Source organism: Triticum aestivum, chromosome 5D, assembly GCF_018294505.1.
Source record: "Triticum aestivum cultivar Chinese Spring chromosome 5D, IWGSC CS RefSeq v2.1, whole genome shotgun sequence".
NCBI classification, from domain to species: Eukaryota; Viridiplantae; Streptophyta; class Magnoliopsida; order Poales; family Poaceae; genus Triticum; species Triticum aestivum.
This window is the reverse complement of record NC_057808.1, coordinates 452,985,570-453,057,658: the sequence shown is the minus strand read 5'-3', so window position 1 is coordinate 453,057,658 and position 72,089 is coordinate 452,985,570. Positions and strand designations below refer to the sequence as shown.

The 72,089-nt window shown below is 45.3% G+C and overlaps 5 protein-coding genes across 5 annotated transcripts; all 5 read right to left on the bottom strand.

Moving 5' to 3' along the window:
* Positions 1 to 16,876: 16,876 nt before the first annotated feature.
* On the bottom strand, positions 16,877 to 17,658 carry LOC123125485 (protein TsetseEP). The gene has a single exon (XM_044545965.1). The coding sequence runs from the start codon at positions 17,575 to 17,577 to the stop codon at positions 17,191 to 17,193; it is 387 nt and encodes a 128-aa protein (XP_044401900.1). The 5' UTR covers positions 17,578 to 17,658; the 3' UTR covers positions 16,877 to 17,190.
* Positions 17,659 to 32,132: 14,474 nt separating this feature from the next.
* LOC123125484 (protein TsetseEP) lies at positions 32,133 to 32,926 on the bottom strand. The gene has a single exon (XM_044545964.1). The coding sequence runs from the start codon at positions 32,843 to 32,845 to the stop codon at positions 32,420 to 32,422; it is 426 nt and encodes a 141-aa protein (XP_044401899.1). The 5' UTR covers positions 32,846 to 32,926; the 3' UTR covers positions 32,133 to 32,419.
* A 4,388-nt stretch (positions 32,927 to 37,314) lies between these two features.
* On the bottom strand, positions 37,315 to 38,070 carry LOC123125482 (protein TsetseEP). The gene has a single exon (XM_044545963.1). The coding sequence runs from the start codon at positions 37,983 to 37,985 to the stop codon at positions 37,578 to 37,580; it is 408 nt and encodes a 135-aa protein (XP_044401898.1). The 5' UTR covers positions 37,986 to 38,070; the 3' UTR covers positions 37,315 to 37,577.
* An 8,796-nt stretch (positions 38,071 to 46,866) lies between these two features.
* Positions 46,867 to 47,656, bottom strand: LOC123122675 (protein TsetseEP). The gene has a single exon (XM_044542986.1). It carries the CDS (start codon positions 47,571 to 47,573, stop codon positions 47,148 to 47,150), a length of 426 nt encoding a protein of 141 aa, XP_044398921.1. The 5' UTR covers positions 47,574 to 47,656; the 3' UTR covers positions 46,867 to 47,147.
* A 2,287-nt stretch (positions 47,657 to 49,943) lies between these two features.
* LOC123125481 (protein TsetseEP) lies at positions 49,944 to 50,917 on the bottom strand. Its single transcript, XM_044545962.1, has one exon. It carries the CDS (start codon positions 50,848 to 50,850, stop codon positions 50,161 to 50,163), a length of 690 nt encoding a protein of 229 aa, XP_044401897.1. The 5' UTR covers positions 50,851 to 50,917; the 3' UTR covers positions 49,944 to 50,160.
* Positions 50,918 to 72,089: the final 21,172 nt, after the last annotated feature.

Sequence of the window (72,089 nt, the reverse complement as noted above, 5' to 3'; positions counted from 1 at the left end):
GCGCCTAGGGTTTGGGGGAACCCTAAAGGGGGGGCGCCCCCCTTGCTTGAGGGGCAAGCTTCCTCCCCCCTTGGCCGCCCCCCCTCTAGATCTCATCTAGAGGGGCCGGCCCCTTCCCCCTTCTCCCTATAAATAGAGGGGTGAGGGGAGGGCTGCAGCACCACATCCAAGGCGCAGCCCCTCCCCTCCCCAACACCTCTCCTCCTCCGCGTGTGCTTGGCGAAGCCCTGCCGGAGAACTGTCACTCCACCACCACCACGCCGTCGTGCTGATGTTGGAGCCTTCTTCCTCAACCTCTCCCTCCTCCTTGCTGGATTAAGGCGTGGGAGACGTCACCGCTCCGTACGTGTGTTGAACGCGGAGGTGCCGTCCGTTCGGCGCTTGGATCATCGGTGATTTGGATCACGATGAGTACGACTCCATCAACCCCGTTCTCTTGAACGCTTCCGCTCGCGATCTACAAGGGTGAACTCCATAGTGCACTCCTCCCCTCTCGTTGCTAGTAAACTCCATAGATTGATCTTCGTGATGCGTAGAAAATTTTAATTTCTGCTACGACCGCCCCGCTCTGCTCCTGCTGCCCCGCGTCCCCGCACTCGCACAACCTCACGGCCACGCCCCCTGCTGCTGCTGCTCTACCGCCGTTGCTGCGCTGCCCTCTTTGTCACGGTGCTGGCCACTGAGGGAGTCCTGGATTATGGGGTCCTCGGACTTCCAGACTATATACTTTGGCCGTACTGTTGGACTATGAAGATGCAAGATTGAAGACTTCGTCCCGTGTCCGGATGGGACTCTCTTTTGCGTGGAAGGCAAGCTTGGCAATTCGGATATGTAGATCTCCTCCCTTGTAACCGACTCTGTGTAACCCTAGCCCCCTCCGGTGTCTATATAAACCGGAGGGTTTAGTCTGTAGGACAACAACAATCATAATCATAGGCTAACTTCTAGGGTTTAGCCTCTACGATCTCGTGGTAGATCAACTCTTGTAATACTGATATCATCAAGATCAATCAAAGCAGGAAGTAGGGTATTACCTCCATCGAGAGGGCCCGAACCTGGGTAAACATTGTGTCCTTCGCCTCCTGTTACCATCCGCCTTAGACGCACAGTTCGGGACCCCCTACCCGAGATCCGCCGGTTTTGACACCGACATTGGTGCTTTCATTGAGAGTTCCACTGTGCCGTCACCATAAGGCTTGATGGCTCCTTCGATCATTGGCAACGATGCGATCCAGGGTGAGGTTTTTCTCCCCGGACAGATCTTCGTATTCGGCGGCTTCGCACTGCGGGCCAACTCGCTTGGCCATCTGGAGCAGATCGAGAGCTACGCCCCTGGCTGTCAGGTCAGGTTTGGAAACTTAAACTATACTGCCGACATCCACGGAGACTTGATCTTTGACGGATTCGAGCCTATGTCAGGTGCGCCGCACAGTCACGACGAGCATGATTTAGCTCTGTCGTCGGACGGTGTTCGGGAGATCACACCTGTGGCTACTCCGGCCCTCAATCCGGAGCAGATCGCGCCGTCCGAGGACGGGTGGATGGACCTCGCCACGGAGGCCGCACACTCAGCGGCGATAGAGCCGAATACTCTGACTTCACCTCCTATGAGACCTGTGTTGCCGGATCCTTGGATTCGTCCCCGGCCACGGGCTCCGAACCGCCTGCGTCCGTGCCTATCGAATCTGATTGGGCGCCGATCATGGAGTTTTCCTCCGCGGATATCTTTCAGCACTCGCCCATGGGCGATGTGCTAAATTCATTAAGGTCTCTCTTCTTGTCAGGAGGCCCTTGGCCGAACTGTGTCCGGCTTGAGTGGGAAGCGGACGACGAAGAAATTCGTTCCCCACCCACCACCCACTTAATAGCCACTGTCGACGACTTAACCGACATGCTCAATTTCGGCTCTGAAGACATCGACGGTATGGACGACGATGCAGGAGAAGAACAGGAACCACCGCCCACAGGGCGCTGGACTGCCACCTCATCATATGATATATACATGGTGGACACCCCAAAGAAAACAATGACGAGGAACGGAAGGATGCAGCGAAGGATAGTTCCCTCGAGAAGCAACCAAAGCGACGGCATAGGCGCCACTCCAAACCCCGCCTCGGCAAAAACAGCGATAATAGCGCAAGAAAGAACAATACCCCGGTCGACTCCAAAGGAAACGACGACCACATGGACCCAGCGACAGAGCAGGATGAACCAGCGGACGTCGAACATAGTACGGAGCCGCTGTCCGATCACGGCGACGCCGAGGGTAAAGCTAATCAACCTGTCTCCGGAGAGGAGAACAGTCCGGACGACGATGCACACATCATCCCGGAAAGGCACTTGGAGCAAGAAAACCTCCATAGAAGGCTTATTGCCACCGCGAGGAGTCTAAAAAAGCAGAAGCAAAGGCTTAAGGCCGCGCAAAATATACTCAACATCAGATGGAACAAAGTGCTCGACACCGAAGAAAAGTACGGTGGCAGTCGCCACACAAAGAGCTATCCAAAGCGCAAGCTGCTGCCTGAATTCGATGACAAGGCTTTAGAGCCTATACAGCCGAAAAATAAAATGACCGATCAGTCGGATCGACCACCCCGTGGCCGCGATAGGGCGGCTAACGATGACACACATAAGTCAGCACATGATTTACATGAGGACTTGCACCAAAAAGACGGTATGACCAGGTCCATTTACGGATCTAGGAAGCGTGCTCCGGCACAGAAGCAAAACCGAGCACTACAACCGTCAGAATGCCATGACACATCCAAATACAGGGGTGCTGCGCACCCCCTATGCTTCATCGATGAGGTGCTGGATCATGAATTTCCAGAGGGATTCAAACCCGTGAACATAGAGGCATACGACGGGACGACAGACCCTGGGGTCTGGATTGAGGACTTTATCCTTCATATCCACATGGCTCGAGGAGATGACCTCCACGCCATCAAATACTTGCCCCTCATGTTGAAAGGACCAGCTCGGCACTGGCTGAAGAGCCTCCCCGAAAACTCAATTGGAAGTTGGGAAGAGCTTGAGGATGCTTTTTAGGGCTAATTTTCAAGGGACCTATGTCCGACCTCCGGATGCAGACGATTTAAGTCATATAATTCAACAGCCCGGAGAGTCAGCCCGAAAGCTCTGGAACAGATTCCTCACTAAGAAGAATCAAATTGTCGACTGCCCGGACGCCGAAGCCTTAGCGGCTTTCAAACACAGTGTCTGGGATGAATGGCTCGCCAGACACCTCGGCCAGGAAAAACCAAGGACAATGGCAGCCCTAACAAGCCTTATGACCCGCTTTTGCGTGGGGGAAGTGAAGGAAATATGCCCTAGAGGCAATAATAAAGTTATTATTTATTTCCTTATTTCATGATAAATGTTTATTATTCATGCTAGAATTGTATTAACCGGAAACATAATACTTGTGTGAATACATAGACAAACAGATTGTCACTAGTATGCCTCTACTTGACTAGCTCGTGGATCAAAGATGGTTATGTTTCCTAGCCATAGACATGATTGTCATTTGATCAACGGGATCACATCATTAGGAGTATGATGTGATTGACTTGACCCATTCCGTTAGCTTAGCACACGATCGTTTAGTATTCTGCTATTGCTTTCTTCATGACTTATACATGTTCCTATGACTATGAGATTATGCAACTCCCGTTTACCGGAGGAACACTTTGTGTGCTACCAAACGTCACAGCGTAACTGGGTGATTATAAAGGTGCTCTACAGGTGTCTCCAAAGGTACTTGTTGGGTTGGCGTATTTCGAGATTAGGATTTGTCACTCCGATTGTCGGAGAGGTATCTCTAGGCCCACTCGGTAATGCACATCACTTAAGCCTTGAAAGCATTGCAACTAATAAGTTAGTTGCGGGATGATGTATTACGAAACGAGTAAAGGGACTTGCCGGTAACGAGATTGAACTAGGTATTGAGATACCGACGATCGAATCTCGGGCAAGTAACATACCGATGACAAAGGGAACAACGTATGTTGTTATGCGGTTTGACCGATAAAGATCTTCGTAGAATACGTGGGAGCCAATATGAGCATCCAGGTTCCGCTATTGGTTATTGACCGGGGACGTGTCTCGGTCATGTCTACATAGTTCTCAAACCCGTAGGGTCCGCACGCTTAAAGTTTCGATGACAGTTATATTATGAGTTTATATGTTTTGATGTATCGAAGGTAGTTCGGAGTCCTGGATGAGATCACGAACATGACGACGAGTCTCGAAATGGTCGAGAAATGAAGATTGATATATTGGACGACTATATTCGGACACCGGAATGGTTCCAGGGGTTATCGGATATATACCGGAGTACCGGGAGGTTACCGGAACCCCCCGGGGGTTTAATGGGCCTACATGGGCCTTAGTGGAGAAGAGGAGAGGCGGCTAGGGCAGGCCGCGCGCCCCTCCCCCTCTAGTCCGAATTGGACAAGGAGGGGGGGGGGCGGCGCCCCCTCTTTCCTTCCTCTCTCTCTCCTCTTTCCCCCTTCTCCTAATCCAACAAGGAAGAGAGGGAGTCCTACTCCCGGTGGGAGTAGGACTCCTCCTGGCGCGCCCCTCTCCTTGTCGGCCGCCTCTCCCCCCTTGCTCCTTTATATACGGGGGCAGGGGGGCACCCCAAAGACACAACAATTGATCATTGATCTTTTAGCCGTGTGCGGTGCCCCCCTCCACCATAGTCCACCTCGATAATATCGTAGTGGTGCTTAGGCGAAGCCCTGCGTCGGTAGAACATCATCATCGTCACCACGCTGTCGTGCTGACGAGACTCTCCCTCAACACTCGGCTAGATCGGAGTTCGAGGGATGTCATCGGGCTGAACGTGTGCTGAACTCGGAGGTGCCATGCGTTCGGTACTTGATCGGTCGGATCGTGAAGACGTACGACTACATCAACCGCGTTGTGCTAACGCTTCCGCTTTCGGTCTATGAGGGTACGTGGACACACTCTCCCCTCTCGTTGCTATGCATCACCATGATCTTGCGCGTGCGTAGGAATTTTTTTTGAAATTACTACGTTCCCCAACAGTGGCATCCGAGCCAGGTTTTATGCGTAGATGTTATATGCACGAGTAGAACACAAGTGAGTTGTGGGCGATACAAGTCATACTGCTTACCAGCATGTCACACTTTGGTTCGGCGGTATTGTTGGATGAAGCGGCCCGGACCGACATTACGCGTACGCTTACGCGAGACTGGTTTTACCGCCGGGCAGGCCACGCGCCCCCTCCCCCTCTAGTCCGAATTGGACAAGGAGGGGGGGGGGGCGGCGCCCCCCTTTCCTTCCTCTCTCTCTCCTCTTCCCCCCTTCTCCTAATCCAACAAGGAAGAGAGGGAGTCCTACTCCCGGTGGGAGTAGGACTCCTCCTGGCGTGCCCCTCTCCTGGCCAGCCGCCTCTCCCCCCTTGCTCCTTTATATACGGGGGCAGGGGGCACCCCAAAGACACAACAATTGATCATTGATCTTTTAGCCGTGTGCGGTGCCCCCCTCCACCATAGTCCACCTCGATAATATCATAGCGGTGCTTAGGCGAAGCCCTGCGTCGGTAGAACATCATCATCGTCACCACGCCGTCGTGCTGACGAAACTCTCCCTCAACACTCGGCTGGATCGGAGTTCGAGGGACGTCATCGGGCTGAACGTGTGCTGAACTCGGAGGTGCCGTGCGTTCGGTACTTGATTGGTCGGATCGTGAAGACGTACGACTACATCTACCGCGTTGTGCTAACGCTTCCGCTTTCGGTCTACGAGGGTACGTGGACACACTCTCCCCTCTCGTTGCTATGCATCACCATGATCTTGCGTGTGCGTAGGATTTTTTTTGAAATTACTACGTTCCCCAACAGGAAGATAGTTGGCTGGCCCGTAGCGGCACAAGCGACCCAGGCACATCCGAAGGCAGGGATTGCAATGGAAAACCACGACGCAATAAAAGCAAGCGTCGAAACAATGAAGACAGCCCAGACAACACGGCGGTAAACACCGGATTCAGGGGCTCTCGACCCGGTCAGCAGAAAAAGCCATTCAAAGGCAGCAGAGATGGACCGTCCAGCCTAAACAAGATTCTAGACAGATTATGTCAGATTCATGGCACCTCCGACAAACCTGCAAATCACACCAACAGAGCTAAACGCCGAACGCAAGGGGAGGGAGACACAAGTGAAGACGAGGATGAGCCTCGCCAGCAAAACACTGGGGGACAGAAAAAATTCCCACCAGAGGTTAAAACAGTGAACATGATTCACGTAACGAAGAGGAGGAGCAAACGCGCACTCCAAGACGTATGCGCCGTGGAGCCCGTCACCCCCAAGTTCAACCCTTGGTCGGCCTGCCCGATCACTTTTGATCGCAGGGATCACCCGACTTGTATCCGGCACGGAGGATCGGCTGCCTTGGTACTAGACCCAATAATTGACGGATACCATCTCACCCGAGTCCTTATGGACGGCGGCAGTAGTCTTAATCTGATATATCAGGACACAGTCCGCAAAATGGGGATAGACCCGACAAGAATCAGCCAAAGCAATACTACCTTTAAAGGAGTAATACCAAGCCCAGAGGCCCGCTGCACGGGCTCTCTAGTACTAGAGGTTGTCTTCGGTTCTCCCGACAACTTCTGAAGTGAAAATTTAACCTTCGACATCGCCCCATTCCGAAGCGGCTATCAAGCACTACTCAGAAGAACGGCCTTCGCTCGTTTTAATGCAGTACCGCATTACGCTTATCTTAAGCTTAAGATGCCCGGTCCACGTGGCATCATCATAGTTAGCGGAAACACAGAGCGTTCCTTACGCGCGGAAGAATGTGTGGCGGCTTTAGCAGCCGAACACTGAACAACCTCTCCAACCAGAATAACTGATCGGTCGTCAAGACCGCAGACACGGTTAGACGAGTCCGGCACACCACTAGCTGTAACAGCTTAGATAAACCTGAGATTGGGTCGATGGATATACCCCTATAGGTGGTGCTAGGGGCTTCCCGCATGTAAAAAGGACTACAGTTTGGCTTGACCTTATTTAGATTGAATTTTAATGGTTCATTACGAATAATCAGTTTTTCGCACGAAGACTTTCACCTGGGTTTTTTCTTTTATAGATGATCATCGTGCTACACCCTTCCAGGATACGGCACAACGGAGACACAGGCGCAGACGTGCAGCAGGGCCCCGCTCAAAGGTTTCTTTTTAGATTAAGACCCTGTGTAAACCTTTCTTACTGTCTCTTGTTGCTTCACACCCTCCGGATACTCAACACAACCGAGAGGGATGCTGGCGTTATTGGCATTTCGCCACGTCAGACTAATGCACGTACCTGGAAATTCAGGGTTCATTATCAAGGGCGTTACTCAGCCCGGTATATGTTGTAAAGACCGAATACCTTAGGGAGTGTTCGGCGTCGCGAGTTTGGCCTTATATGCATCAGCTCCGAATCATGTCTTTGGTCAATAGTTGGGTTTGCCCGGCTCCCGTGTTTTGCTACCTTATGTTCCGCTTTATCGGCTAAGGTGGCACCGGGAGAACTACTGCGATTGTGCCCTGGTTCATCTGGACGAGCACCTCAGTAGAGAAAGCCGAAAACTGACTGTCATGATAAAGCGCGAGACTGGTCAACCACTTAATGACTTAGCGGAATCTTTGCGATTCCTCCGCATTAACGAAGGGCCGGTTTCCCGGTCATGTATGTACGCGCCCCGTATTCGGATGAGCGTGGAAGTACCAGGGCTATATAGTAGCCCCACCGTCAAACTCCTATGGCTAAGTGAAAGTGTTAAAGCTATATAGTCCGATTGCCTTGTTCGCCGCGCCATCACCTCCTTAATGGACCAAGACGTTGGATCAAGTGTGAATACGGGCTTTTCCGAACACCCCCGCATCATATGCGTGGGGGCTGAAGCCGACGACTGCAAACTTTCAGGTTATATACATACATAAACAGCCGCACAGGAGGCATCATAATACTTTCAGGCAAAAGTATAAACACAACCTTTATAATCCAAATAGCATTGTTTTTACAATCGGGATACATGTCACTCGAACATGATACTCTTTGAGCACTAAGCCTCCATTAAACGAGCACCTTCTAGGACTTCTTCAAAATAGTGCTCGGCCGAGACCTGGCCTACGGCCGGATCCTGGGTTGCAATAGCGGTGGCCTCCATCTCTGCCCAGTATGTCTTAACACGGGAAAGAGCCATCCGTGCACCCTCTATGCACGCCGACCTCTTTACAGCGTCGATATGCGGCACAGCACCAAGGAATCGTTGCACTAAACCAAAATAACTATTCGGCCTTGGTCCTTCCGGCCAAAGATGATCCACGACAGACCTCATGGCAAGTCCGGACAATCTATGGAGTTCAGCCCACTCGGCCATTTGTTCATTTAAAAGCAGCGGACGCGTCGGAGCACTGAACTGCGACCAGAACAACTTTTCCACTTCGTGATCTTTTTGATCTCTGAAAAACTCAGTCGCATCAGCAGCACTCGTTGCCAAGTCCAAGTACGCGTCTGCAGCACTCCATAATTGATCCAGAGGGGCATACTTCAGATCTCCAAACTTCGTCCGCAACAAAAAGGGCTTTCCAGCCGTGATATCTCCCGCTTGGCGAAGCTCCTCCTTCGCCGCTCTGATTTTAGAGCGGGTTTCCTTGGCTGCTACCATGGCTTTCTTCAGGTCCGCCGCTTTCGCTTGGCTTTCCTTTTCAAGAAGCTCATACCGGTTGGCGGCATCCTTCAGCTCAACAGCCATCTTGGCTATTTTATCTTCGCTCTGGCGATGAGCAGCTTGTTCGGCTCTTAACTCTTCGGCCGCCTTTAGGGCGGCTGCATCGCTTCTCCTGGCTTGTTCCTTGGCTCGGGCAAGCTCCGCCCGAAGGGTCTCCACGGCGGCAGCTCCATCTGCAGTCACAGCATATTACAAATACTAGCATCATGCTCCTCTTAATATCGGTTGACCACCGGAGAATACATACCCTGTGCCTCGTCATGCCGCTTGTTTACAAGCACGATGTCGGCATCTGCCGCATCAAGTTGCCACCTCAGTTCGGTCCGGCCAGCCACCGGACCCTCAGCCGCCTGCACATGAAAGCAGCATGATCATTACCTGGGACTATGATCCTCTGTTTGCCGCCTTTGGACAGCAACCAGAGTCTCAGGGGCTAATATCTGCATAGGGCACACCTAGCGTGTGTGGTACCGTCAATATATATATATATTACTTTGCGTACCTCAAAGCCTCTTAGCAGGCTCATAAAAGCTTCATGCAACCCACTTTTGGCGGATGAAATCCTCTCAACCACCGTACCCATTAAAGTACGATGCGCCTCTGAGATAGCCGCTTGCTCCAGAATACCCATCAGTGCATCCGGTCGTGCACCGGATAGTCCCGGACTCTTTCTGTTGCTCTCCTTAGGAGCCGAATACTCCGAACTTCGGGTGGCCGAAGGGTTACCTTCCGGCCTTGGCGGATCAGGAGAAATCCTCCGTGACGACACCTCAGGGTTGTCCGCCTCATGAGGCGGGGAGACAGGGGGAGGCGTTTCGCTCTCCATCATCTTTGGAAGAAGATCCCCCGAAGACGAACTCTGTCGAGAAGGGCTACGATCCGAACTGCAAGACATACGTCTCAGTTATTGTCCTCAGAGATAAAGCAAGATATATTTACCAAAAGTACTCTTGTTCACTTACAGCTCGGTGGAGGGTTGATCCCCTTGCGGGCACTGTGCGGTAAGGATGCCCTCCGGGGCAGGGCCCCCTGGCGAAGGTTTCTTCCCTCGTTTGGAAACCCTTGTTTCCAAGTCTTCAGAGGCGGTCCTTTTCCTTCCTTGGGGAGAGGGAATTTCAGATTCTTCTCCCCGATTATCCTCCTTCGCGGAAACACTAATTCCCCCGGCTTGGATGAGTAATGCCTGAGGCCCGCTTTTGGCTTCTTTATTCCTCCCTTTATCTTCCCCTGATGGCGCTTGATAAGGTGCGAGCTCAAGCATCCTGGCTAGTACAGGATCCGGTGAGCCTCCGGGAAGGGGGGCCGAACACCTGATCATCTTCGCCTTTTTTATCCAGTCCTGGTCAAAGAGCGATTTTTCAGAATGATGTTGTGACAAATGAAAAGACAGCATGTTCGGCCGCAGAATTACTTACGTGGGTATCTGGACGATTGCAGTTTAGACCCACATCCTCGGTGGTGTCCGGACACTTTATTCGTGATCCGAAGAACAACCCATACATCCCTTCGAGCGTCACGCCTAAGAATTGCTGAATAGTTCGCGGTCCTTCCGGGTTGAACTCCCACATACGGAGAGGTCGACGTTGACATGGCAGGACCCGACGAACTAGCATTACCTTGACAAGGCTGACATCTCTCTTGAGGAGATCTCGGATGCGACTCTGCAATGTCGGCACGTCATTAACTGGCCCCCTATCCAGCCCCTTGTTGACCCATGACGCCAGTTGTGGCGGGGGGCCCGAACGGAAGGCGGGGGCAGCTGCCCACTTAGTACTTCGGGGAGCCGTGATGTAAAACCACTCCCGCTGCCATAAGTTGGACATCTCCGGGAAGGAACCCTTTGGCCATGGAGCATCAGCGCCTTTGCTTATTATGGCACCTCCGCATTCTGCGTGTCGCCCATCGATCATCTTCGGCTTCACATTGAAGGTCTTGAGCCATAAGCCGAAGTGTGGGGTGATGCGGAGGAAGGCCTCACACAGGACGATGAACGATGAGATGTGAAGGATGGAATCCGGAGCCAAATCATGGAAATCGAGCCCGTAATAGAACATAAGCCCTCTAACAAAAGGATCAAGACTAAAGCCTAGCCCTCGGAGGAAGTGGGAAACAAATACGACACTCTCATTGGGTTCGGGAGTGGGGATGACCTGCCCTTGAGCAGGCAGCCTGTGCGAGATTTCGGCGGTCAGATACCTGGCTTCTCTTAGCTTCTTGACGTCCTCCTCTATGACAGAGGAGGCCATCCACCGGCCTTGAAGGTTGGATCCGGACATGATTGAAGGTCCGAAGCGCTTAGCCTGAGCCTTGGGTGTTGGAATTCGAGGTGGGGGAGGATCGAGCGCGAGAAGAAAAGGACAGGCCTTGGCCCCTTATAAAGAGGGTGAATATCAAGCGTCCTCCGCGTGGCCGTTTGGAACTTGCCTAAAATCGAGGAGTCATACCAGCAGGCACGATTGGGTTACCCACACCCGTATTAATGAGAATCCCGTGATAAGGGGAACACGATCTCTGCTTCAACAAGACATGCCAATAAAACCGCCTCGCAACACGTGCAGCGGCAGGCTGGGAAAAACGGTTCGTAATAACCGGACCATGGCAGGATGTCACGTTATGAACAGTTGTCAGCAGATTAGATTCGTGGAAATGTTATACTCTCTACGGTGGTATGTGGAATTTGTTTTGCAGAGCCGGACACGATCCTTGTGTTCAAAATCTTCTATGGAGTATTCGGAGGAGGAACCCGCCTTGCAATGCCGAAGACAATCTGCGCGCCGGACTCATCGTCATTGAAGCCTGGTTCAGGGGCTACTGAGGGAGTCCTGGATTAGGGGGTCCTCGGACTGCCGGACTATATACTTTGGCCGGACTGTTGGACTATGAAGATGCAAGATTGAAGACTTCGTCCCGTGTCCGGATGGGACTCTCCTTTGCGTGGAAGGCAAGTTTGGAAATTCGGATATGTAGATCTCCTCCCTTGTAACCGACTCTGTGTAACCCTAGCCCCCTTCGGTGTCTATATAAACTAGAGGGTTTAGTCCGTAGGACAACAACAATCATAATCATAGGCTAGCTTCTAGGGTTTAGCCTCTACGATCTCGTGGTAGATCAACTCTTGTAATACTCATATCATCAAGATCAATCAAGCAGGAAGTAGGGTATTACCTCCATCGAGAGGGCCGAACCTGGGTAAACATTGTGTCCCCCGCCTCCTGTTACCATCCGCCTTAGACGCACAGTTCGGGACCCCCTACCCGAGATCTGCCGGTTTTGACACCGACAGCCGCCTCCCCGCATCCCGCTCCGGCCGGCGCCCCATGGCCCCGCGCCTCACCTCCGCCCTCTCCTCCTCCCGCCACCGCGCCCGCCCGCGCGCCACTGGCCGCGCCGGCGCCACCCCTCGCCTTCACCCGCCGTGGCCCCGACTGGCCGCGCCGGCTTGCCCCGCCATCGGTGTCCCGACGGCCTCGTCCCGCCCTGCGGGCGAGTTCCCGCTCAGGTGCGCCCGCACCCGGCGCCCGTGCACCCGTTTGCTCGCTATGGCCCCTTTGGGCCGCTGACACGAGGGCCCCACGCCCAGAGAACGTAAAAAAATTAAGATTAACAATAATAATAATAGTAATAATGAAATTTAAATAAATAATTAATTAAGATTAACACATCCCTAGCATAGCGAACATGCAACAATCCCCCTTCGTTGCATCTGTCCGAAAATGTCAAACACCGGGGATACTTTCCCGGTGTTTTCCCCCCTTCGCCGGTATCACCTAATATCGCGTTAGGTCACCTCTAGCACCGCATATTGCCTTGTTACGCTTTGTGATGCTTTGATTGCTCTGTTATTTATTGTGTTCCCCCTCCGTTACTTCTTTCCGGTAGACCCCGAGACTACCGGCGACCCCCGATCGACTACGGTGTTGATGACCCCTCCTTCTTGCTAGAGCAACCAGGCAAGCCCCCCCTTGATCACCAGATATCGCCTATTCTCTCTCTACTGCTTGCATTAGAGTAGTGTAGCATGTTACTGCTTTCGGTTAATCCTATTCTGCTGCATAGCCTGTCATTGTTGCTACATCTGTTGATACCTTACCTGCAATTCCTAACTGCTTAGTATAGGATGCTAGTGTTCCATCAGTGGCCCTACACTCTTGTCCGTCTGCCATGCTATACTACTGGGCCGTGATCACTTCGGGAGGTGATCACGGGCATATGCTATATACTTTATACTGTTACATTACTTATGATACTGTTCGGAGATGGGGGCTGAAGGGGCAGGTGGCTCCATCCCGGTAGAGGTGGGCCTGGGTTCCCGACGGCCCCCGACTGTTACTTTGTGGCAGAGCGACAGGGCAGGTTGAGACCACCTAGGAGAGAGGTGGGCCTGGCCCTAGTCGGCGTTCGCGGATACTTCAATTAACACGCTTAACGAGATCTTGGTATTTGATCCGAGTCTGGCCACTAGCCTATACGCACTAACCAACTACGCGGGAACAATTATGGGCACTCGACGTCGTGGTATCAGCCGAAGCCTTCTTGACGTCAGCGACTGAGCGGCGCGCGCCGGATTGGACCGTAAGCCTGCTCTTGTATTAAGGGGGCTAGTTCTGCTTCCGGCCGCCCACGCAACGTGCAGGTGTGCAATGGGCGATGGGCCCAGACCCCTGCGCACATAGGATTTAGACTGGCGTGCTGACTGCTCTGTTGTGCCTAGGTGGGGCTGCGACGTGTTGATCTTCCGAGGTCGGGCATGACCCAGGAAAGTGTGTCCGGCCAAAGGGGATCGAGCGTGTTGGTTTATGTGGTGCACCCCTGCAGGGAAGTTTATCTATTCGAATAGCCGTGTCCCTCGGTAAAAGGACGACCCGGAGTTGTACCTTGACCTTATGACAACTAGAACCGGATACTTAATAAAACACACCCTTCCAGGTGCCAGATATAACCCGGTGATCGCTCTCACAAAGGGCGACGAGGGGAGGATCGCCGGGTAGGATTATGCTATGCGATGCTACTTGGTGAACTTACCATCTACTCTCTTCTACATGTTGCAAGGTGGAGGCTTCCAGAAGCGTAGTCTTCGACAGGACTAGCTATCCCCCTCTTATTCTGGTTTTCTGCAGTTCAGTCCATCGATATTGCCTCTTTAAACAAATACCCATGCATATGTAGTGTAGATCCTTGCTTGCGAGTACTTTGGATGAGTACTCACGGTTGCTTTTCTCCCTCTTTTCCCCATTTCCATTCTACCTGGCTGTCGCAACCAGATGCTGGAGCCCAGGAGCCAGATGCCACCGTCGACGACGACTCCTACTACATCGGAGGTGCCTACTACTACGTGCATATGAGGTCAACGCCCCCGATTCAATCGTACATTAATCATGCACGCAAAGGTGTACGATCAAGATCAGGGACTCACGGGAAGATATCACAACACAACTCTAAAAACATAAATAAGTCATACAAGCATCATAATACAAGCCAGGGGCCTCGAGGGCTCGAATACAAGTGCTCGATCATAGACGAGTCAGCGGAAGCAACAGTATATGAGTACAGACATAAGTTAAACAAGTTTGCCTTAAGAAGGCTAGCACAAACTGGGATATAGATCGAAAGAGGCGCAGGCCTCCTGCCTGGGATCCTCCTAAACTACTCCCGGTCGTCGTCAGCGGCATGCACGTAGTAGTAGGCACCTCCGGTGTAGTAGGAGTCGTCATCGACGGTGGCATCTGGCTCCTAGGCTCCAGCATCTTGTTGCGACAACCAGGTAGAATGGAAAGGGGGAAAAGAGGGAGAAAAGCAACCGTGAGTACTCATCCAAAGTACTCGCAAGCAAGGATCTACACTACATATGCGTGGGTATCTGTGTAAAGAGGCAATATCGGTGGACTGAACTGCAGAAAGCCAGAATAAGAGGAGGATAGCTAGTCCTGTCGAAGACTACGCTTCTGGCAGCCTCCATGTTCAGCATGTAGAAGAGTAGATGGTAAGTTCACCAAGTAGCATCGCATAGCATAATCCTACCCGGCGATCCTCCCCTCGTCGCCCTGTGTGAGAGCGATCACCGGGTTATATCTGGCACTTGGAAGGGTGTGTTTTATTAAGTATCCGGTTCTAGTTGTCATAAGGTCAAGGTACAACTCCGGGTCATCCTTTTACCGAGGGACACGGCTATTCGAATAGATAAACTTCCCTGCAGGTGTGCACCACATAACCCAAGACGCTCGATCCCCTTTGGCCGGACACACTTTCCTGGGTCATGCCCGGCCTCGGAAGATCAACACGTAGCAGCCCCACCTAGGCACAACAGAGAGGTCAACACGTCGGTCTAAATCCTATGCGCGCAGGGGTCTGGGCCCATCGCCCATTGCACACCTGCACGTTGCGTGGGCGGCCGGAAGCAGAACTAGCCCCCTTAATACAAGAGCAGGCTTACGGTCCAATCCGGCGCGTGCCGCTCAGTCGCTGACGTCAAGAAGGCTTCGGCTGATACCACGACGTCGAGTGCCCATAACTGTTCCCGCGTAGTTGGTTAGTGCGTATAGGCCAGTGGCCAGACTCAGATCAAATACCAAGATCTCGTTAAGCGTGTTAATTGAAGTATCCGCAAACGCCGACCAGGGCCAGGCCCACCTCTCTCCTAGGTGGTCTCAACCTGCCCTGTCGCTCCGCCACAAAGTAACAGTCGGGGGCCGTCGGGAACCCAGGCCCACCTCTACCGGGATGGAGCCACCTGCCCCTTCAGCCCCCATCTCCGAACAGTATCATAAGTAATGTAACAATATAAAGTATATAGCATATGCCCGTGATCACCTCCCGAAGTGATCACGGCCCAGTAGTATAGCATGGCAGACGGACAAGAGTGTAGGGCCACTGATGGAACACTAGCATCCTATACTAAGCAGTTAGGAATTGCAGGTAAGGTATCAACAGATGTAGCAACAATGATAGGCTATGCAGCAGAATAGGATTAACCAAAAGCAGTAACATGCTACACTACTCTAATGCAAGCAGTAGAGAGAGAATAGGCGATATCTGGTGATCAAGGGGGGGGGGCTTGCCTGGTTGCTCTGGCAAGAAGGAGGGGTCATCAACACCGTAGTCGATCGGGGGTCGCCGGTAGTCTCGGGGTCTACCGGAAAGAAGTAACGGAGGGGGAACACAATAAATAACAGAGCAATCAAAGCATCACAAAGCGTAACATGGCAATACGCGGTGCTAGAGGTGACCTAACGCGGTATTAGGTGATACCGGCGAAGGGGGAAAACATCCGGGAAAGTATCCCCGGTGTTTGACATTTTCGGACAGATGCAACGGAGGGGGATTGTTGCATGTTCGTTATGCTAGGGACGTGTGGCGGACGAACGGACTGCATATACGGATTCGTCTCGTCGTTCTGAGCAACTTTCATGTACAAAGTATTTTCATCCAAGCTACGGATTATTTTATATTAATTTTTAAAGATTTAAAATATTTTTAGAATTAACAGAATTAATTAAATTAGAAAATGCAATCATGACGTCAGCATGATGTCAGGGTGATGTCAGCGGTCAGCTTTGACCGTTGACCAGTCAAGCTGACGGGTGGGCCCCATTGTCATAGACTGTTTATCTAATCAGATAAATTAACTTTTTTTTGACTTCAAACATCAGGACTGATTGATTGGTTTTATAAGCTATCCTCATTTTAGTGGAAGGGTGTTTATAAGCTATCCTTATCTTTTTCTTTGGATTTCACTTGGAGTTTTAGTGGATGTTAAGATACATGATGGTATCTTTGTTCCTCAACAAAAAGGAATATTCTTTTTCTTTGGATTACATTTGGAGTTTTGGTGGATGTTAAGATGCAAGATGGTATCTTTGTTCCTTAGCAAAAGGTAATATTCTGTGCCACTAATGATGCCCCATGGCCCAATCTACTTAGATCAATTCCAAATTATGGGAATATAAACTCCTACTCTTGACCTTACAAAGGAGCCACCTTTCTACCTTTGATAAAGTCTTCCAAAAATTCCATGAGGTTACTTGTCACATATGAAGTCTAGATATGCAAGAATATCGTTTGCTCCAGTGCAATATTCTCCAAATAAATGTTATACTGCATCCCATGGAGAAAAACAACATAGACTACGGTCCTCTGGACAAAATAACTCATTCATGCGAATGAATAGAATCATGCATATAGATACACAAATAGAACAACGAGTCACGTACAAAACTGAACGTACACCAACAAGCAAATTAACAATTACAAAGTAGTAATACTCATCATGGGTGCATGGAACAGAAACTTTGTAAATGTAACGAAATACATAGAATACAGAAAGATGCATCACTATGGAGCTAGCCGGATAGAATGACATTGTTACTACACCACTTATTCTAGAAATATCGTGATTGTGGCTCCGGCCATGATCTCCTCGATCCTTCAGTTTTCATATATAGCATCCCATCAATTGTAAGCTGTTGGCGGCTTGTGCTTCGGTGGTGGCTCTGGTTTCGGGTCAGGTTTAGGCTTGGGCTCCGGCTTAGGCATAGGTTCCGGCTTGGGCTCTGGCTTAGGCATTGGTTTATGCTTGGGCTCTGGCTTTGGTTCAGGTTTGGGCATTGGCTTGGGCTTGGGCTCTGGCTTCGGTTCAGGTTTAGGCATCGGCTTGGGTTCTGGCTTGGGCATTTGTTTGGGCATTGGCTCTGGTTTAGGTTTTGGCTTTGGCTCCAGGTCCGCAAACTTCTCGACGGCAGCAAGGCCTCGGCCAGCGGCGGCCGCTTGGTGGAAAGTGGAGGCTGCCACTACCACGACGAGGAGCATAAGCACGGCAAGGAGGCGACGCCTCGCCATTGCTGCCTGCTCCTTGTGCTCGCAGCTAGGGGTGCACTTGTTCGCCGCTGCTTCTAGCGTGGATGGATGGTGGATGGGTGTGCTCTGTGTGGAGAAGTGGAGATACATACGGTGTGGTTTAATAGGGCGGAGGAGCCAATCAGATCCGGACGCGTGTGCCACAATCCCTGTAAACCAGTGCCGCCGGTGGGTGTGCGGATCGGCACAGCAACATATCCGGTAACAATATTTCAACTCTATTAGTTGCACCCTGTTGCAAATGGGAAAATCTGTTAGTTGCCTTGTCCCTTGCTCACGCCACACCACACGTCTATGTAGGGGCACCCATACCTAAGATGTACTCCTATATATGTGATCTGTATGTATTGTATTGTTGTGTGGCGTGCTGAGCAGTTTCCGGTAGGTACAGACCGACATTGCATACATAGTACATATGACAAAGACGGTAGTGGAGTAACGTAAGTAGGGCGAGCCAGCTCTAGCTACAGGTACCCTCTTGTCATAAGGACGTAGTGGTGCACACGAAAATGGCCCCCCATCTGTTTGCCATAGCATGCATGCACCATGGACTTTTCTACCCATCACTCCCTCGCTAATTATTTTGATTGTAGCAGTAGGGCATGGATTCCAGTCCGGCGTATGTTCTCAGTCGATTAGCATGGTTGGAGTGCCGTACGTTACACCCTGCTCACGCTTTTCTTTTTCTTTTTCTTTTGCGTGTCAACCTGACATGTCCCTTTTACTAATTTCTACGTACCTCATCGACCCAACCAACAGATCTAGTAAATTTAAGCTAAATGCAGCAGCATTGCCTTCTTTCTTGCTTTTTTGAAGGTGGTGAAAACCCTGGCCTCTGCGTTGACACAGCCATCTCTAGCGCGCCTTTCATTCATTAATAAGACAGGAAAAAAACCCAATACATCATAAACATAAAGTTGTACACTCTACAAACATAGATAAAAAAAACAAGAATCATTCCCCTTCTTCTTGATCGCTATGATTGATTTATTGTTGGTTGTCGCATTTGGAGTGAAAGGAACAACAAAATTTCCAATATCATGGCAATGAGCTTTATGGTGATATGTGATCACATTTATGCGGATATGCGCTTCTTGCTGGTATCAAAGGAGTTTAGTGGGTAGGCATGATATGATATAAGGGACTGCTTGTTGTGGCCCCTCGGCGTGTATTATCGTTGAGCTCTTTTAGGGTGATTGGCGAGTTACGCCTCGTAATTTCACGTAACTTCATCTCAAGATTTTCTGTCCGTTAGATCTGAAAAACTCACTTAAAGTATTTTTTTTAATAATAAGGGTATAATGGTCCTATCTGTCCCGCGTTGAAGCATCGAGCGTGCCCAGGCCAAGCAAGGCCCAAGACAGAGGCACGCAGAGTCCATCCCTCTTTCGCGGGCGATGCTAACCCTAGAGCCGCCGGCGGCCGCCGCCACTTCGCCTGCCAGTGGCTCCGACCATGACTTCCAGCTTCTCCCGCCATCAGCGCCCCTTCCCCAGAAGGTCTCCTCCTTGGCCCTCGGATTAATCTCCGCTCCCGCTCCCGCCAGGTCCCTCATGAATCGTGAAACGGCGTGAGCGGGTCCACGGTGAAGGCACCGAGGCTGCATCCACTGCCGTGCATGCCGCCCGGTGCAGGATCCTCGGGGACGTGGAGGAGCATGGTGGAGTACAACGGCAAGGGTGGGGTGGAAGGAGACGCCCTGAGCATTTTTTTTGGACGCCCTGAGCATGGAATGACCTTACTGCTCCGTCTCCAACATAACTCCAGCTGCTATTGCCAGTTTGGTCTTCTCTTGTACATTGATCCGTTTAGGCTCCTGGTGGCAGGGTGGCCCGGTTCTGTGCCGGTGGCGCAGGGCTGACTTGCCGTCTTGGATGCTGATTGTTTCACGATCCTCCATCGTGGCTGGCTTGCTTTGGCTGAATCTTGGATGCAAACTGTTTCAAGATCAGAGTCCTCCATCGCAGCTGGTACCGCCTAACAAAGATGCGACCGGGCTCATATCTTTGGCTGTTGCATGTAGGGCGCCTACTGCATTGAGTCGTCGACGTGGTCTAGCTTAAGCGCATCTGGCCATGGGGATGGCGGCGCGAGGCCCTAGCGTCCTCAACTGGATCAGGATTCTCCGCTGCTCTTCCGCAAGGCTTTTGGCACGGCGGGTGCGGATCGCGGCAAGACAGGATGAACTCACCAGCGTGGCAGCGGCCTCACGGCGGATTGCGATGGACACTAAAGGGTCTTTGCGAGTGATACTCTTCAAGATCCAGTGGTCGCTTTGGCGGTGATATGCAATCTATGGATGATGACTTGACGCAGAGGGTATGGTTGCGCATCGGTTGCTATCGGTTTTCAAACCCAGCACATGCAGCTGCTAGAATTGCGGAAAAGTGGTGGATACAACACATGCTTGAGTCCGATGGTGTTGCTTTTTGAGTACCTGGTCTCAAGCTCCAGGGTGAAAACCTAGGTCTGGCCCTTGACGGTTATACCTGGCAATGACGATGTTCTGTCATCATTACCTTATTGAAGGCATTGCTCGGATATGCTCGGACTGTTTCTTCAGGGTGAAAACCTAGACACTGGCCTTTGGTGGTTGGTTCCAGTGACGGCGGCACTCGAGCGTCGCTCCCTTCTTGAAGGCGTTGCTGTTGACGAACATCATTGTCCTTGTGGTGTTATGAGATGGTTGGTGCGGATATGGTCATTGTTGTAGTTTGTCGATCGTGATTTTGACCGCTTCAGGGCGTTTTTCTTTTTCCTCGCTTAGGCATAGCTTTGGTCTTATATGACTTTGCTACTTGCCGGCGGTTTTTGTGTGTGCATTGGTGTTGGCTGTGCGCATCTTAGCTATGCAGAGGCCGGGTGTGTGCTCACTATGTTTGTATCCTCTTGATGCTTAGTTTTGAGTAATAAAATCCACCCTTTATCGAAAAAAGGTATTGCGCTTCTGTTTGTAGTAAAGAAATTATATTGCTTGCATCTGCCGTTATCATATCAATACTATCTGCAGATCCCAACTAATCAAGAGATATGAGGCATTGGTCAGAGACTGCAACATTTTGTTAGCTTCATGAGGTTGGGAGCAACTGGATCTGGACCTCCCCGCAACTGACTAGAAATATATGCACAATTTATCTCTTATCTGCCCAGTTAATCCTTTAGTTTCTTCCCCTTCATCTAGCTCATGAGTACTAACTTTCCAAGGGTTCCACTCTAACATAAGGAATTTTCAAGAATATTTAACTACTATATTTGATCTAGCAACTATTAATACCATAAAACTAGAAAAGGATCTCATTGTTTCTGGATAGGGCTATTGCACAAATAAGAACATTGTTAGACAAAAAAGACAAGTGCACTAAATTGTTTCCCTCATAGTCCTAACCACATTTTTTACCATACAGGCATTGCATAATTTACCAAGTATATTCTCCAAGATATGTCCGGTCATCCTAATTTCCTGACATACTAATTAACCATTGACTTTTGTATGTTTAATCGAGCGGTCTCTAATGCTTTTTGTTGTTTATGAAATTCCTTATTTTGCTATTTATCTGTTAGAGCATGCAAGAGTTGGCTTCTAAGCATAGATTCTATAAGATCCGCCACTGTTATTGATAACCAGTTGTTTTTCTCTTACAACAACAACAACAAAGCCTTTAGTCCCAAACAAGTTGGGGTAGGCTAGAGGTGAAACCCATAAGATCTCGCAACCAACTCATGGCTCTAGGACATGGATAGCAAGCTTCCACGCACCCCTGTCCAATGCTAGCTCTTTGGTGATACTCTAATCCTTCAGGTCTCTCTTAACGGACTCCTCCCATGTCAAATTCGGTCTACCCCGCCCTCTCTTGACATTCTCCGCACGCTTTAGCCGTCCACTATGCACTGGAGCTTCTGGAGGCCTGCGCTGAATATGCCCAAACCATCTCAGACGATGTTGGACAAGCTTCTCTTTGTGCTCGCTGCAACTATAATAAATTGGTTACTACCTAACTTACTATAGCTGTGTGGATCACCCAGAGTTCATGCCAATTATAGTTTATTACGATATTACCGTCAATATCATGTTGTGACAAACTTTCCTGCAGCTAGCATCTCATTGATCATTATTTCTGGTCTGTAGGATGAGTGAAAAGCAAGAAGTGTACTATATTTCCGACATGTAGCACCTCATTGATCACTATTTCCGACCTTTAGGATTCGACCTCTCAGGATCATTACTTCCAATCAGCTTAAGAATGTGACCTGTTTCGATGAAAACTTCAATGGTTGATTGCATGCTACATAGCAGGACACTGCAATAGCTAGACTCCTTATTGATTTTCTTAGTGACATAATTTTCCTTGTTAGAACAAAAATGGGTAATGGGTTCAGCTTTTCTCAATAATTTTCTTAGTTTTGCATGGGTTCGCTATTATTTGATTCATTGTCTTTTCTACCAGATTTTACTTGTTTGACCGAGGCCAATTCTGGGAACCGACTAGCTTTGATGTTACACTTTAGCATCGACATGATTGAAATTCAACATAAAAGAGTTGATTTTTCATCTGCCACATGATTCACACCAATTATTTATTCGTATGTTGTATGCAGGAAGATATAGTCAATCGATCCTAATTATCCTCTGTCCTTTGCAGGTGATGACGATGTTCTCTGAACTCTGATCTCTTCTCCCGTGTTTTCAGACAACAATGATCAGTAGTTCTTGGCACAATTTTACTTCTCTGTGCAGTCTAAAAGCTAGGAAAAAAATGGGGGCCATGAATACCCGCATTGCTCTCATATCATGTCCATGAATGAAAAAGGGTACATAGTGCAATCATTGTTCATCCTCTCCCTTTGTTGCGAGCGTTGTCTGAATCAACTTAAACTTAGCTGACAAAAAGGGCTCTACTGTTGCCGATTTGTCGGTTTTTTTTTCATCAATGTTTGTCAGACCTTCATATTGGGCCGTGTGCATTCTAGTTATGCGGAGGCGGCCGGGTGTTTCTCATAATGTTTTGTATCCGCTTGATGCTACATTTGAGATAATAAAATCGCCCTTTATCGGAAAAAAAAGGCTTCATGTCTCGTTTTTCACCAGCCTTCACCTCTGTGCAGTTTTCTTGGCATGGGATCTGGAGGTGGAGTTAATGGGTGACGATCATCAGTAGAAGTTTTACTAAAATACTGTCACACTTCCAACCTATAGTTTACTAAAGCTAACACTGTCATATCAGGAAAAAGTACAGTTTAATGTAAAAGCACTGTTGGAGACACGCATGTTCCAGTTTAGTGTGAATGATATGTTTGTGCAGGCAACAGTGTTTTAAGTGGAAATTTGAAGGGAAAACCAGTATTCACAAAGTGGTTCAGTTCGAGAGAAGGTTGAACTCGAGACATATTGGAAATTATAATATGACGACTTGAAACATAGATAAAAAAGATTCTCACATCATTCCATCCTTTGGAGAACAAAACTTGAAGTGAATGTCACTAAGGATACCTTCCATCCTGACCCGCGCGAAGATGGAAGATAAAAATTCAAAGCCTACTAACAAAAACTTAAAGCCTACTAATAAACCATTCAACATCATCCTCGTTCTTAAGTTCTCTCTGCGTGAAGAATGATCATACTCGTTCGGGCTCACTAGTACCAAACATAAAAGGACCCATAAGTATCGCTCTTAGTGGTTCGGGCCCACAAGTATTGATCTTATTAGTCCGAGCCTACAAGCACCGATCTTACTCGTTCAGGCTCACTAGTACCGATCTTTCTCATTCGGGCTCACTAGTATCGATCTTACTCACCCGGGTCCATAAGTACCGATCTTAGTCGTCTGGATCCACAAGAACAGATCTTAGTCATTCAGACCCAAAGTATCTCTCTTAGTGGTTCGGGCCAAGTATCCATCTTAGCAGTCCGAGCCTACAAGTACCGAATTTACTTGTTCGGGCTCACTAGTAACGATCTTACTCGTTCGGGCTCATTAGTATCAATCATCTTCACCAAGGTCCACAAGTACCGATCTGGATGACCGGTAATGCTACTTGTGGGTCCGGACAACCCATGCTGGTAGTTATGGGTTCAGACGACTCATAATGCTAGTAGTAGGATTGGACGACCCATAGCATTATTTGTGGGACCGGACCACCCCTAGTGGTGCTTGTGGACCCAGATGGCCCATACTTGCAGTTCTAGGTTCGGACGACCCATAGTGGCGTTTGTTGACTCGGACGACCCATAATTGTAGTTCTAGGTTCAGTCGAACCATATGGTGCTACTAGTGGGGTCGAATGACCCATAGTGCTAGTAGTGGGATCGAACGACCCATAGTGCTAGTTGTGTGCCCATAAGTACGACTATGGCTCGCCCGGGCCACCAATACCATCCCATACCCCTCTACGGTATCCAGGCCACCAATACCACTACTAGTCACTCTCAATAACACTTAGCAACAAATACCACTAGAAATCACTATGGGTCGTCAGGGCCCACACGCACAACTACGAATAACCGTGAGTCGTCCTAGGTCAAAAGTACGACTCTCTGAGTCGTCTGAGCTCACAACTACCGATCGTAGTTGTTCGAGGTTAAAAGTACTGCTCTTAGTCGTCCGGACTCACAAGTACTCCCTCCGTTTCTTTTTAGTCTGCATATAAAGTTTGGTCAAAGTCAAGCTTTGTAAAGTTTGACTAACTTTATATTAAAAAATATCAACATCCACAATCTGAAGTCAATATTATCAGATGCATCATGAAATGTATTTTCATACTACATAGTTTTAGTATTGTAGATGTTTATATTTTTTGATATAAATTTGGTCAAACTTCGTGTAGTTTGACTTTGACCAAACTTTATATGCGGAGTAAAAAGAAACGGAGGGAGTATAGCTCTGAGGCGTTCGGGCTCACAAGTATGGACCTCACTCTTTCGAGCTCATAGGCTTACAAGTATCAGTCTTAGTTGTTCAGGCCCATAAGTGTCGATAATACAACTTTGAGTTGTAGTATCTATTTTAGGTGATTTCCTTCAGTGACATTATAATGTAGATTGTTTATGCCCTGCGGGTTGCCACTGCATCACAAGTGTTCTCCAAGTTTTGAAACAAGAAGTTCAGCCTCTGTCTAAACTAGGAACTGATGTATAGTTATAAGCAAAAAATATGGACTACAGATTGAAGAACAGATGGAAGAAGCACTTGCTGGTTCCAACTCATGACAAATCATACATACCAAGTTTCCTCGTTTAGCTGCAGAATACTGATAGGGAAATGCATATGTACAGTAACTTCTTATAGACAAAGTATAGTAATTGCAAAGTAGATGGGTCTTTTCTTCGCCAAATCATCTCTTTCCATATCAACGTGGTGCTGTGATCCTCCACTGATCCAACATAGATGATGACGCCATGCACCATCCTGCGCTTTTCTGTCGGCGATGGGGCTGGGCCGTCTGGCTCCGGCAGCTCCATGTGCCAATTTTTTGCACATTGGAGGGGTCCTTCATCCACACCTCCACGAGAAGATACTTGATCAATGGAGAAAAGGTGATCAAATTCTCAACAGGAATAATTAGCTAATTTCTATAGCAAACCAAGTGTAGCCCTAAAAAAAGCAAAATAAGTGGACGGATACACAAACAGATATATGCCAACCTATCATCAATCAGAACTAAATATCATTTCCAGATTCAGCAAACCAACTAGTGAAATCTTTGAAACGTTCGGTCGACTGAAAATATTCAATATAAGGCGACACAAGTGTTACAGATATCTCACAGCTAGGAGCTTCCGCCAAATATCTTCCCAGGTAAGGATATGTTGACTCGAGCCCCATTGTATATTTTCCTAGGGAATATAAATTATCACATATACCTTGATCTTCTCCCTAGGCTCTAATGATGTGCGTTCGTATCTGTCTAGGTCTGCAAAATAAAAAACACAGAAATTATGAGATTAATTGTGGTAATCAATTCCGTGAAAAACAAAAGAAAAACTTACTAAGTAGTCACTCAGGATGCGTCCTCCAGAAATAAAAGCATACTCAAAAGACTCTGTGAACGCCGAAGTAAATGCATTTAGAAAACAGTAGTAGCGGTACATATATAATGTGATACTGGGTTAAACAGAAGTATATAACAAAGAATGGAGCGGCTTCCAGATAAACACGTAATATATGAGAGATTTAATCTTTTCTTATGAAGCGAGAGGCACCAGAAATTTTGAGACATAAATATAAAATCTTCATAGTAGATCAACTTCAGTACTGACCGCTTTAGAAATTCATCGGAAAGTATGCAGAGACCAGAGGAGATGAAGTAATGTAAGCAGAATGAAGTGAGCAGGTTAAATGTGTCTAGCAAACTGGGTGTATTTAGTTTCAGAGGATTCCAATCAGTCAGTTCTACTGCTTAATTTCTAGGTATGACTTGAAATGTAGATTACGACCTACATGATTTCCTTGTCTTTTAACCACTTATTTCCTTGGAGACTCAACCATTTCCTTTTGATTTAGAATATTTTTTCTTCGGATAATTCTAGTGATAACTTCTTTTACATTTTGAGTACATGAAGAGAAGAAAATATTACTTCTTATACTAATCATTTTTATGCTAGATCTGCAATTATGAATTTAGTGACATAAACTCTGTAGCCTACTAGTTACTGTTAATTTTCAACACTTGTAATATTCCTCTTGTATCTCCTGTTATCTAGTACACATATGTAGTTTTGTAGAATTATGTTTGCCACGGAAGCACATCAGTATCATGATTCATGCCATTCTGCTATAACATGAACTAAACCTTATTCATTAACTCAGCAAATGAAAATACTGCATCCTATTTGTACAGATTATGTGTTCTGTCATCCTAATGAAACAAGACCTCATTGATGTGTTCGTGTTCCTACTCGAACCTGCAGACCATCCAGAGAATATGCTAATTGGAGAACAAAGGGGAGAACTTGGAGCTTTTATGCTAATTGGAAGAGGGGGTTTACCTTATTGTAGATTGTTACAAATTCTTCTCTAACGCTGCAATCATCTAGTCCTCTTGGATCTTGATCTTGGGGATTCATGTCGGCCTCTTCTGGCGGACCTTGCTGGCGATGGGAATGGTGGGATAGGGGGATGGATTGGTGATGGGAAGAGCTGCTGGGGGCCATGGTCGAGGTAAACAACGGCACTGGGCTGAGCACGGTGGAGGCAGGCGGCGGCGCTGAGGCAGACATGGGGGAGGTGGACAGCGGCGCTATGGCAGCCACGGAGGAGGTGGACAGAGGCGCTAGGCCGGTCATGGCGCACGTGGACGGCGGCGCTAGGCCGGCCATGGCGGAGGTGGACGGCGGCGACGTGGCCATGGCTGAGCCATGCGGTGGCGATCCCTAATCCCCGCGGCGGAGTGGCCGGCTAGGTAGATACGTGGGTTCGATGTGGGCACCGCGAGCTATCGTGTGACGGATTTACCCTTGGAAAAATCAACCGGTCCCAATACAATTTTGTAACGGTGGGTAATTTTCTGTAATTTTAGTTTTGTAACTCCACGTAACTCCTATTTCCCCATCATTAGATCAGGGTGGATGGACGGCTCATAAAATCGCCAATCACCATAACAATGGTAATTATTGTTATTGTTTTTCCTTTCTCTATTTAAAAAATAATTACGTTGTGTGCAGCTTCAATTTCTTGAATAACTCTTGACGTTGTGCTTTTGCAGATGCCGGGGTGTAATTGATATCGTCTTGGTACCAACATATTCCTATTTTTTATTCTAAAAAAAGTATATTTTTCTTCTTAAAAAACCCTATAGATGTAGGAATATATACAACAACTAGAGAGAATGGTAGTTTTGTACTTCTAGATAACAAGCATCACATACTTGAAACTAGCACATAGTTTTGTACTTCTAGTTCATCATGCAGTTTTCTTTTTTTTTTCCGCAAAATAAAAATAAAAATAGCTGACCATCTTATGGGTGCTTTTGTCTTTCAAAGGAAAGAGTGAAGTTCAATAGGAGGCGGCCCAGGAAAATATCCATCTCAAGGCCTTTGATCATTTCACGGGGAGCTCCTATCTGGTTCTTCAGGCGTCGCCAAGCACTACCGCGCTGGCGTGGAACGTACACCTATTGGGGCACTCGCTCTCCTCGGCCACTTCTCTAGCTCACCGGCTGGCCAGCTAAAAACCAGTAGGTACTTTGTTTCGGAATAAAACCAACTTCATATTTTTATAGATTATATAACTCATGCATTAAAATAATGTTCATGAATTTAAAAAAAACATGGATTCACACGCTTTTAAACCTTTTTAAAGTTCGTGAACATTATTTTTGAACGTTACAAAATGAGGAAATAGAAAAATGCATAAATGTTGAACCTTTTCAAATAAATTTTAACTGTTTCCAAATACACATTGAATATATTTTTATACATGTTCGAACATTTTTTAAATTCATGATGAACATTGTTTGCCCGAGAAGAAGCTAATGCCTGAGTGTGCAAAGAGTTGGAGTCGACCTGCTGCTGGATGCATAAAATTGAACATCATCAATGCGTCTTATCATATGGACTCGGGAGCAGGGGAGAGGGGGGCAATCCTAAGAGATCATATAGGGAGTTTCATATAGTCTACGTGTGAATTCAAGCAACATAGCTTGATGCACCGTCAATGGAAGCTCTTGCGCTCCTGTTGGGCTTACGCTTGGTAGAGGAGCTGGGAATCTTTTCTATCGCAACTGAAAGTGACTCTATGGAAATTGTTCGAGTTATTCAGAATTTTTCCAAGAATCAAGCGTCCGGAGCGGTTACAAATGATGATTGCATGAGGTTGATAAGGCTTTCGACAAGGTGACTATATCTCATTGTGTGAGAGAAGTTAATGTTTGGGCGTGAATCGCTGGTGTGGCATGACAAGCCACCTGATTTCTTTATCCCCTCTATTGTAAAGGATATGATCATTGTTCATATAAGTCATCATTTAAAAAAAATAATCACTATGAGTAAGAAAAATCTGTTAAAATAATTTTCATGGTGCCTTTACTTGGTAATCTCGGCCAACAGGGTGTAACTATCTTCACATATATCCTCGATATCAAAATAAGTCGTCTCACTAATGCACATGCAAGTCAATCACGTCATCAGGTAAATGCAACCCCGAACCAACCTGTGATTGTATAGTTAGAAGGACAGTGGTATCCCCAGTCCACCAGGGTTCAAGTCCGGATTTATTTCAGGATTACCGGCGATGCGCATCCAGTGGGAGGAGATGTTCCCCTCGACTACGAGGCGCCTACGGTGACTTCATAAAATCTCAAGATGATATGGCAGCTCAGTCTCTCGGAGATGCTAGGGGTAGGGTGTGCATGCATGTGTGCGTTCATTTATGAGCGCTTGCGTCTGTACCATGTTAAAAAAATCAAGTAGATGCAACCAATCAACTTTTCACTTTTCACCATATGCAAGCCCTCCACATCATGAAACACATGCAAGCTCTCCACCTCAGTATTTCAATTATTTATTGAAAGATCGTGGATGTCGCCTAGAGGGGGGGGGGGGTGAATAGGCGTTTTAAAATAATTACGGTTTAGTCTTGAACAAATGCGGAATAAACCTAGCGGTTAATTTGTCAAGCACAAAACCTACAACAACTAGGCTCACCTATGTGCACCAACAACTTATGCTAAGCAAGACAAACTACTAGGTGACAACAAGATATATGACAAGAAACAATATGGCTTGCATAAGTAAAGAGCTCGGGTAAGAGATAACCGAGGCACGCGGAGACGACGATGTATTCCGAAGTTCACACCATTGCGGATGCTAATCTCCGTTTGGAGCGGTGTGGAGGCACAATGCTCCCCAAGAAGCCACTAGGGCCACCGTAATTTCCTCACGCCCTCGCACAATGCAAGATGCCGTGATTCCACTAAGGGACCCTTGAGGGCGGTCACCGAACCCGTACAAATGGCAACCCTTGGGGGCGGTCACCGAACCCGTACACTTTGGCAACCCTTGGGGGCGGTCACCGGTACCCGTCAAATTGCTCGGGGCGATCTCCACAACCTAATTGAAGACCCCGACGCTTGCCCGGAGCTTTGCACCGCAATGATTGAGCTCCGAACACCACCAACCGTCTAGGGCGCCCAAGCACCCAAGAGGAATAAGCTCAAGGGTACCAAGCACCCAAGAGTAATAAGCTTCTCAACTTGTAACTTCCACGTATCACCATGGAGAACTCAAACCGATGCACCAAATGCAATGGCAAGGGCACACGGAGTGCCCAAGTCCTTCTCTCTCAAATCCCACCGAAGCAACTAATGCTAGGGAGGAAAATGAGAGGAAGAACAAGAAGGAGAACACCAAAAACTCCAAGATCTAGATCCAAGGGGTTCCCCTTACATAGAGGAGAAAGTGATTGGTGGAAATGTGGATCTAGATCTCCTCTCTCTTTTCCCTCAAAAACTAGCAAGAATCCATGGAGGGATTGAGAGTTAGCAAGCTCGAAGAAGGTCAACAATGGGGAAAGAACACGAGCTCAAAGGATAAGGTTCATTGGGGAAGAAGACCCCCTTTTATAGGAAGGGGAAAATCCAACCGTTAAGTGCTCAGCCCGCACACGAGCGGTACTACCGCTCGGGTGGAAGAAGCAGAGAAAAGGAGCAACAAAACAAGAACCTTGGGACGGTAGTACCGCCGATAAGCGGTACTACCGCTCACCCCAGCGGTACTACCGCTGGAGGAGCAGAACACGGGACAAAAGAAGGCAGGACAGAGTAGAGAACGGTGGCAGTAGTGCAGTAGCGGTACTACCGCTCGATCGGAGCGGTACTACCGCTTATAGGCGGAACTACCGTGCCTTACTGTCGCGCGACTACCGCTGAACCCAACACGAAAAGAGCAGACCCAAAATCGAGGTGGTAGTAGAGCGGTACTGGAGCGGTACTTGAGCGGTACTACCGCTTGACGCTACAAGCGGTACTACCGCAGGGAGAAAAACAGAACTGCCAAAACTTCTTCATATGAGCTCCGAATTGAGGAAACTCAAGCTTGTTGGATACAAGACGACGAGTAGCATCAAAACAGCGACTGGTTATAGTAAGAAGAGGCAGGGGAGGTATGCCAACAAATAGAGGAGTGAAACCTCCAACCGAGAAGAACCGGCATAACCTCCAACATCGAAAACATCATAGAAGATGCGAGTGAACTCCGTTTTCGATGAACTCGAGCTTGTCATCAAGATGACCATAAGCTCCAAAACTCACAAAGAGAAGAACCAAACAAGAACCAACAAAGATGATGTAAGGATGCAATGGTTTGAGCTCTCTATGAACGATACGATCAAGCTACTCATCGACAGCCCCCCTTGATAGTACGGCAATCGATCCTATAACCCGGTCTCCCAACTACCATCACGAGACCGGTAAAATAGAAAACCTATCAAGAGCAAACCTTTGCCTTGCACATGGTCCACTTGAGCTAGATGATGACGATCTTGACTCCCTCAAGATGGACCACCTTTCTTAATTGCGTTGGCTCGATGAAGACTAGTTGATTGCTCCCCCATACTCCACTATGGGTGAGCCACCCTTCCGCACGTCTTCACAAGTCCATTGTCACCACAATGGCTTCAAGCATTTGATCTCTTCGTGATGCTTTACTTGAACTTGCCCGCTTCACTTGAACTTGCACACCGCAACCTAACCCCACAAAGAACTCTCACGAAGACCATGGGTTAGTACACAAAGCGTACTTGACAATGCTTACCATACCATGGGATCGCTTGATCCCTCGGTACATCCTGTGCGCTTTGTGTGTTGATCAACTTGATTCACTCTTGACTTAGTCTTAATCAACCTTGACTCTTTCCAACTCTCTTCATTTGGATGATGTCTTGAAGGTAAACATTAATGATCACACAATCTTCTTCTTCAAGACATGCTTGCAATAAGCTCAACTCTCACATGACCAATCTTTGGATAATTCCTTAATAACACCTTGGTCACCACATAAACTCCTTGAAACCAACACATGGACTTCAAGAAATGCCTATGGACAAATCCTTCAAATATAACTCAAGGCAACCATTAGTCCATAGAGATTGTCATCAATTACCAAAACCAAACATGGGGGCACCGCATGTTCTTTCATTTATTTTTTAGTAACAGATAATTAAACTTGAATGTTGTTAGACAATATAACATGCATCCACCCTCATAATGCACTTGCCCTGCGTTGAAACAACGGACGTTGGTTCGAAATCCATCATCCACCATCTAATTGGACAACGCACTCTGCATTAATGAATTTGTTTTTGAAGAAAAAACACCCAAGATGATCCGGTCATGTCCAGGGGTGGGCCAACATGCCTGGCGTTGAAACAAATGAAGGGTCTGCAAGATTAGAACTCAGAATACACTCAATCGGGACATAAGTTCATAGGTGGAGGGTAGAGAACAAGGCCGATGCCTGGCGTGTGAGTATACCCCCCCACCCACCCACCCTAAAAAAGACCACATAATACGACAGAGAAAATAACAAAGATCGACTGCACCCCATAGAGAAAACAACAATAGACTGCAGCCCACTGGACAACATAGCTCATTCATGCGAATGAATACAATCATGCACTTATACTCAAAAGAACAACGAGTCTGGTCACATACAAAGTAGATGAACATATAGCAACAAGAAAATAATAATCACAGAGTTCTAATACTCATCACGCGCTCATGGAACAATAAAAAGAAAGTGAATACAGAGAATACTACACCACTTATTCTAACAATAACACAGTGTGGCTCCATTCCAGGTCTCCTTCGTCAAGTGTCATATATAATTATCCCATCAATTGTGTGTTGCCGGTGATTTGCACTTCGGAGGCGGCTTCGGTTTCGGTTCAGGTTTAGGCTTGGGCTCCGGCTTTGGTTCGGGTTTCGGCATCGGCTCGGGCTTAGGATCTGGCTTTGGTTTGGAGCAGGGCTCGGGCTTTGGTTTTGGCATTGGCTTGGGCTTGGGTTCTGGTTCGGGCTTCTGTCCGGGCTTTTGTTCGGGTTTTGGTTTGGGTTTGGGCATTGGTTCAGGTTTGCAAGGCTCTGGCTCTGGGTGTGGCGTAAGCTTGGGAATTGGTTCTGGTTTGGGCTCTGGCTTTGGCTCTAGCTCTGCAAACTTCTCAACGACAGCAAGGCCTCGGCCAGCGGCAGCTGCTTGGTTGAAGGCGGAGGCTGCAACTATCCCGATGAGGAGCACGACGAGGAGGCGATGCCTCGCCATTGCTGCCTACTTCTTATGCTTACAGCTAGCTAGTGTTGCACCTGCTGTGTTTTGTGTGTGTGTGTGTGTGTGTGTGTGTGTTGTGTGGAGAACTGGAGATACATATTGTGTGGTTTTATAGGCTTGGTGAAACAAAGCAGATCTGGAGGCTGCATTAATTAGAATTGCAGCTAGCTAGCTGAAGTGAAAGAGTACTGCATAACACGTCAATGGAGTTATATTCGTTGATTAGTTGATTACAAATGAAGCAACCTAGGTAGGTAGAGGTGTTAATAAGCACAGCTGGATTTTGCGTGTGTGTCTCTTTGTTATGACAGCGGGGGTGAGTAACAATATTTTTAGTCTATTAGTTGCATCCTCGTAGTAATAGAATTATGTTAGTTGGCTTGTCAATCCCGTGCTCACACGTCCATGTGACCGTCCATCATTAGAATTATGTTAGTGCAATTGCAATACAAAGTAAAAAAAAAGCAATCACTTCAGTTCAATTCACAATGGAAAGGAATTGGCCCGATCGTACACCCTGTGCGGGAGCTTCACCACCTGTTGGAAGCCCCAAGGCTCCCTGGACTGCTTCGTCGACCGAGTTTTCACGGACTCAGTGTTTTCTCAAGTGGTTGCCATGAAGATGGCTTTATGTTGTCCATGTACTAGTTTTGTCAGATTTTGTTGAATAATATAATAAAAGTGGCTGTGTGCATTGCTTATGCATAGATCAGGGGTTATCCTTCTTTTTGTAAAAAGTGTTTCTCAAGCACTCCCTCTGGCCCGGTATACTGGGCACAGTTTCAAAATTATAGATACCAATGAGGATTTATCATGCTTATTGCCCCAAATTATTAAATCTTATAACTGTCCGACAAACTACCCTATTTTGACGATGCATGCCCCTCATTCTCCAGTCTCATGCATGCGTATGTTTTACTTATGCATGTACTCCCTCTGTAAACTAATATAAGATATGTTAGATCACGTATGTTTTAGTTATGCATGTCTGATTTTCCAAAAAAGGCCTCATGGAGCCGGAGCTCCAAAACGAACGGGGTTGCTGAGTTTTGTACCGCCATATATTCGGATAGAGCAAGGATTATATTGTGCTAATATTTTTTTCCTCCGTTTGTCATACTTTTACTCAAGAGGGTTGCATCGTAATTCTTAGTTATAGGAATTATTTTATAATTTCTTGTATGCATGATCAAAGCATTGTACCTGTAACTTTGTTGAGTTTGAATAAAGTTACATGTCATTCTAATAACTAGCTAGCTGACAGTTTGTTCAATGTGTGCGGTCATTTTGCGCAAATGCGGCCCTCACCTCTGGCAATGGTGTGCGGGCTGTGGCCCAGTCGCGGTGGAGGCGTAGCATTGGTTCGTTTCGTGCGATTTTTGAAACATTCTGTTTGGGTTTTTTCTTCTGGTTTCTTTATCGCGTTTCTTTAGGTTTTTCATTTTCATACCCCTTTTACTTTTCTTCATTTATTTCATGTTTTGTTTTGTATTTTCTTTTTCATTTTTCCATATTTCAAATACATGCTGATTTTTTTTCAAAATATTTTTAAAAATACACATATAATATTTTTCCAATACATATTTGAACGTTTTATAAATACATGATGAAATTTTTTGATATACTATGAACATTTTTATAAAAAATGTAAGAACTTTTTTTATAATGAAACATTTTTAGTATTGCCATGAACAATTTTCTAAACATGTGAAAAATGAAAATGTAATTTTTTGGAACAAGGCAAATATATTTTCAAAATCTCAGGAACAATTTTTAAGACAAGTTCGAAATGTTTCTTTTATTTTTTACAAAAAAAAACTTTCGATCTATTTATCAACTATCATGTCAGTATAAGAACACCTGAAGTAACATAACTTACATCCAGTTCCATAGACCACCTAGCGATGTCTACAATCACTCGACCAAGCCGAAAGTGCACCACGATCATCGCCCCTCCCTCATGGGAGTTGGGCAATGCTCACTCATGTTTTTTCAAAATGTTCGTCGTGTATGAAAATAATATTGTATATTTAAACATTATCATGGATTTAAAAAAATCATTGTGCAATTTTAGAAAAATATTGTTATTTGAAAGGTTCATCATGTATTGAAAGAAATCTTCATCCTATATTGTTCAAAATGTTCACAGTGTATATTTTCGGAAAATATTTGAACACTTTTCAGTTCTATGTGTATTTGAAAAATGTTTGATTTTTTTGAAAATGTTTTATAAATACATGATGAGCATTTTTAAGTACATTTACACTTATTAAACTACATGATCACTTACCAAAAGTACAAACCCATATATTTTATAGAACGTTTTCTAGAAAATGAGAAAAAAAAGTGAAAATAAGAATGAAAAAAACACGCTCATTAGAGTGAGACGTGTGCCCCTATAGAAAAATCTTGTTTGTTAGAAAGAAAATGTTGCGATTGGCCCATGCCGTGGCTTTATAGTCAAATTTCGTTCTACCCCTCGCTAAAAGTGGAAATATGCTATTTAGCACTAGTGTCTAAGTTATTGGTAGAAAGCGCATACACCTCTTCCTTCAATAGATCGTATAAGGGGTGGCCAATCTATGGGGTTTACGTGAGCGGAAGCTCCCTCCCGTTTTTAGGAATTTTCCAAAAGCTTATGGGTCAACTTTGGTTCTGTAAACTTTCTGCCTGGTTTTTCTTTTTTACTTTTCCGCCTTGTTTCTCTTTTCTGTTTGCATTCTTTTATTATTTTTAAATTCATGAACTCTTTATTTTGTGAACATTTTTTCATATTTGCGAGTTTTTTGAAATTACAATTTTTTAATTCACCTTTTCGAATTCGCAAAAAATGAATTTGTGATTTTTTAGAAGTTGTCCATGTTTTTGAATAAATTATATTTTCAAATCCGTATTTTTTCACATTTGTGAACCTTTTCATATTCATGATTTTTTTAAATTTGTAAACCCGGTGGAAGTTTTCTTTCATTGAATAATATATAGAGCAATACCAGGAAAAGAAGGCGGCAAAAAAGGAGTGTAGTGGGCGGTCGGGCGAGCAACTGCTTTACCAATTAATGGGAAGACCCATTTGCACGAGCACATGTGCGCTGCAGCGAGCGCTATAAGCGTTGAGAAGGAGCTCTACTAAAAGTGAGGTATACACGCTCTCCTAAAAGCAAGCTTTAGGCTTTTAGCCGTTGGTTGAACTAGTCCATCAAAAGGAAAAGAATCACAATCGGTATGCGACATGGACACATGGCATCACCAGTTCTCCTTATTGCAATTCACGATCTTCGTCGTTGCAGGTTTGTCTCGAAGCTTGACGACGTGAGTCTCGCCGCCTCCTCATACGTCAAGGACAACAAGGCACGAGCTTGTCACTCTCTAGATCTCTCATTGCATGCATCCATAGCCATATTATCAGTGCCACCCATTCCTCGAAGCATGTTAAATGTTAGACCTCTAATTTCAAAGTTCAATTTATGTATTTACTTTCCTCGTCAGTTTTAGGGTTACTATAATGTTTCTTAAAAAAGATTTGTTGAGTGTTGAAAAAGGAAAAAATAAGGATGATCAATTCGCCAACTTCACCCAAGGGCTCTTAAAATCATAGAGCCTACCCTGGCAGTACCATGGGGTGGGTGAGAGATTATTGTGGTCTCTCTTATGTTGCATAGCATTGTCGTTGAGTGTTTTTTCTTGTTGCGAATTGAGTAAGAGAAAATCTATTAATAATAATTTCCATGGTGTTTTTCTTGGTAATCTTGACCTAGGGGGTGTAGTTATCTTTCAAACATATCCTATATAGTATCTAAGTAAGTCATCCCATTTAAATACACATGCATGTCAATCACATTATGAAGGGCATGCAGCCAATAAACTTTCACTTACCACTTTTCATCACAGGCAAGTCCTCCATATCATCAAGCGTGCATGTAATCATTCAACTTTTCACTTTTCATCATATGCAAGTCCTCCACATCATCAAACACATGAAAGCTCTTCACCTCATTATTTTTTACTATTTATGTTCAGCAAGAAATAATTAAACTATAAGGTCACAAGACAATATAAAATGCATCCACCCTCCATTACATGTAGGTTTTCATTGACATATGGTGAGAATGTTGTGTAGTATTATCCCCATATATGCTAGTTTTCAAAATTTCATTGCTATAAATTTTCGTAGCAATGTGTGCAAAGTTTAGCTAGTATAACCAGCAGCGGAGTCAGCCTGGGCATAAATACTAACGCACACGGTCGGGACTTAGCTCATAGGTGAAGGGTAGAGAACAAGGCTGTTGTCTTGCGTGTGAGTACACTTTATACATCTAGAACACCAGGCACGTACGCGCACACTATACACTTCATATGTGTGCTGCTATTTAGGGAGTCATTTTCTTCTTTTTTGTTGACATCGTCTTTCCCCCCAAAAAAGACCACATAATATGAAACAACCCCATAGAGAAAACAACATAGACTGCAGTCCACTAACGAAATAGCTCATTGATGTGAATGAATACAATCATGCGTAGATACTCAAAAGAACAACGAGTCAGTCACATACAAAGTAGATGAACATATACCAACAAGCAAATAGTAATTACAGAGTACTAGTACGTACTCTGCATGGAAAAATAGAAAGAAATGGAATACAAGGAGTACTACACCACTTATTCTAGAAATAGCACAGTGTGGCTCCGTGCGGGGTCTCCTCCATCAACTCTCATATATAAGCATCCCATCAATTGTGCGTTGTCGGTGGTTTGCACTTTGGAGGCGGCTTCGGTTTCGGTTCAGGTTCAGGCTTGGGCTCTGGCTTTGGTTCGGGTTTTGGCACCAGCTTTGGTTTGGAGCAGGGCTCGGGCTTCGGTTTTGGCATCGGCTTGGGCTTGGGTTCTGGCTCAGGCTTATGTCCAGGCTTTTGTTCGGGCTTTGGTTTGGGTTTGGGCGTCGGTTCAGGTTTGCATGGCTCTGGCTCTGTGTGTGGCATAGGTTTGGGCATTAGCTCTTGTTTAGGTTCTGGCTTTGGCTCTAGCTCTGCAAACTTCTCGATGGCAGCAAGGCCTCGGCCAGCCACAGCTGCTTGGTTGAAGGCGGAGGCTGCAACTATGCCGATGAGGAGCACGGCGAGGAGGCGATGCCTCGCCATTGCTGCCTACTTGTGATTGTAGCTAGTGTTGAACCTGCTGCGCTTTGTGTGTGCGCGCGTGTGTGTTGTGTGGAGAGCTGGAGATACATACTGTGTGGTTTTATAGGCTGGGTGAAACAAAACAGATCTGGAGGGTGCATTAATTAGAATTGCAGCTAGGTAGCTGGAGTGACAAGTAGTACTGGGTAACATGTCAATGGAGTTATATTGGTTGATTAGTTGATTACAAATGAAGCGACCTACGGAGGTAGCTAGAGGTGTTAATACGCACAGCTGGATTCTGCGTGTGTGTCTCTTTGATGATAGTACATGTGAGTAACAATATTTTTACTCTATTAGTTGCAACCTCGTGGTAATAGAAATTATGTTAGTTGCCTTGTCCAGTGGATTATGTTTGTGTGTCTCCATCTGATGATAGTAGGGTGAGTAACAATATTATCAGTTGCCTCCTCGTAGTAGTAGAATTGTGTTAGTTGCCTTGTCAATCCCGTGCTCACACGTCCATGTGACCGGCCATCATTTAGAAATTAAGATAGACAGTGTACACGTTTGTGCAATGCAATACAAAGTAAAAAGCAATCGCTTCAGTTCAATTCACAATGAATGGAAAGGAAAGGTCTCCGGTAAGGAACTGGCCCAATTGTGCAGCCACCTCGTGCGTGAGGACCACCTGTTAAGAAGCCCCAAGGCTCCATGGTCTGCTTCGTACACCTGAGTTTTCGCTGACTCAGTGTTTTCTCAAGCTCTCCCTCTGGCCCGATATACTGGGCACAGTTTCAAAATTGTACTCCTCCATCCCACAATATAAGAGCGTTTTCGACACTGCACTAGTGAGGGTTTTATTATGCATATTGTCTCAAATTATTAAATCTTATAATTCCGACAAACTAACCTATTTTGATGTTGCATGCCCCTCATTCTCCAGTCTCATGCACGCGCGTGTTTTAGTTATTAATGTATGATTTTCCAAAAAAGGCTCCATGAAACCGGAGCTCCAAAACTAATGGGGTTGCTGAGTTTAGCACCGCCATATATTCGGATAGAGTAAAGATTATATGTGCTAATGTTTTTTCCTCTGTTTATCATATTTTGACTCAAGAGGGTTTCATTGTAATTCTTAGTTATATGAGTTATTTTATAATTTCTTGTATCTATGATCCAAAGCATTGTACCTATAATTTTGTTGAGTTTGAATTAAGTTACATGTCTTTCTAATAACTAGCTAGCCGACAGTTTGTTCAATTCGTGCGGTCATTTTACGCAAATGCTATGTCTCTGCCTACCGCGAGGCGCTCACCTCTGGCGATGCGGTGTGGGCTGTGGCCCAGTAGTGGTGGAGGTGTGTAGCATTTGTTTGTTTCTTGTGATCTCATAACGTTTTGTCTGGGTTTTCTTTATTGGGTTTGTTTAGGTTTTTCATTTTTGGTTTCTCTTTTACTTTTCCTGTTCATTGCTTCATGTTTTGTTTTTCATTTTCCTATTTTCAAATACATATTGAAAATATTAAAAATAATAAACATTTTTAAAATATACATATAATATTTTTTAATACAAGTTTGATTGTTTTATAAATACATGATGAACAATTTTTATATACCACAAACATTTTTCCAAAACTGTAATAACACATTTTTTATATTTCAATATTGCCATGAACAATTTCTAAACATGTGAAAAAATTGAAATGCAATGTTCTTTTTAAAAAATGCGAATATATTTTTCTTAATCTTCGGAACAATTTGTAAGACAAGTTGAACATTTTTCTTAAAAAAATATCGAAAAAATCCGATCTACTTATCAACCATCATGTCAATACAAGAACACCAGAGGTAATAGAACTTATGTTCAGGTCCATAGACCACCTAGCGATGTCTACAATCAGTCGAGCAAGCCGAAGGGGTACTACCATCATTGCCCCTTCCTCATCGGAGTTGGGCAATGTTCACTCATGTTTTTACAAAATGTTCATCGTGTATGAACAACATATTTATTGTGTATATAAAAATCTTTGTGTATTTTTAGAAAATATTGTGATTACAAAGGTTCATCATGTATTAAAATAAATCTTCATCCGTATTGTTCAAAATGTTCATAGTGTATATTTTCAGAAAAATATGAACACTTTTTGTAATTGTAATTGTATTTTAAAAATGTTTCATATTTTGAAAACGTTTTATAAATAGGTGATGAACATTTTTAAAGTACATGAAAACTTATTAAATTATATGATCACCCATATATGTTATAGAGCGTTTTCTAGAAAATTAGAAAAAATGAAAAGAAAAATGTGAAAATAAGAACAAAAAAATCCTACTCGTTAGAGTGAGACATCTGCCCCAATAGAAAAAGTAGCTTGTTAGAAAAACATGTTGGGATTGGCCCATACTGTGGATCTGTAGTCGAATTCCGTTCTACGCCGCGCTAAAAGTGGAGATATGCTATTTACCATTGGTTTCCAAGTTATTGATAAAAAGCGCATGCACCTCTTGCTTCAATAGATTGTAAAAGGGCTGCCCAATCTATGGCATTTACATGAGCAGAAGCTCCCTCCCGTCGGTTTTAGGAAGCTTCCAGAAGCTTATGGGCCAACTTTGGTTATGGAAACTTTCATCCTGATTTTTCTTTTTTACTCTTCTGCCTTTTTTTTTCTCTTTTTCTAATTATTTTATTTTTAAACTTCTCTAACATTTTTTTCAAATTTTTGAAGTTTTTCAATTTTGTGACCATTTTTTCATATTCATGAGATTTTTTTCAAATTTCACAAACTTTTTTGAATCACCTTTTTTCAAATTCACAAAAAATGAATTTGTGATTTTTTTTAAAATTTTCAAAAATTTTCAATTCATTCTCTTCAAACTGTAATTGTTTTTCAAATTTTTGAAAATTTTCATATTCATGAATTTTTAAATTTAGAAAACCGGTGGGATTTTTTTCATTGAATAACAGAGAATCCTTAAAAAAAGGCTTGCAAAAAAAGTGTGTAGTGGGTGGCCAAGCAAGCAACCGCTTTGCCTTTTAATGCGATGACCCATGCGCGCGAGCTCTTGTGCGCTGCGGCACTAATGAGCACTATAAGCACTGAGAAGGAGCTTTCCTAAAATTGAGGTATACACGCTCTCCAAGAAGCAAGCTTTAGGCCTTTAGCCGTTGGTTGAACTGGTCCATAAAAAGGAAAAGAATCATAATCGGCGTGCGACACGGACACATGGCGTCACCAGTTCTCCTAATTGTAATTCGTGATTTTCATCTTCACAGGTTTGTCTCGTAGCTTGGTGACGTGAGCGTCTCGCCTCCTCCTCAGACATCTGTGACAGCGAAGCATGAGCTTGTCACTCTAGGCCTCTCATTCCTCGTACCCATAGCCATATTACCAGAGCCACCCATTCGTCGAAGCATGTTAAATGTTAGTGCTCTGATTTCTAAAATTCTACTTATGTACTTTATTTACTTTCCTTGTCAGTTTTAGGGTTACTATAATGTTGCTTAAAAGGAGTTTTCATGCGCAATAAAGAAAAGAAAAAGACTATCAATTTGCCAATTTCACACAAGCGCTCTCAAAATTATAGAGTTGACCCTGCCAGCACCATGGGATGGGTGAGAGATTATTATGGTCTCTCGAATGTTGCGTAGCACTATCACTGGGAGATTTTTCTTGTTGCGAATTGAGTAAGAGAAAATCTGTTATTATAATTTTCATGGTGCCTTTTCTTGATAGTCTTGACCACTGTTGGAGCTACAACAAGGCCAGATGGGCCATAGCCGGCCCAGCCCATAGCCAAGTATAGGTAAACTTGGGCCTTTTGAGAGAGAAAAACGTGTTTCCTTTAGGATGGGCCACCTTGACCTGCCCAACAATTTTTGGGTAGCTCCGCCACTAATCTTGACCAGGGGGTGCAGTTACCTTTCACACACATATCCTATATATCTAAGTAAGTCTAAATGCACATGCAAATTAATCACATCATGAAGGACATGCAACCAATCAACTTTCACTTACCATTTTTCATCACATGCAAGTCCTCTACATCATCAAGGGTGCATGTAATCATTAGACTTTTCACTTTCCATCATATGCAAGCCCTCTACATAATCAAACACACGCAAGCTGTTAACCTTATTATTTTTTTACTATTTATTATCTTTCAACAACAAATAATTAAACTTGAAGGTTGCAAGACAATATAACATGCATCCACCCTCCAGTTACATCTAGGTTTTCTATTGTCATATGTTGAGAATGTTGTGTAGTATTATTCACATATATGGTATTTTTTTAAATTTCATTGCTATAAATTTCCGTAGCAATGTATGTGACGTTTACCTAGTATAACTAGCAATGGAGCCAGCTCACTCATAGAGCCTGGGTATAAATACTAACGCACCTGGTCGGGACTTAGTTCATAGGCGAAGGGTAGAGAACAAAACCGCTGTGTGGCGTGTGAGTACACTTTATACATCTAGAACACCAGACACATACGCGCATACTATATACATTTCATATGTGTGCTGCAATTTAGGGAGGCCTTCTCTTCGTTTTTGTTGACATCATCTCACCCCCCCCCCCCCCCCCCCCCCCAAAAAAAGACCACATAATATGAAACAATCCCATAGAGAAAATAACCGAGATTGCAACCCATACAAAAAAAACATAGACTGCAGTCCTCTAACAAAATAGCTAATTCATGTGAATGAATACAATCATGCGTAGATACTCAAAAGAACAATGAGTCGAGTCATATACAAAGTAGATGAACATATACCAACAACCAAATAGTAATTACAGAGTACTAGTACTCATCACGCGCGCATGGAAAAATAAAAAGAAATGGAATACAGGGAATACTACACCACTTATTCTAGAAATAGCACATTGTGGCTCCGTGCGGGGTCTCCTCCAACTACTCTCATATATAAGTATCCCATCAATTGTGAGTTGTCGGTGGTTTGCACTTTGAAGGCGGCTTCGGTTTCGGTTCAGGTTCAGGCTTGGGCTCTGGCTTTGGTTCGGGTTTTGGCATCGGCTCAGGCTTAGGCCCCGGCTTTGGTTTGGAGCACGGCTCGGGCTTCGGTTTTGGCATCGGTTTGGGCTTGGGTTTTGGTTCAGGCTTCTGTCCGGGCTTTTGTTTGGGTTTGGGCGTCGGTTCAGGTTTGCATGGCTCTGGCTCTGTGTGTGGCATAGGTTTGGGCATTGGCTCTGGTTTGGGTTCTGGCTTTGGCTCTAGCTCTGCAAATTTCTCGACGACAGCAAGGCCTCGGCCAGCCGCAGCTGCTTGGTTGAAGGCGGAGGCTGCAACTATCCCGATGAGGAGCACGGCAAGGAGGCGATGCCTCGCCATTGCTGCCTCCTTCTTGTGCTTGCAGCTAGCTGCTGTGCTTTGTGTGTGTGCGCGCGTGTGTGTTGTGTGCAGAACTGGAGGTACATATTGTGTGGTTTTATAGGCTGGGTGAAACAAAGCAGATCCGAAGGCTGCATTAATTAGGATTGCAGCTAGTTAGCTGGACTGATAAGTACTTCCTCCGTTCTGATTTACTCGCTGTGGTTTTAGTTTAAATTTGAACTAAAACCATGACGAGTAAATCAGAACAGAGGGAGTAATGTTTATTTACTCGCTGCGTAACATGGCAATGGAGCTATATTGGTTAATTACAAATGAAGCAACCTAGTACTACGTAGGTAGAGGTGTTAATAAGCAGAGCTGGATTTTGCGTGTGTCTCTGTGATGATAGTAGGGTGAGTAGCAATATTTTTACTCTGTTAGTTGCCTCCTCGTAGTAATAGAATTGTGTTAGTTGCCTTGTCAATCCCGTGCTCACACGTCCATGTGACCGGCCATCATTTAGAAATCAAGATGGACCGTGTACACGTTAGCGCAATGCAATACAAAGTGTACAAAGCAAACGCTTCAGTTGATCAGTTCATTCACAATGGAAAGCAAAGGTCTCTGGAAAGGAACTGGCCGGACCGTGCACCTCGTGCGTGAGCTTCACCACGCCGGAGCTCTAAAACGAATGGGGTTGCCGAGTTTAGCACCGCCATATATTCGGAAGGAGTGAGGATTATATGAGCTACTCCCTCCGTCCCACAATATATATAAGATGTTTTTGCAAGCTAAACTAGCTTGCAAAAACGTCTTATATTGTGGTACAGAGGGAGTAATGTTTTTTTTTTTCGTTTATCATATTTTTACTCAAGAGGGTTTCATTGTAATTCTTAGTTATAGAAGTTATTTTGCAATCTCTCGTATCTATGATCCAAAGCATTGTACCTACAATTTGGTTGAGTTTGAATAAAGTTACAAGTCATTCTAATAACTAGCTAAACTAGCTAGCCAACAGTTTGTTCAATGCGTGCGGTCGTTTTGCGCAAATGCTATGTCTCTACATACCGCGAGGCGCTCACCTTTGGTGATGCGGTGCGGGCTGTGGCCCAGTAGCGGTGGAGGCAGTGTAGCATTGGTTTGTTTCATGCGATTTTCAGAACGTTTTATCCAAATTGTTTTCTGTTTTCTTTATCTGGTTTGTTTAGGTTTTTCATTTTTGTTTTCTTATTTTACTTTTCTGTTCTTTTTTTCATGTTTTGTTTTTCATTTTCCGTATTTCAAATACACGTTGATTGTTTTCAAAATATTAATCATTTTTTTAATACACATAGAATATTTTTCCAATACATGTTTGTACGTTTTATAAAACATGATGAACAATTTTTATATACCACAAGTATTTTTATAAACTGTAATAAAACATTTTTTATATTTCCTGAACATTTTTAATATTGCCATGAACAATTTTCTAAACATATGATTCTTTTTGAAATGTACTGGTTTTCGGAACAATGTGAATATATTTTTTAAATCTCAGGAACAATTATTAAGACAAGTTGAACATTTATCTTATTGTTTTACAAAATTCTTTAGATCTATTTATCAACTGCCATGTCAGTATAAGAACATCAGAAGTAACAGAACATACATTCAGGTTCATAGACCATCTAGTGATGTATAAAATCACTCGATCAAGCTGAAAATGCACAACCATCATCGCCCCTCCCTCACCGGCGTCGGGCAATGTTCACTCATGTTTTTACAAAATATTCATCATGTATGAACAAAATACTTACTGTGTATATAAAAATTACCACGGATTAAAAAAATCATTTTGTATTTTCAGAAAATATTGTTATTTCTATGGTTCATCATGTATTAAAAGAAATCTTCATCCTGTATTGTTCAGAATGTTCACAGTGTGTATTTTTGGAAAAATTAATTTTATGTGTATTTGCAAAATGTTTGATATTTTGAAAACATTTTACAAATAAGCGATGAACATTTTTTAAGTACATGAACACTTATTAAACTACATGATCACTTGTAAAAAAAGTACAAATCCATATATTTTATATAAATTTTTCTCGAAAATGAGAAAAAATGGAAATAAAAACAAAAAAACCCGTTCGTTGGCGGTGAGACGTGTGCCCCTATAGAAAAAACGTGTTTGCTAGAAAAAAAATGTTGGGATTGGCACATATCGTGGCTCTGTAGTCGAATTCCGTTCTACCCCTCGTTAAAAGTGGAAATATGTTATTTAGCACTGGTTTCTAAGTTATTGGTAGAAAGTGCACACACCTCTTCCTTTGATAGATCGTAAAAGGCGCTTACGTGAGCGGAAGCTCACTCCCAGAAGCTTCCAGAACTTATGGGTGAACTTTGGTTCTGGAAAATTCGGCCAGGTTTTTCTTTTTACTTTTCTGCCTTGTTTCAGTTTTTTGTTGGATTTTTTATTTTTATTTTAAACTTCATGAACATTTTTTCAATTTTTGAACATTTTTTCATATTCGCAAGTTTTATTTTTAAATTTACAATCTTTTTTTAATTCACTTTTCTCAAATTCAAAAAAAAAAGAATTTTTGATTTTTTGAAGTCTTCAATGTTTTTGAATTAATTTAATTTTTTCAAACCTGTATTCTGCTAATTTGTGAACATTTTCATATTCATGAATGTTTTAAATTTAGAAAACCGGTGAAAGGTTTCTTTCATTGAATAATAGAGCAAACCCAGAAAAAAAACGGTCGAGAAAAGAGTGTAGAGGGTGTCGGGCAAGCAACCCCTTTGCCTTTTAATGAGGTTTTCTATCGTCATATGGTGAGAATGTTGTGTGGTATTATTCCCATATATGCTATTTTTCATAATTTCTTTGCTACTAGTAAGGTACACGCACATTGCACGCAGGAGATTTGGTAACCAAACTATGAATAAATACCACAATATAGCATGTAATCTTTGAGTCATATATGCATGATGTAGATGTTCGTTTAATTCTTATAGTTCGTCTCTTCTAAAATCAATTAGTTTTATAAAAAAAATCTATTTTAAGATTCATGAAATTGTGCATTGTAAAGCATAAAGTAAAAACAAAAAGTGACAATTCATTTAGAAAAAAAAGTTTGGGCAATTAAGATATGGAAGATTCTATAGAACAAAAGAGAAGTGCTTGTGTTTTGAGGTTTGTGCATTATGCTTAAGTTCAACCATGAAGTCTTCTAGATTGTACATGTGACAGAATTTGGTGGAATGTAAATGATATCCAACGACCAGTAGTGCTCGGATTTGCCATCTCTGTACCGTCGGATTGGCTTCATCCAACGACCAACTTTTAAAGTTATTCGCATACTATATAGGGGTATAGATAAACTTTCGTAGCAATGTGTGTGACGTTTACCTAGTATAACCAGCAGCGGAGCTAGCTCACTCACAGAGCTTGGGCATATATACTAACGCACTCGGTCGGGATTTAGTTCATAGGTGAAGGGAAGAGAACAAGGCCGCTGTCTGGCGTATGAGTACACTTTATACATCTAGAACACCAGACACGTACACGCACACCATAGAGAAGACAGGCTACAGTTCATTGACAAAATAGCTCATTCATGTGAATGAATACAATCATGCGTAGATAGTCAGAAGAACAAGGAGTCGAGTCACATACAAAGTAGATGAACATATACCAACAAGCAAAAAAAAATACAGAGTACTAATACTCATCACACATGCATGGAACAATAGAAATAACTGGAATACAGGGAATATTACACCACTTATTCTAGAAATAGCATAGTGTGGCTTCGTATGGGGTCTCCTCCATGAACTGTCGTATATAAGTATCCCATCAACTGTGAGCTGTCGGTGGTTTGCACTTAGGAGGCGGCTTCGGTTTCGGTTCAGGTTTAGGCTTGGGCTCCGGCTTTGGTTCGGGTTTCGGCATTGGCTCGGGCTTAGGACCTGGCTTTGGTTTGGAGCAGGGGTTGGGCTTTGGTTTTGGCATCGGCTTGGGCTTGGGTTCTGGTTCGGGCTTCTGTCCGGGCTTTGGTTCGGGCTTTGGTTTGGGTTTGGGCATCGGTTCAGGTTTGCAAGGCTCTGGCTCTGGGTGTGGCATAGGTTTGGCCATTGGCTCTGGTTTGGATTCTGGCTTTGGCTCTAGCTCTGCAAACTTCTCGACGGCAGCAAGGCCTCGGCCAGCCGCAGCTGCTTGGTTGAAGGCGAAGGCTGCAACTATCCCGATGAGGAGCACGGCGAGGAGGCGATGCCTCGCCATTGCTGCCTACTTCTTGTGCTTGCAGCTAGTGTTGCACCTGCTGTGCTTTGTGTGTGTGTTGTGTGGAGAACTGGAGGTACATATTGTGTGGTTTTATAGGGTGGGCGAAACAAACCATATTTGGAGGCTGCATTAATTAACATTGTAGCTAGCTAGCTGCAGTGACAAGTACTGCGTAACATGGCAATGGAGTTAGTGACAAGTACTGCGTAACCTACCAAACAGGAGGCGTTAATAAGCACAGCTGGATTTTTTGCGTGTCTCTATGTGATGACAGTAGGGTGAGTAACAATATTTTTACTCTATTAGTTGCCTCTCCGTAGTAATAGAATTCTGTTGGTTGCCTTGTCAATCCTGTGCGCACACGTACATGTGACCGGCCATCATTTAGAAATCAAGATAGACCGTGTACACGTTAGTGCAATTACAAAGTAAGAAAGCAATCGCTTCAGTTCAATTCACAATTGAAAGGAAAGGTCTCCGGGAAGGAACTGGCCTGATCGTGCAGCTACCTCGTGCGCGAGCTTCACCACAAAGCCCCAAGGTTCCGTCGCATGCTTCGTCAGCCGAGTTTTCGCGGACTCATGTTTTCTCATGCACTCCCTCTGTCTGGGTATACTGGGCACAGTTTCAAAACTGTAGATACACCAATGCGGATTTTATCATGCTTATTGTCTCAAATTATTAAATCTTGTAACTCCCCAACAAGCTAACCTATCATGACGTACGTTGCATGCCCCTCGTTCTCCAGTCATATGCATGTGTGTGTGTGTGTGTGTGTGTGTGTTTTAGTTATGCAGGTATGATTTTAACTGCTAGGGCTACATGCATTGGCTAAGCATTATATTCAGCTAGAGTTTTCAAAAAATAAATCCAAAAAAGGCTCCATGGAGCCGGAGCTCCAAAACTGACGGGGACGCTGAGTTTAGTACCATATATTCAGATAGAGTAAGGATTATATAGTGCTAATGTTTTTGCCTCCGATTGTTGTATTGTCCGGTTTAGAATGGACAGTGTTGATAGTATGAAACAATATAAATTGCTTATCTCCACCTCTCAAATTCTCTTTCCAGACCACTTGCTTTGTTTAACAACTACAACCCCATTTCACATGTGCAAATTCTTAATGTGGAAGTTGGGAAAATGTCAAAATTAAAATATCGTGTGTCCTAGATCATATCCCAATCCCAGTATAAACCAAAACGACGTGGAAAACATGAAAATATGAAAACTTGAAGATTATTGTTTCGATGTCGAGTAGAAAAAAATAGGAATTCTAAACATGAAGAGAAGAGAACATATGAATTCTATCTAGATGTAAAAACAATAAAAAATGAGATGGCACCTCATGTCAGATCTTCCCTAAATTTCTTTCGGTTAGCCTAGGATTTTCAAATAAATCCATGATGGAGAGTCCTTTGTTCCAAACAGTACCAAAGAAAAAAATCTATATGATTTATGTCCTCCAAAATGCATAGCCTTTTCATGTGTTGCATATATTTAATAGAAGACTTGATTTTCCTCGTCAACTTAAGAAATTATTATTTGTCATTCAACAAGTGTGCAACTGACCGATTATGTATATATCTAAATCTTAAGTTACACTTAATATTGAAATATGCAGTTGGTCGATAGACCTTTATATCAAAATTCAATGTTCAAGATCATCATTTTTTGGATAACACCCTCCCCCTCCTTGAGAAATAAACACTCTCTTCTAAAACTCATACCACTATATAATAATTAGTGTCATATAGAGAGAAGACAACAAATATTTGTGTTCTTTAATGACCTTATGCGCATTCTCCTTTCATAGATTTCCAAGGATACTTCAACTTTCTAAACATAACCTCGTCATGAACAACCGCAATCAATAATATAATGGCCATGTTTTGTTTCATACGTTGGTTTTATGGTGCACTTGTATATGTTGTGAATACTTTCCAATGATTTGATACATACGTTATATTTTTGTTGCATTCGTGTGTTCAAAATATTGCCATGTTCTTGCACCATTTTTTTCAGTCCGTGGAGGAAAATGCAGCAAAAAATTCAGCGGGAGATTTTTGTTGCGTCGATCAGACACTCCAGGATCGTGACATACATAAGAACGGACTTCTTAGTAGGCGGTCAATCCCTCTCCCCACCCCATCCCTTAAAGCCTTGAAACAAAATTGATATCACTATGAAGTGGTTTTCAACTTTTGATACAGGTACAATGCTATCAATTTTGCACCATGGAATCGAAATATATTTTTAACAAAATAGTGGATTGAAGACAAATTCAAAACGCAGGCACACCTTACGAGTCTGAACGTAGAGTGTTCAGTAAGGTGTGCAACCATTCGCAAGTTGGTCGGATCAGAGATATAACTAAAAATATCAGAACGACATGTGTACCAAATGCATACACAAATGGTTCTGCCTTTTCTAAGTACACAAACTACTTGTACAATCATATAAAAATTTATTACAAATAATATACTAGTACAAATGTAAATACAGAGAGATGATGCCCAATCGATACATTATTTTATGGAGTCTAGAGAAATAGTAAATTTATTTACATGAACAAGCGTCACTTTATTTAAACAAAATAGTACAGTAATAAACCCATGAAGAATATATGTATGTACGTTGCACCGCATGAATATAAGGCTGGGGCTGCACCATTTCCAAGTGGTCCCTGTAGTGCGTTATTCTGTCGCCCGGGCGTGTTTGAATCTGGCAACGGTTGTACCTGCGGATATGAACCTGGGGCATCCGGTTGCGGCAGTGGCTGTGGGTTTGGACCCGGCGGTGGTAGTGGCAGAGGCGGTGGTAATGGCAGGGGCTGCGCGTTTGGGCCCGGTGGTGGTAGTGGCAGAGGCTGCGGTAATGGCAGCGGTTGCGCGTTTGGGCCCGGCAGTGGTTGTGGCAGAGGCTGTGGTGGTAGAGGCTGTGGCTGTGGGTTTGGGTCCGGCAGTGGCTGTGGAAGAGGCTGCGGTAATGGCTGTGGCTGTGGGTTTGGGTCCGGCTGTGGCTGCGGTTTTGGGTCTGGGTTCGGCAAAGGTTGTGGGTTTGGGTCAGGCTGCGGGTTCGGAATGGGTAGTGGCACCGGCTGTGGGCCTGGTTGTGGGCGTGGGTTAGGTAGCGGCAGCGGCTGTGGCCCTGGAACTTGCTGCAATTTCCGGTGTCCCGCCTGCGCACATCCTGCACCGTCCGCTGCCATGGCAGCGATGAGGAGGAAGAGGACGAGGCATAGGAGACCAGAGGAAGAGTGGCGGCGCCTCGCCATGGCTGGCACCAATCGTGGTGGTATTCAGTGGGAGAGATGATGGATGGCCAGCTGAGTGCTTCCCCTGGACACCGCAGCTTGGTGTTTATAGCCACGGCGAGCCAATCAACGGGCAGCGTAAGGTCCAGCGTCCATTGGCCATCAATTCAGAGTAACTAATACTGCTCTCACCCGAAAAAAAAAAAACTAATACTGCTCCACTAGCGTAAAGTGCACCCGTATGAGCTATGGCTGTGTGTGTGCAAATATTTCTGATTGGCACGTTCTGACTGTGGCCGTAACTTTCAAGCCTACACTCCATATATCTATCTGTGCTGTGCGTATAAAGAGAAGTTAAGTCACAGGGATGGATAGGTGGTGCTCATTGCTTAGCCCAGGGTTATCCTGTCTTTTTCTTTTTTTGTGCGAGTAAAAAAGACACATAGTTATCCTGTCTAACTGCTCTCCAGCTTTACTCACCACACACATAAAATCTGCGGACGTCGACATGCTGTCCTGAAGATCAACAAGGTCTTCGCGATATTAATTTCATAGCCTGTCATGTGTAAGCGGTTGTCCACAAGTAATGTTCAAAATGACCTCACGGCAGATACTAGGATTAAACCTTGAGCACCAAGAGATGTCTTGATTGGATCGCTAGCCGCTTTTCGATTCTTCTCGGATATTGCTTGCCGGCCTATGTAAAGCAACGGTTGTACGGAGCTTTAATTCCCGGCATACACAATAGTCAAAAAGCTAATTGAAGATGACCATCTGTTTCTGTTTGATGATGTGTATGTAGGCGTGTTGTTAAATGAAATGTCAAGTTGAGAGTTAATCGCACGGTCGAGCACTGTCCTCCTGGTGGCTCATTTTTGGTGTTTACTTCGCTTCCACTCAATGGAACCATGTGAAAATCGCGCCTGACTGCGGTCTTGGCGGACGATGTCGGTGTCTCCGACGTCGTTGCGTTCTCGAGGCATCGTCGTTGCAGGTCACGTCAACTCGATCGGGATGTTCTGGGGGAAACCCTATATCTGGGTCTATCGGATCGGACGATGGCGGTGCCTTCGGTGTCGTTCTTCCTCTTGGGGGCATCGTTTTGGAGCAGGAGCTGCCTGGAGGGGCAAGAGGAAGAGCAGTGTTACATCTACCGCAAGGCCGACGACGGATCCCGGCGGCATGGCGCTGTGGAGTTTCGCCGACGAGCGCGTGTGGACGGATACGTGCAGGATGGTGGCGTTGTGTGGCGCCGTGGTGGCATCGACGACAAGCCTGGCAAGGTCGGTGCGTCAATACCTACTCTGGAGGTGGAACCGTGAAAGACGGCGGCGGCGGCCCCTGAGAGTGCGCCAGACCGGTGTGTGACCTAGTCCCGGTACTGTGGCTGGGCTATGGCATCTGGCTTTAGATGTTAGGCTTTGGTGCGATGTCTGTTTGGTATTAGGCTCGGACATTCGGCACCCTTCATTAAGGGGATAGGAGTAGCGACAGTTGTTGCCAAGATGATGGCTTCAGGCTTACTGATATACAACTTTGTAAGGTCACTGTGAATAATTAATAAAATGACTACATGCATCATCCAGATGCAGAGGCCGGAGTATATCCTCCTTTTCTAGAAAAAAATTACTCAATGGACCCATGTGTTTTTGTGCTAACGTTAGTAGATGAAGTAGTAGTGTCCAGTACAAAATACACTCTCTACTCACGAATATTCAATTCTCTTCCCATAAATTCTCACGCCTATCTCTCACATCTTTTACTGCATGTGTCTCCCTTGTTGAGTCGAAGGATTAAAAGTTTACATTCTAGATGACATTGAACTTGCTTATTTTGAGTGCATAGTACAAATAATAATTTCGTACAAAGTAAGAATTCAGAGTAAATTTCACTAACGAGAGTATAAATGATACATTTAATATGTTGCTATTTGTCCTTACAAAAAGTTATTACTATTATTAGCCGCTATTTATCGCACGGTCGATTGCTAGTTTCACGTGGGTGGATACAAACTGGTTTTTCACATACGAACTATGATAACAATTGAAAATGATCTCTTTTGGGGAAGGTTGCCGATGAATACATAGTAAAGATTAGCAAGGCTGGATTCTTAGCGAAAATGATCTCTTTTTTGGTTTTATTTTTCTTTCAACAACATTTTTTATACATGTTTATTATTTTTCATTCATATACATGTTTAACATTTTTTTCCAAATAAAATTTTCAATGTCTATTGTTTTCATACACATTGTGCATTTTTTTGTACATCTAAAACATTTTCTAATACAGGTTTCAAAAATCATATATATGATTAAGATTTTTTCAAATAAATGTATTGATGTCTAATTCTTTTACATATTATAAATGTTTCTTATACATCCTGTACATTTTTATACATGTTTAACATTTTATATATGCCATGTTTAACATTTTCCACATACATGATTAACTTTTTGTAAACATATACATTTTGGTATCTACTGTTTCCGTACACATCATACTTTTTTGTGTACATCAAAAACATTTTTATTTACATGTTTAACCTTTTTCAAACATATGAATAATTTTTTTGAACACATATATTTTTATGTTTACTTTTCTCCATACACATTATATATTTTTATATCCATCAAAAATATTTATCTATACACATCTAACATTTTTCTAAAGCATGATTACCATTTTAGAAAAAACTTATGTAAAGTGATTTTTGAAATATATATATTTAGAATATTTGGAAGTATATTAAAATTTAAATAAAGAAAGAAAATTTGAAAAAATAATGAAAACGAGTGCCTTTGAGGCATGTGGCCTCCCGCGCGCTGGATCGGCCCAATCTGGCGCCTTCTTCACGCGTGACAGCCATATGTTTCGCTATAAGCGAGACATAAGTGCTCCCACGCCTGCCGTCCGATTGTCGTGCACCGTATTTGGGGACAACAACCCGACTGGGTCGGCCCATTGGCAGGCAAGCATGCGATGCTATATTGCCGAAATCACTAGTTAAGGCTTACCCTTGGCAAAGGTCGCTCCCACCTTCTCAGGTGCAGACAAGTAGCGCACTGCATGTGCACCACTTGTCGCAACTGGGATTTTTTTTCTTTTTCGTGGATTCATTTATCCAAAATGTTTTATCTTAAACCGTGCGCCTAAATCTTGTACTTTTTTCATACATTTCTCGTGTCAAGATCTTCAAAACTAGATCCCATGTTAATAGGTTTCGACGAACTTTTTTTTCTTCATGAGAACCGAAAATCGACAAGGGGGGGGGGGGGGATAGTAATACAAAAAAGATATAAAAAAACTGCAACTGTAAAAAAAATGATGAAGAAAACCCGGAGCCGGAAGGACCATTGCGGTTTTTCACTTTTTATCCTTTCCGAGAGGGAAAAATATGTGATTGCATGAGAAGCACCATTACGCCGTGCTTAGCACAATTCATGGAAGTAAATACGTGCCTCCACGAGAAGCATATTTTTTCCATGAAAAAATAGATTTCTCGAAGACCTAGGGAAAACCATGCGAAAATAGAAAAGTAAAAAAAATCCATCGAAAACACAGAAACACATACAGAAAAATAGAAAATAAGATCCAAAGGCAGCGTCAAGCACATGACATGTGGCGGCGGCTGGAGGCACCACTTTGGGTGCTCCTAGGCCACCAAAAGTGACCCTTGAAGGTCCCTCACAAGGGGTAAACTCCAGTTAATACATGTAGAAAATCACAAGATGTAAACTCGTGACCTCTCAGTACTGAATTCCTGTTGCGAGCCACTGGAGATGATGTTATTTAAGACTAGTAAGCACCGCAAACTCTAAAAAAATATCTCTGGCGGTAGATCAAACATATTTTAAGAGCTACTTTTCTTAAAATGTGAACAATGTTTTAAATTTGTGATTTTTTTAATTCTGAACATTTTTTGAAAACGGTGAATAGAAAAAACATGAACAAAAAATTAATGACCACGCACATTTTTTTGAAAAACTGTTTTTTTAATGGGAACGTTTTTTGAAATTTTTGAAATAAAAAAGGGAAAATGAAATTCCAAAAACTTTAAAAAACTATGAATTTATGAAAAAATGCAGAAACAACGAAGAGAGAATAAAAAATATTCACAATAGTAAAAGAAACGAAAAGAAAAAAGGGTTCAGAAACCTTCTAGAATGGTCCCAAAAACCGGTACAAAATAAAACACTATGCTAAGAAAATGGGCCGGTCCACTCAGTCACTCGCTAGCGCATCCGTGTGTGTTTTAGCCACATTACATCGCAATGAGCGTCGTATAGGGAATTCGGGAAAAAGATCCATGGATGTACGTGAAGCTACCGCAACTGATGGACAAGAAGAAATTGTGTACATGCGCGGTAATTCTATGCGGAACCCAACCTCATATGCACCCTGTGAACAATAAAATCAAAAAATATAAAACTTTTTGTGGTGCAAGATGCTCCTATGCGAGAAATCCGTGTTTTTTCTGGAAGTTTGGACATTTGTAGAGCTCATGGCAAAAACACAAAATCGGGCTTGAACAATGTGATTTTTAAAAGTTTCTCGGACACCCAAAATTTATCTTTTTTGCCAAGATCTCCTCGAATGTCCAAACTTTGTCAAAATTTTCATGGAGATCACACATTTGAGCATCTTGCTTGCAAAATTTTCAGTTTTATTTTTTTACTATTTTTAGCAATTTTACTGTTCATGCCCGCGCTCATCTGAGCCCTGGAGCCAAATCGCCGCATCGGTAGAGATGGTTTTCTTTTCTTTTGTTCCGATTTGCAAAGGGGCTTGGAGCACATATAGAGAGGATGGTGATGCACATTTAAGGTTCGGAGGAGCCTGTAACGTGTTGTGGAGGATCAGACTGTACACGTCGTCAAGCAATGCATGTTGATGCGGTATGCTGATACGGCGTGAGGTGGAGTTTGCTTGTCGGACAATTTCTTTTGGGTTGGACTAGACATTCTTACGAATCGATGCAAGGTTGGTCAGAATAGAAGATGGCAATGATTTCAACGACGATGACATATGAGTGTGATGTTGATGGTGACCGACTTTGTAGGCATGGAAACACGTGCCACATGCCTGAGGGCTTGTGTGCTTCAACAAGACTATGGCATGGGGTTGATTGAAGACGGTCTTGTTGGAAATATGCTCTAGAGGCAATAATAAATAAGTTATTATTATATTTCCTTGTTCATGATAATCGTTTATTATCCATGCTAGAATTGTATTGATAGGAAACTCAGATACATGTGTGGATACATAGACAACACCATGTCCCTAGTAAGCCTCTAGTTGAGTAGCTCGTTGATCAATAGATGGTTGCGGTTTCCTGACCATGGACATTGGATGTCGTTGATAACGGGATCACATCATTAGGAGAATGATGTGATGGACAAGACCCAATCCTAAGCCTAGCACAAGATCATGTAGTTCGTTTGCTAAGAGCTTTTCTAATGTCAAGTATCATTTCCTTAGACCATGAGATTGTGCAACTCCTAGATACCGTAGGAATGCTTTGGGTGTACCAAACGTCACAACGTAACTGGGTGGCTATAAAGGTGCACTACAGGTATCTCCGAAAGTGTCTGTTGGGTTGGCACGAATCGGGACTGGGATTTGTCACTCCGTGTAAACGGAGAGGTATCTCTGGGCCCACTCGGTAGGACATCATCATAATGTGCACAATGTGACCAAGGAGTTGATCACGGGATGATGTGAGTTACGGAACGAGTAAAGAGACTTGCCGGTAACGAGATTGAACAAGGTATCGGGATACCGACGATCGAATCTCGGGCAAGTAACATACCGATAGACAAAGGGAATTGTATACGGGATTGATTGAATCCTCGACATCGTGGTTCATCCGATGAGATCATCGAGGAGCATGTGGGAGCCAACATGGGTATCCAGATCCCGCTGTTGGTTATTGACCGGAGAGTCGTCTCGGTCATGTCTGCGTGTCTCCCAAACCCATAGGGTCTACACACTTAAGGTTCGGTGACGCTAGGGTTGTAGAGATATTAGTATGCGGTAACCCGAAAGTTGTTCGGAGTCCCGGATGAGATCCCGGACGTCACGAGGAGTTCCAGAATGGTCCGGAGGTAAAGATTTATATATGGGAAGTCTTATTTTGGTCGCCGGAAAAGTTTCGCGCATTATCGGTATTGTATCGGGAGTGCCGAAAGGGGTCCGGGGGTCCACCAAGGGGTCCTCATGCCCTGGGGGGGGGCCACATGGGCTGTGGGGTGTGCGCCTTGGCCTATATGGGCCAAGTGAACCAGCCCCAAGAGGCCCATGCGCCAAGAGATAAGATAAAGGAAGAGTCCTAAAGGGGGAAGGCACCTCCGAGGTGCCTTGGGGAGGATGGACTCCTCCCTGGCCGCACCCTTCCTTGGAGGAAGGGCCAAGGCTGCACCCCCCTCTCCCTTGGCCCTATATATAGTGGGGGGAGGGAGGGAAGCACCATCCAAGCCCTGGCGCCTCCCTCTCCCTCCCGTGACACATCTCCCTCCTCCCGCAGCGCTTGGCGAAGCCCTGTTGGAATCCCGCTACTTCCACCACCACGCCGTCGTGCTGCTGGATCTCCATCAACCTCTCCTCCCCCCTTGCCGGATCAAGAAGGAGGAGACGTCGCTGCTCCGTACGTGTGTTGAACGCGGAGGTGCCGTCCGTTCGGCGCTAGGATCATCGGTGATTTGGATCACGACGAGTACGACTCCATCAACCCCGTTCTCTTGAACGCTTCCGCTCGCGATCTACAAGGGTATGTAGATGCACTCCCCTTCCCCTCGTTGCTAGATTACTCCATAGATTGATCTTGGTGATGCGTAGAAAATTTTGAATTTCTGCTACGTTCCTCAACAATGGCATCATGAGCTAGGTCTATGCATAGTTTCTATGCACGAGTAGAACACAAAGTAGTTGTGGGCGTCGATTTTGTCAATTTACTTGCCGTTACTAGTCTTATCTTGATTCGGAGGCATCGTGGGATGAAGCGGCCCGGACCGACCTTACACGTACACTTACGTGAGACAGGTTCCACCGACTGACATGCACTAGTTGCATAAGGTGGCTAGCGGGTGTCTGTCTCTCCCACTTTAGTCGGATCGGATTCGATGAAAAGGGTCCTTATGAAGGGTAAATAGAAATTGGCATATCACGTTGTGGCTTTTGCGTAGGTAAGAATCGTTCTTGCTAGAAACCCATAGCAGCCACGTAAAACATGCAACAACAATTAGAGGACGTCTAACTTGTTTTTGCAGGGTATGCTATGTGATGTGATATGGCCAAAAGGATGTGATGAATGATATATGTGATGTATGAGATTGATCATGTTCTTGTAATAGGAATCACGACTTGCATGTCGATGAGTATGACAACCGGCAGGAGCCATAGGAGTTGTCTTAATTTATTGTATGACCTGCATGTCAATGAAAACGCCATGTAATTACTTTACTTTATTGCTAACCGTTAGCCATAGTAGTAGAAGTAATAGTTGGCGAGACAACTTCATGAAGACACGATGATGGAGATCATGATGATGGAGATCATGGTGTCATGCCGGTGACGAAGGTGATCATGCCGCGCCTCGAAGATGGAGATCAAAAGGCGCAAGATGATATTGGCCATATCACGTCACTTTATGATTTGCATGTGATGTTTATCATGTTTACATCTTATTTGCTTAGAACGACGGTAGCATAAATAAGATGATCCCTCACTAAAATTTCAAGAGACGTGTTCCCCCTAACTGTGCACCGTTGCGAAGGTTCGTTGTTTCGAAGCACCACGTGATGATCGGGTGTGATAGATTCTAATGTTCGAATACAACGGGTGTTGACGAGCCTAGCATGTACAGACATGGCCTCGGAACACATGCGAAACACTTAGGTTGACTTGACGAGCCTAGCATGTACAGACATGGCCTCGGAACACAAGAGATCGAAAGGTCGAACATGAGTCGTATAGTAGATGCGATCAACATGGAGATGTTCACCGATGATGACTAGTCCGTCTCACGTGATGATCGGACACGGCCTAGTTTGACTCGGATCATGTATCGCTTAGATGACTAGAGGGATGTCTATCTGAGTGGGAGTTCATTAATCAGATGAACTTCATTATCATGAACATAGTCAAAAGGTCTTTGCAAATTATGTCATAGCTTGCGCTTTAGTTCTACTGTTTAAGATATGTTCCTACAGAAAATTTAGTTGAAAGTTGGCAGTAGCAATTATGCGGACTGGGTCCGTAAACTGAGGATTGTCCTCATTGCTGCACAGAAGGCTTATGTCCTTAATGCACCGCTCAGTGTGCTGAACCTCAGCGTCGTCTGTAGATGTTGCGGAACATCTGACATGCACGTTTTCATGACTACGTGATAGTTTAGTGCGTAATGCTAACGGTTTAGAATTGTGGCGACAAGACGGTTTTGAAACGTCGCAGAACATATGAGATGTTCCAAAGACTGAAATTGGGATTTCAGACTAATGCCCACGTCAAGAGGTATGAGACCTTTGACAAGTTTCTTAAGCTTGCAGACTAAGGGAGAAAAGCTCAATCGTTGAGCATGTGCTCAGATTGTCTGAATACCACAATCGCTTGAATCGAGTGGGAGTTAATCTTCCAGATGAGATAGTGATGGTTCTCCATAGTCACTGCCACCAAGCTATTAGAACTTCGTGGTGAACTATAACATATTAGGGATAGACATGATGATCCTTGAGCAACTCGCGATGTTTGACACCGCGAAAGTAGAAATCAAGAAGGAGCATCAATTGTTGATGGTTAGTAAAACCACTAGTTTCTAGAAAGGCAAGGGCAAAAGGGATACTTCATGAAACAGCAAATCATTTGCTGCTCTAGTGAAAAATCCCAAGGTTGAACCCAAACCCGAGACTAAGTGCTTCTGTAATGAGGGGAACGGTCACTGAAGCAGTACTACCCTAGATACTTGGTAGATGAGAAGGCAGGCAAGGTCGACAGAAGTATATTGGATATACATTATATGAATGTGTACTTTAGTAGTACTCCTAGCAGCACCAGGGTATTAGATACCGGTTCGGTTGCTAAGTGTTAGTAACTCGAAATAAAAGCTGCGGAATAAACGGAGACTAGCTAAAGGTGAGATGACGATATGTGTTGGAAGTGTTTCCAAGGTTGATGTGATCAAGCATCGCATGCTCCCTCTGCCATCGAGATTGATGTTAAACCTAAATAATTGTTATTTGGTGTTTGCGTTGAGCATAAACATGATTGGATTATGTTTATCACAATGTGGTTATTCATTTAAGGAGAATAATGGTTACTCTGTTTATTTGAATAATACCTTCAATGGTCTTGCACCTAAAATGAATCTCGATCGCAGTGATACACATGTTCGTGCAAAAAAATAGTAATGATAGTACCACATACTTGTGGCACTGCCATTTGAGTCATATTGGTATAGAACGCATGAAGAAGCTCCATGTAGATGGATCTTTGGACTCACTCGTTTTTGAAAAGATTGAGACATGCGAACCATGTCTATTGGTATATATGCATGAAGAAACTCCATGCAGATGGATCGTTTGGACTCACTTGATTTTGAATCACTTGAGACATGCAAATCATACCACATGGGCAAGATGACTGAAAGGCCTCGTTTTCAGTAAGATGGAACAAGAGAGCAACTTGTTGGAAGTAATACATTTTGATGTGTGCAGTCCAATGAGTGCTGAGGCGTGCAGTGGATATCGTTATGTTCTTACTTCACAGATGATTTGAGTAGATGCTGAGTGTATTTACTTGATGAAACACAAGTCTGAATTATTGAAAGGTTCAAGTAATTTCAGAGTGAAGTTGAAGATCGTCGTGACAAGAGGATAAAATGTCTGTGATATGATCATAGAGAAGAGTATCTGAGTTACGAGTTTGGCACACAATTAAGACATTGTGGAAAGTGTTTCACAATTAATACCGCCTGGAACACCACAGTGTGATGGTGTGTCCGAACATCATAACTGCACCCTATTGGATATGGTGCATGCCATGATGTCTCTTATCGAATTACCACTATCGTTTATGGGTTAGGCATTAGAGATAACCGCATTCACTTTAAAAGGGGCACCACGCAATTCCGTTGAGACGACACCGTTTAGAGAAACCTAAGTTGTCGTTTCTTAAAAGTTTGGGGCTGCGATGCTTATGTGAAAAAGTTTCAGGCTGATAAGCTCGAACCCAAAGCGGATAAATGCATCTTCATAGAATACCCAAAACAGTTGGGTATACCTCCTATTTCAGATCTAGAAGCAAAAGTAATTGCTTCTAGAAACGAGTCCTTTCTCGAGGAAAAGTTTCTCTCGAAAGAATTGAGTGGGAGGATGGTGGAGACTTGATAAGGTTATTGAACCGTCACTTCAACTAGTGTGTAGCAGGGCACAGGAAGTTGTTCCTGTGGCACTTACACCAATTGAAGTGGAAGCTTATGATAGTGATCATGAAACTTCGGATCAAGTCACTACCAAACCTCGTAGGACGACGAGGATGCGTACTACTTCAGAGTGGTACGTGATCCTGTCTTGGAAGTCATGTTGCTAGACAACAATGAACCTACGAGCTATGGAGAAGCGATGGTGGGCCCGGATTCCGACGAATGGCTTGAGGCCATGAAATCCGAGATAGGATCCATGTATCAGAACAAAGTGTGGACTTTGGTGAACTTGCCTGATGATCGGCAAGCCATTGAGATAAATGGATCTTTAAGAAGAAGACGGACGTGGACGGTAATGTTACCGTCTATGAAGCTCGACTTGTGGCAAAGAGTATTTTCACAAGTTCAAGGAGTTGACTACGATGAGATTTTCTCATCCGTAGCGATGCTTTAGTCCGTCGGAATCATGTTAGCATTAGCTGCATTTGTGAAATCTGGCAGATGGATGTCAAAACAAGTTTCCTTACCAGTTTTCGTAAGGAAAGGTTGTATGTGATACAATCAGAAAGGTTTTGTCGATCCTAAGGATGCTAAAAGGTATGCTAGCTCCAGCGATCCTTCCATGGATTAGAGCAAGCATCTCGGAGTCAGAATATACGCTTTGATGGAGTGATCAAAGTTTTTGGGTTTATACAAAGTTTGTTAGAAACTTGTATTTACAATAAAGTGAGTGGGAGCGCTACAACATTTCTGATAAGTATATGTGAATGACATATTGTTGATCCGAAATGATGTAGAATTTCTGGAAAGCATAAAGGGTTGTTTGAAAGGAGTTTTTCAAAGGAAGACCTGGATAAAGCTGCTTACATATTGGGCATCAAGATCTATAGAGATAGATCAAGACGCCTGATGATACTTTCAAAGAACGCACACCTTGACATGATTTTGAAAGAGTTCAAAGTAGATCAGCAAAGAAGGAGTTCTTGGCTGTGTTACAAGGTGTGAGTATTGAGTAAGACTCAAGACCTGACCACAGCAGAAGAGAGAGAAAGGACGAAGGTCGTCCCCTATGCTTTAGACGTAGGCTCTACAGTATGATATGCTGTGTACTGCACATGAAGTGTGCCTTGCCATGAGTTGGTCAAGGGGTACAATAGTGATCCGGGAATGGATCACATGACAGCGGTCGAACTTATCCTTAGTATCTAGTGGACTAAGGAATTTTCTCGATTATGGAGGTGAAAAGGAGTTCGTCGTAAAGGGTTACGTCGATGCGAACTTTGACACTAATCCGGATGACTCTGAGTAGTAGACCGGATTCGTATAGTAGAGCAGTTATTTGAAATGGCTCCAAGTAGCGTGTGGTAGCATCCACAAGATGACATAGATATTCGTAAAGCACACACGGATCTGAAAGGTTCAGACCCGTTGACTAATAACCTCTCTCACAAGCATAACATGATCAAACCAGAACTCATTGAGTGTTAATCACGTAGTGATGTGAACTAGATTGTTGACTCTAGTAAACTCTTTGGATGTTGGTCACATGGTGATGTGACCTGTGAGTGTTAATCACATGGTGATGTGAACTAGATTATTGACTCTAGTGCAAGTGGGAGACTGTTGGAAATATGCCCTAGAGGCAATAATAAATAAGTTATTATTATATTTCCTTGTTCATGATAATCGTTTATTATCCATGCTAGAATTGTATTGATAGGAAACTCAGATACATGTGTGGATACATAGATGTGACGCCCCCGATTTGACCGTACACTAATCATGCACGCAAATGTGTACGACCAAGATCAGGGACTCACGGGAAGATATCACAACATAACTCTAAAACATAAATAAGTCATACAAGCATCATAATACAAGCCAGGGGCCTCGAGGGCTCGAATACAAGTGCTCGATCATAGACGAGTCAGCGGAAGCAACAATATCTGAGTACAGACATAAGTTAAACAAGTTTGCCTTAAGAAGGCTAGCACAAACTGGGATACAGATCGAACGAGGCGCAGGCCTCCTGCCTGGGATCCTCCTAACTACTCCTGGTCGTCGTCAGCGGGCTGCACGTAGTAGTAGGCACCTCCAGTGTCGTAGGTGTCATCGTCGACGGTGGCGTCTGGCTCCTGGACTCCAGCATCTGGTTGTGACAACCAGATAGAAAAGAAAAGGGGGAAAAGAGGGAGAGAAGCAACCGTGAGTACTCATCCAAAGTACTCGCAAGCAAGGAGCTACACTACATATGCATGGGTATATGTGTAAAGGGACATATCAGTGGACTGAACTGCAGAATGCCAGAATAAGAGGGGGATAGCTAATCCTGTCGAAGACTACGCTTCTGGCCATCTCCATCTTGCAGCATGTAGAAGAGAGTAGATGGAAGTCCTCCAAGTAGCATCGTATAGCATAATCCTACCCGGCGATCCCCTCCTCGTCGCCCTGTTAGAGAGCGATCACCGGGTTGTATCTGGCACTTGGAAGGGTGTATTTTATTCAGTATCCGGTTCTAGTTGTCATAAGGTCAAGGTACAACTCCGGGTCGTCCTTTTACCGAGGGACACGGCTATTCGAATAGATAAACTTCCCTGCAGGGGTGCACCACATAACCCAACACGCTCGATCCCATTTGGCCGGACACACTTTTCTGGGTCATGCCCGGCCTCGTAAGATCAACACGTCGCAACCCCACCTAAGCACAACAGAGAGGTCAGCACGCCGGTCTAACCCTATGCGCGCAGGGGTCTGGGCCCATCGCCCCATGCACACCTGCACGTTGCGTACGCGGCCGGAAGCAGACCTAGCCTAGTGGCGTTCCAGTCCAATCCGGCGCGCGCCACTCAGTCGCTGACGTCACGAAGGCTTCGGCTGATACCACGACGCCGGGATACCCATAACTACTCTGGCGTAGATGGCTAGTGCGTATAGACCAAATGGCCAGACTCAGATCAAATACCAAGAACTCGTTATGCGTGTTATGTCGAAGTAACCGCGGACGCCGTCCAGGGCCAGGCCCACCTCTCTCCTAGGCGGTCTCAACCTGCCCTGTCGCTCCGCCACAAAGATCCACTTGCGGGTACTCCTACGAGCCGACCCGACTTTAGTCATCACATGTGTCATGTATATAGTATAGCACAGCAGACGGACAAGGATGTAGGGCCACTGATGGAAAACTAGCATCCTATAATAAGCATGTAGGATTGCAGGTAAAGGTAACAACAGTAGTAGCAAAGATAGGCTATGCATCAGGATAGGATATCGGAAAGCAGTAACATGCTACACTACTCTAATGCAAGCAGTATAGAGAAGAATAGGCGATATCTGGTGATCAAGGGGGGGGGGTTTGCCTGGTTACTCTGGCAAGTAGGAGGGGTCGTCAACTCCGTAGTCGAACTGGGCAGCAGCAGTGTCGGTCTCGTAGTCTACCGGAGAGAAGAGGGGGGAAGAAACAGTAAATACAATGCAAACATAAGCATGACGATGCGTGACATGACAATGAGCAGTGCGAGGTGTGTCCTAACGCGACAGTAGGTGGTACCGGCGAAGGGGGGGGGGAACATCCGGGAAAGTATTCCCGATGTTTGCATTTTTCAGACAGATGAAACAGAGGGGGAAAGTTGCAGGTTCGATAGGTTAGGGATGTGTGGTGGACGAACGGACTGCGTATTCGGATTCGTCTCGTCGTTCTGAGCAACTTTCATGTACAAAGTTTTTTCATCCGAGCTACGGTTTAAAATATATGATTTTCAAAAGAATTTATTAATTTCTAGAATTTAATTAATTATTTAATTTAATTCGAAATTTAGATTTATGACATCAGCATGATGTCATGCTGACGTCAGCAGTCAACGTTGACCGTTGACCTGGTCAACCTGACAGGTGGGTCCCACCTGTCAGGGGCTGTTAGCTAATTAACTACTGTTTAGTTAAATTAATTAACTAATTAGATTAATTTAAACAGGATTAATTAACTTAATTAATTTAGTTAATTAAATTTATTTTTATTATTTGTTTTATTTATATATATATATATTTAGTTCTTTTTTTTTAATTTCGTTCTGGGGCTGGGCCCCTCTGTTTAGTGGCACAGAGGCCATACAGGGTGCGGGCGACGGGTTACGGGCGTGCCCCGTTCGGGCGCACGCCCAGGGGCACGCGGGCGTGGGCGCTGGCGGCCACGGCGGGGCACGGCGCCGGCCAGGGGTGGGCGTAGCCCGGCTAGCCCTGGACGCCGGCCGGGACGGAGGAGGTCGCCGACCAAGGCAGCCGGCCGGGACGGAGGAGGTCACCGACCAGGGCAGGGGTCGCGGCTGGCGGGGCCTGGCAACGGAGCACTACGGCGGCGGCAGGTGTGCGCGCGGGCAGCAGCAGCGGGTGGTGCAGGAGGCGAGCGGCAGGCCAGCGTGCGGTGGCGAGCGGCGAGCGCGTAGCGCGAGGTGGCCGACGGTCGGGCGCCGCGGCACTGCGGAGTAGTAGCGCGCGCGGCAGAGCGGCTGAGGCGGGACGCGGGCGCGTGGACGAACCGGTCGCCGCGCGGCGAGCGCGAGCGCGCGCGCATAGAGGGGGAGCGGGGTGAGCAGCGACGGGAGCGGGGGCCGCGGGGCGCGGGCCGGCGGCCAGGTGCGGGTGTGCGCGACGGGGCAATAGCAGCGGTGAGCGGGGAAGCGGAGGAAGGCGGAGCCTCACCGCGGGGCGTAGGGTACGGGGCAGCGGTGCTCGGGGTGGGGGACAGGGACGAGGCGACGCAGGGGAGGAGGCGAGGCGACTCCGGGCGACGACGATCCGGGCGGCGGCGGAGAGGTCCAGGGGCGGCGGGGTCGACGCCTCCTCCTCGATCCCGATCCAATCGGGGGAGAGGGGGGGATATTTCGTGGGGTGGGGGGAAGTGTCGGTGGGGGGGGGTACTGGGGGAGTGGATAAGGGGAGGGCGGCCGGCTGGGCCTGGGGTTTGGCCCAGTTGGGCCAGGGTCCAGTGGGGGGGGGGGGGTTTCTTCCTCCTTTTGTTTTTTTTGTTCTGTTTTCTTTTTTGTAATTTCTTTCTTTTATTTATTTGCTTTTCTGTTTTATTTCAATTTAATTTATTTAGGCATTTTATAAAAATATTTTTTCTTTATTATAATTACCCTTGTAATATTTGGCACCCACCGAACATTTTTGTTTCAATTTTTGAAAAACTTTTACTGTCGACATTAATTTAAATTTGAATTTTGAAACGGTTTTGGATCATCGCACGGTTAACAACAGTAACCGAGGTGACGTGGCATGATTAGCGGGGAATTACTGTAGCTTGATTACCCGGGTGTTACAAATCTTCTCCACTACAAGAAATCTCGTCCCGAGATTTAGGAGGTAGAAGGAAAAATGCGGGGTATTCTTCGCGCAGACGATCCTCTCGTTCCCAAGTGGCCTCGTCTTCAGAATGGTGCGACCACTGGACTTTGAAGAACTTGATCGCCTTCTGACGTGTGCGGCGTTCAGCTTGGTCGAGAATGCAGACCGGATGCTCCTTATAGGAGAGGTCCTGCTGCAATTCGAGCACTTCATGATCCACTGCTCGGATTGGGTCCTTGAAGCAACGGCGGAGCTGTGACACATGGAACACATCGTGAACCTGAGAAAGGTTCGGCGGTAGCTCCAGTTGGTATGCCACTTTTCCACGCCTTTCCAGAATAGTGAAGGGGCCAATATAGCGAGGAGCTAGCTTGCCCTTGATCCCGAAGCGGTGAGCACCCTTCATTGGTGTGACTCGAAGATAAGCCTTTTCGCCAGGTTGATAGACCATGTCTTTATGATGACGGTCATACTGACTCTTCAGACGTGACTGAGCAGTCTTGAGATTCTCACGAATAATGCGGACTTGTTCTTCGGCATGTTGGATAATATCCGGACCGAAGAGTGGACGTTCCCCAGTTTCTGACCAGTTCAGAGGGGTTCGACACTTTCATCCATATAACACTTCGAAGGGGGCCATCTTCAGACTAGCTTGATAGCTATTATTATAGGAGAACTCAGCATACGGAAGAGATTCCTCCCATTTCTTGCCAAAGGAAATAACACAAGCTCGAAGCATGTCTTCGAGAACTTGGTTGACGCGTTCAACTTGCCCTTGCGACTGAGGATGAAATGCAGTACTGAATGACAGATGAGTTCCCATGGCTTCTTGGAAACTTGCCCAGAATCTTGAAGTGAATAAGCTGCCACGGTCTGAGCTGATAACCAATGGAATACCGTGGAGTGAAACAATCCTGGACATATAGAGCATTGCCAGTTGACTAGCAGTGATCGTTTCCTTGACCGCCAGAAAGTGTGCAACTTTGGAAAGCCGGTCAATGACGACAAGGATAGCATCATTACCTTTCGGTGATTTGGGAAATCCAGTGACGAAGTCCATCTCAACATGGTCCCATTTCCATTCAGGAATAGAGATAGGTTGCAGAGTTCCAGCAGGCCTTTGGTGTTCTGCTTTGATACGACGGCAAACGTCACACTCAGCACATAACGAGCAATGTCTTGCTTCATATTAGACCACCAGAATCTCTGACGGATGTCTTGGTACATCTTTGTACTACCAGGGTGGATACATAGAGGCGTATCATGAGCTTCTTTCATAACTTCCTGTGTCATATCCAGGTTTTTCTCTGCACATGGCACCACTAGGCGGCCCTTGAAGTATAAAGTGCCATCTTCAGCAATAGTGAAGAATGAGGGCTTTCCTTCTGCGAGGTAGCGCTTAATCTTGTGGGCTTCAGAGTCATACTTCTGTAGCCTTTTGATGCTGTACACGAGATCTGGTTTAGCAACTAGGGTATTGAGGGAACCCTGGGTAACAACGTGGAGGTTCACCTTGCCAAACTCCTTAGGAGGGGGAGCGAGTGCACCCGGAGGAACAATATGGAGGTTCAGCTTCCTGAATTCTTCAACAAGCGAGGGCTGAACTTTGTGAACCTGGAGGTGGTTGCAGTAAGACTTGCGGCTCAAGGCATCAGCCATTACATTAGCCTTGCCTGGCGTATAGGAAATACCCAAGTCAAAGTCTGCAACAAGCTCCATCCATCTCTGCTGACGGAGGTTCAGGTCAGGCTGAGTAAACAAATACTTCAGACTTTGGTGGTCAGTGAAGATCTCGCAACGATTACCGAGAAGGTAATGTCGCCACTGCTTCAGCGCATGAATGACAGCAGCAAGTTCGAGGTCGTGAACTGGGTAGTTCTCTTCGTGAGGGCGCAATTGCCGAGAGGCATAAGCAATCACCTTGCAGTCTTGCATTAGGACACAGCCTAATCCTTGACGGGAAGCGTCGCAGTAAATGACGAAGTCCTTCTTAGTATCAGGTGGAGCTAGAACTGGGGCAGAAGTCAACTTGTCTTTGAGTGCCTGGAAACTTTCCTGACATTTGTCTGTCCATTGGAACTTGACGCCCTTATGCAACAGGTTAGTCAGAGGCCTGGCGATCTTGGAGAAGTTCTCGACGAATCGACGGCAATAGCTGGCGAGACCGAGAAAACTTCTGACTCGCTTAACGTTCTTGGGAGGAGTCCAATCAAGGATAGCCTGGACTTGCTCGGGGTTGACGGCAATACCATCCTTAGAGATGACATGCCCAAGATAGGTTACTTCCGGTAGCCAGAATTCACATTTGGAGAACTTGGCATATAGTTGATGCTCTCGTAGCTTTTCCAGCACAAGTCGAAGATGTTCAGCATGTTCTTCTTCGTTCTTGGAAAATACCAGGATATCATCCAGATAAACCACGACGAACTTGTCGAGGTAATCCATGAATATATAGTTCATCAGACGAGAGAAGGTGGCTGGAGCATTGGTTAAACCGAAAGACATGACGGTGTACTCGTATGAACCATAGCAAGTCACGAAGGCGGTCTTTGGGATATCCTCTTCGCGAACACGGATCTGGTGGTAACCCAACCTCAAGTCGAGCTTAGAGAACACTGACGAACCCGCCAGTTGATCATACAGATCATTGATCCGAGGAAGAGGGTATTTATTCTGAATGGTAGCTTGGTTTATAGGACGGTAGTCTTGAACTAATCGGTTTGTCCCATCCTTCTTCTTGACAAAGAGAGAAGGTGCTCCCCAAGGAGAGCAACTTGGGCGAATGAATCCTTTGCGAAGAGAATTGTCGATTTCTTCCTTAAGCTCAAGGAGTTCATGCGGCGGCATCTTGTAGGGTCGCTTGGCCATAGGAGTGGTGCCTGGTTTCAAGTCGATGATGAATTCGACAGCTCTAGCAGGGGGAATCCCTGGAAGTTCTTCAGGGAAGACGTTGAGGAATTCACGCACGACGGGAATGTTTTCAATGCCCTCGAGTGGTGCAGCGTTCAATGCATTCAATGCATAGAGCCTGGCCTCGGCATTTTGCACCAGATGAGCTTGGTAAGCAACTATTTCATCTGAAGGGTGAAGTAGATGGACGGTCTTAGTGGCGCAAACTATAGAAGCAGTATGCGCTTTCAACCAATCCATCCCCAAAATGAGGTCGATGTTAGACGACTTCAGGATAATGGGGGAGGCATAGATTCCAGCCCTTCGATTTTCACGGGGACATCGATGCCAACCAGGGAGGTTTGACACTGTCCCACGGGGGTTTTGACCAATACCGAGGTGTTCATCTCCTCACGTTTAACGTCGTGCTTGTATGCAAAATCTTCTGACATGAATGAATGCGATGCACCTGTATCAAATAAAACGGATGCCGGTACTGAATTTACGAGGAGTGTACCCATCACAGTAGCAGGCTGGTCTTGAGCTTCGTTGAGATCAACGTGGTTGGCATGAGCACGACCATAAGACTTAGCATTGTTGTTGCGGGGCTGGTTGTTACCACGGCCAGTTGCTGGAAGGGCCAGTTGATTCTGGTTCTGGTTGCATTCTCTAGCACGGTGCCCTGGTTGACCACACCTGAAGCACAAGCCATTATTGGGAGTGGGAACAGGGGCTTGGGACGGTGGAGCTGGAAGTCTTGACTGCCTAGATGGTGGTGGAGGCAGACGAGGTGCAGCATAGGTCTGCCTTGGGGCAGATGCATTTGCACGGTACATGCTGTTCGGGATCCATATCTTACGCTTCTGTGAGGGCGAGCCCGAAGATGAGCCCGTGTCACGGTTGCGCCTGTGAGAGCTCTGGTATTCCTGCAGACCAGTTTCGACATTGATGGCCTTGTTCACCAAGGTGGCGAAATCAGCAAAGTCATGCACTAGAAGTGCGAGCTTGATGTCAGCTTGAAGGCCATCACGGAACTTCTCCTGTCTGCGTGCATCAGTTGCAATGTCCTCCTCAGCATAGCGAGACAAGTCCAGAAACTCCCGTTGATAAGCTTCAACAGTTTTGTTGCCTTGGGTGAGGTTGCGGAACTCACGCTTCTTCCGGTCCATGACTCCCTGAGGAATGAAGCGGGCACGGAAAGCTGCTTGGAAGTCTGGCCAGGTGATGATTGTTTCAGCCAGCAGAGTACGCCTGTGGCTGTCCCACCATTGAGCTGCGGGTCCCTTCAGAAAGAAGGAAGCAAAGTTGACGTAGCTGGCAGGGGCTACATTGGCAGACTCCATCTCATAGGTGATGTCACGGAGCCAGTCATCAGCATCCAGAGGCTGAGTTGAGCTGCGGTACACAGTTGGGTTCAGGCGCATGAAATCCTGCAGAGTTACTGGGGTTGGTTGCTGGTCCATATTGGGGCGAGGAAACTGAGCCATCATATTTTCCATGAATTGGCGGTTCAGTTCAAACTGTTGGATCATACTAGCCATGTACTCAGGTGGTGGTGGGGCATTGCCACCACGACCACGACCACCTGGTCTAACCATCCTGCTAATATATAACAGGGGTAGTTCAGCATGGAGAAATTTGCAAAGACAAGAATCATTCATGATGAAACATGCATAATGAAAGGAGCACGATAGCTACTACATAGTAGTCGGCATAACTTACAAAAGGGGTCATGCATAGGGTTTAGTACACAGAGTTCAGTACACAGAGTTCAGTACATAGACTAAAACAACATAGGCGGCACACAGGCTCGCGTCGAATGCATCTATTACTAATAAGTAAGACTACATCAGTCCCAAGAAGAACTGTGGAGGTAATCGTAGCCCGACAGCTGGTAGTGAGGCAACGGATAGCCCTCCACGTCAGCAGACTGGGGGCCGCGGATACTCAGGTGTAGAGCCCGACGCTCAGGTGGCAGAAGAGGACCAAGTGCGGGAGAGTAGCCTCCCACCTCTGGCCAACCGACACCGTGGGGCATCACGGTCCTGGCTAGGTAGATCGCAGTACGCGGTAGCTGTCCAGATCGGACAAAGGGGTGCAGCAGCGTCAGAGCACGGTAAAGGTGCTGACGGGTGGTGTACATCTCGTGGCGAAGAGCTCGGTTAGCTCGATCCAGCCCATCAGCATGCAGAACCAGGTTCTGATGGTAGAAGGGCTCTCGGGTGACGGTGGAGTAGGCAGCAGTATAGTATCCCTCCGCACCAACATCAGATGCGATAGCAATGTACCTGAAAGGGGAGGTGTCCAACTCCCGATACTCTCCACGAAGACGTGTCAGAGCAGCATAGGCAGCATCGTGGACAGCCATATTGATGGTCACACCAACACCATGTGCGGTGTGCAGCACAGTAGTGGAGTCATACTCCCGTGAGTAGAGGTGGACGATGGCACGGTACTGCTCCTGGTTAAAGTCCTGGTACTCCTCGTAGACGGTGTACTCAGGGTGCCAGCGATAACCCAGATAGGTCATCATCTCAGCTAGCACAGCCGGTGATCCCGAGGCACCAATGGCCGTCGTGTGGCGCACGACCTGCCTCGTGGGTTCCATCTGAAAGCAAAG

What these genes read in the sequence shown, in the direction of transcription:
- LOC123125484 (XM_044545964.1), bottom strand. Translation starts at nt 32,845, where the DNA reads ATGGCGAGGCATCGCCTCCTCGTCGTGCTCCTCATCGGGATAGTTGCA.
- LOC123122675 (XM_044542986.1), bottom strand. Translation starts at nt 47,573, where the DNA reads ATGGCGAGGCATCGCCTCCTCGCCGTGCTCCTCATCGGGATAGTTGCA.
- LOC123125482 (XM_044545963.1), bottom strand. Translation starts at nt 37,985, where the DNA reads ATGGCGAGGCATCGCCTCCTCGCCGTGCTCCTCATCGGCATAGTTGCA.
- LOC123125485 (XM_044545965.1), bottom strand. Translation starts at nt 17,577, where the DNA reads ATGGCGAGGCGTCGCCTCCTTGCCGTGCTTATGCTCCTCGTCGTGGTA.
- LOC123125481 (XM_044545962.1), bottom strand. Translation starts at nt 50,850, where the DNA reads ATGGCGAGGCGCCGCCACTCTTCCTCTGGTCTCCTATGCCTCGTCCTC.